The following is a 58,893-nucleotide window of genomic DNA, read 5'->3' as shown; positions in this document are numbered from 1 at the left end:
AACGTGTCTGTCATTATTTATCTGTGAGAGATGTAAAAGTGAAATTCAGTCTATCGTCAATGTTAAGTAGTAAAGGTATACAAGAGCGATCATATTTCATCTAATTTCCTGATACTGTCTGAATAATCGTGAGAATCTATTTGCAATGAGATAATATTGAGTGCTGCAAATGTAAGTTTAGTGAGCGATTATGCGTAATTAATGCCAGTGTCGAGATCTTCTTTAGAATAACTTGTGCCGCAGAATAATTTAATGAAGTGCGAGTATGCTGTAAATGATGTGATGATTTTATATGCGTGTAGTTGAGGTTCTTCGATACCTGCGCTTGTATATTTGAATGATGATGTAGTCATGGTGCACACTTGTGAGATGAGATATGGTATATATTAGGGTCGTCGAATATATTATGTTAAGATAATGCGATTGTTATAATAATGTGGTTTGTTGAAATTGATACTACGGCAATGTAATGAAATCTTCGAGAATATCAATGAACCTAGGGAAGTAAAGGTTAAGTGATATGTGCATCACGTGATTTTAAAGAATTTGGATACGCAAGCGAATTAATGTGATGTTAGTATTTTCAAAGGTGTCCCGGAGAGATTAAATGTTAAGCGTGTGGAAATCATCAAAATACGAATTTACGGCACGGCATGAAGGTAAAACGACTGTATTAGCGGATGAACCGATAGAATCTTCGGTAAATGACTTATATAAACAGTAAAATAAGTTGTTTTAAGAGGTTTATGTCACCTGTTGAAGTGCGTTAGCGTTCAAAGTAATTGCTTGCTGTAGTTAATTTTGGGCAGTAGTGTTATTTTCAGGAGAGCAGATGCAGTACGGACATGCCAGTAGTTAGATGTTATTGATTTCAGGTACGGCGAAGCTGAATGTTTCAGATGAGTGTTGACATTACCTTGATTGTTTATTTATTGAATTTATTTGGGTCCCTTTGGATGGCTGACAGATGACTATATTTTCTCATGCAACGTTAGGGAGACTAACCGTCGGGATATTCAAGTTGTATGTTAGATAGTTAGATAGTTAGACAGTTAAATGATCAAACAGATAGAACATAGGAAGGCATATGAAGGCAGATGAATGAACAAAGTGAATAATACTTTATGATTGGCATATTTTCGAAGAGCTGTTAATAATTTCATTATTTGTGGAAAATATTTCAGATATTGTGATGAATTATTTAAAAATTTTGGGAAGTTAACGTCAGATAATGTTTATAATGTGTTTGTGGAACCAACAAAGATTGTTCACTGTGCTACTTGTAATTCTCCGTCATGTTGTCTAGTCAGATGATTATCACTATTTTATATTTTCTTTCATGAGTAATTAATTAAAGGGAGTATCCTTCCAGAATTTTATTGCGATCTTTTCATTTTAAAATTACAATTTAAGAGCCTTTATACAGTTAGGTAGGTCGTGGAAATTACTCTGTGTTTGAGCTGATGTTGGAAGAGATCTGACCGGTACTCGCCGAATGGCTATGCCCGTGAGTGGAGTTTCTTGCGAACCTTTGATACTAGCTGAGGTTTATTTGAAGAAAATCATGTCATTTCGAACCACCCACATCCACGAACGGTCACAGTTACACACCCACACCATACCAGGTTATTTGCAATACATTGGTGAATTATGCAATTATTATTAATTGATTCTTTTCAATTCTTTTTGAAACTTCGCTGGTTATCAATTCATGTTATGTCACACATGTCAAAAAGGCAGAAATTGTCGTCATGTTGGTGTAGAAATAGAATATACGAATCCATGTCTCGGCATTTAATCAGTTAGCGACATTAATAAAAAAATGTTAGTGATTTATTGTGTAATTTCTGTGGAGTGTAGACATTAGATGGTATCACTACAATTGCCTAATTGGATTTCTTTCTACACTGCCACTATAGATAACTATCTTCCAGTTTATTTTCAATTTCATATTTGGTGAAATAATACAGTATTTAATTTCGTAAAACATTTTATATGGGAAAACTATCAGTCCGTGTCAGAGTATCATTATTTCGTAGAATAGCATAGCCCTCATTCAGGTAATCCCAAAATGCACTCAAGACGACGACGAAGTGATCGCGCCTGAGAAGAGAGTCTCCGCGCTGGGGCAGGACCCACCACCAGTCACCGCGAGCTCTACACCTTGAAAGGGTGCAGTATCGAGTAGTAAAGGTCCATTGGTAGCTTGGATGTTGCGGCATTTCACGAATTTTGGTAGCGTACGTGAGAAGATCTGCTGCCTCCTTATTCGTAAAAGTAGAACTTCCGATTCAGCGAGTAGATTGGCTATGGGGATAGTACGGAAAGCTCCCGTTGCCAGCCTACCTCCAACATAAGACTTCGTCACGTTAAAAAGAGACAAAATTTTAATGCACACCTTTTTAAATTGAAGATTTACTTTTACCTTTGTATTATATATAGAAGTGACCCCTAACGACTTCTGCTGTTGTTGTTGCTTCTTCCTCATTTAATCAGCAGCGGTGGATACCATTTTCTCACGGCACTTTACTGTTTTTTGGTACTTTATCAGTAAGTTCTGTTTCTCTTGAGACTTTCTCATAAAAGTAACCATATAATATTTCATCAAAACGTGTTTTGACAATGGTCAAAGCCATGACTGGTTCAAGTTTAATTCATTTTTTATCGTTTGACGTTTACTGTTTCTTCACTGTTCTGCAGCTCTTCCGCTACTGGTGAGATGGGAAACTTACTTTCAGCTTGCTATTAACAAAACCAATAGTCAGAGGCTGAATGATCAGTGTCGCATCCTTCAGTTCAGAGAGTCTTGGGTCAGATTCCCAGCCGGATCAGGGATTTTAATCGCGTCTGGTTAATTCCACGTAGTATAGTCTATGTAGGCTATATTTAAATGTATTTTTATGTTTGCATGTATAGATATCTCCTTAATGTAATATATCTCGCTCCTGACACGATAAATAAATAAATAAATAAATAAATAAATAAATAAATAAATAAATAAATAAATAAATAAATAAATAAATAAATAAATAAATAAATAAATAAATTTCTCTGATTCGGGGACTAGATGTTTGTGTTAATCCTAACACTCTCATATTCATACACTCACCATTACCACCAACAAGCATAGAAACACGTAATAGTAAATATATCCCTCCACATAAGGTTGGGTTCAGGAAGGGCATCTGGCCGTAAAACAGGGCCAAGCGCAACTCCACCAGGGTGTGAGAAAAGCAGCAGCAGCAGCAGCAACAGCAGTAGAAGAATATCAAAACGTCACATTAGTTTCATTATGTTGAAAGTGCACAGATTAAAAAGCTTCTGTATGTATTTGTTCGTGCGTCCGCCCGCACACTGAGTCTACCACTGCCGTAAGAATCTAACATGATTGTTGCAACTCAAATCAACCGGGTAAACAACTGATAAACGTAGACCTGTGCATGTCAATGTTACCAAACGTTGAAAACGTACGACAGTAAGAGACAAAGATTATAGACCAAAAATGTCCACGTGTCCAGAAGTGCCGCTTCCAAGGTTTTAATCATATATATATGAAACCAATGCCCTGACTGACTGACTCATAAACGCCCACCCGAATCCATTGAAACAAGAGACATCAAAGTTTTAGAACATGTACGTATAAGTGTGCAAGGGAGTGCTAAGAAAGTGTTTTTCCAACATTTTAATTTTAAATGGTTAAAATTGGGGTATATTCGAAATTTAACGTTTTTGATTTCCTCGGCCGCGAAATAAATTTAAACTTTGTTCTTGCAACAAAAATTTCTTCATAAAAATTATCAAAAAGAAACCACTTTCAGCTTTTAAAAAAATTGGACTTAAAATGGGTGCAAAGGATTAAACAACGCTATATTCGAAATTTACATTATTTTTCGATTTTCTAAGCAGCGAAATAAAATACAACTTCGCTTTAGTACTACAAATTTTCTCATATAAATCCTTAAGGTACAATGTTTCAACATCTTGAAATTTGACTTGCAAGGGTTGAGCAAAGTGAATCTTTATTATAATTTATTGTTCTACATAGTACATTTGTGCAATGTTTGAATACCAAACTGATTTTTATTTATACGACATTAAAATATAAATAATTCATGGCATTGATGAATAGGTCGTCATTAAATTTACAATTAAACCAATCGCGGGAGAAGCTGCGGTGGTTAATGCTAGACAATACTTATCTTATATTTGGATTACAAACTACGGTGCATGAAAAATCCAAAACAAAACATCTCGTGGCTTAAAACACATTGGCAAGTCTTTACTGTAAAAAGTCGGAGTTTTGAAGAGACCCCAGAAAATCTTTCGGGGAAGTGCCGCCAAAAGACAGGATGAATGGTCATAGCCCTTGTATAAAATAACACTAACAACAAGAGTTACAATATTTGTACAAGGCCATATTTATCATTAATCATCCGGCAATACACTGCCACTTTAGTGCTGTTGCTAATACAAATGCACTTGTAATAGCTTATCGTAGACAGTCCTTGATCTGTGCTCGGCTGATAGGAGGCAGTAGGTGTTTATCCCAAATACTGTCGTTAATTTGTCATCACACAAACACATATTTATATCATTTGATAACAAATTCTCAATTAGGCTTATCTCTTTGTCATGGGAGAACCTGGTATATAAAAAAGGTATTGGGTGTGGTGGAGGACCGCTTTCAAGATGGGCTCTTCAATACGACCATGTCTCCTGCTGCTGGCTCTAGTAGTGTTGGTTCACGGCGCGGCGAGGTCACGCGCGGCCAACAACCGCTTCCCTGATGACTTCCTCTTCGGTGCTGCTACCGCGGCTTATCAGGTGGAGGGAGCCTGGAACGAGGATGGTAAGATATAGCTTGTTCGACCAGACTAATTATATGTAACCCAATCATAACTGAATGACATAGAGTAAAGTACTGGCATTTATAAAAGTACCCTTGTTATTCCAACTAACCTTCTCCGATATTGATTAATATCGTACGCGGAGCAATACTCAAGCCTCAAAAGAGGACAATCCAAAATGGCGGTTATGGCTATCACATGTTTCATTAAGTATTAAAAAGATCTACATAATGTATTCATTAATAAGAACTAAGTACTCGTTTCTAATTTTCTTCCTGCTGTTACTTCTGCAGCACGTCCCAGTTACTTCTCTTCATTTACCGTGTCTTTCTTTGTGGTTAAAATCTCCAGTAATTTCAGTAGTCTGCGACATTGACGGACTGCGGACGACAATGCCTTGTCGTTTTCTGTAATGCTGATTTAGTCTTCGTGGCATCGATGCAATTAGCATTAGCAGTTGACATCTTGGTTAGCAGTGATGCTAAATTAGAAGCGATGCCAGGTGTGTCCCCCCTGTGGGTGGGGAAGTAGAATAACACCCACGGTATCCCCTGTCTGTCGTAAGAGGCGACTAAAAGGGCCCTAAGGGGCTCTGAACTTTGGAGTGTGGGTTGGCGACCACGGGACCCTCAGCTGAGTCCTGACATTGCTTCCACTTACTTGTGCCAGGCTCCTCCCTTTCATCTATCCTATCCGACCTCCCTTGGTCCACTCTTGTTCCTTTCCGACCCCGACGCTATTAGGTTTGCGAGGGCTAGGGAGTCTTTCATTTTCACGCCCTTCGTGGCCCTTGTCTTCCTTTGGCCGATATCTTCCTCTTAAAACAATAATCACCACCACCACCACCACCACCACCAGGTGTGGGGTATGACTACTACGTTATTCAGTAATACGGAGGTTCCAGAATACGCCAAAGTAATAACATTTCAAAATCCCGTTGGCATCCTAGTGCAATACCACCTTTGGACAGCTAATGAGAAAGTAATCCTTGTTGCAGGCAAGGGCGAGAATATATGGGATCACATGCTGCACGAACACCCAGACTACACAAAGGACCACCAAAATGGAGACGTAGCAGATGACTCATATCATCGCTACAAGGAGGATGTAAGGATCCTAAAAGAAATGGGGGTGAGTTGTCTTTCTTGCCTTAGTTTATGAATGTGATGTATTCTGTTGTTCTGCTACTTACTACTCATCTTTGGTGTCGTTTCAGATGAATCATTACCGATTTTCCATTTCATGGGCTCGAATAATGCCAACAGGAGAAGCAAACAACATTAATCAAGCAGGAATAGACTACTACAATAACCTGATTAACGAGCTGCTGGATAACGGGATACTGCCAGTGGTGAGTGGATCTTGAGCTACTATTAAGGTTGAATCTGAGTTGGTCAGCTGTTTCGCTTGACCCAAAAAATGACATAAATTGCCTCCTATTCGCATAAACTGCGATACATAACGTGCTTCCAAACATACGCCAAAGTAATAACATTTCAAACCCATTTCCGGACCCAGGACTGTCAGTAATGTAGGCTTATGTGCATAATTCGCACACGTTACTGGTATGGTTAAAGATGGGGTTAAAATGTTGGCCAGCGTTTAGTAAAACTTCGTCGTAAACCTTAAAATGTTTAAGGCATTCAACAGTGACATTTAAACAGACAGGAATTTAAAACAAACACCCTAAGAATACAAATCCCGTAACCTGTTCTTGCCGAAGTACAGCTGAATTGATGAGTTCCAAAACCAGTCATCTCCACAAAAACTAATTTTACAGGAGAGACAAAAAATTAAATTTTTGTATACTCATGTAGCATAGATGGCTTTTTAACGTTTTGACATTAGATTATGCTTGACTACTGAAGATTCCATCGCTATTTTGTGACAATAATACTTATTTTATTATAAACATAAATAAATAGAATTTGGATATGACTTGTTTTCGGACAATTAAATGCACTTTACATTATGCTTAAAAAGTGGTCATATGAATAATTTTATGGGCCATGTTACAAAACGATATCAATAATGTTTAAGTAATACAGTCATCAGCTGTAGAATACAATATTTCCTACATCACCATTCAATAGACAATGTTAACGTGCTTATAAAATGTATGGATATTTCTGTCATTGAAATAGTATTGAACCCATAATTCTACGGTGAGAAAAATTTTTATTTTTCCCAAATATTTATTTGGCATTCAGGAACTACTGTATGTTTGAGGGCAGCCATTTTGCGCTCCCAAGAGCCCGATGTTGCGTGGGGAGGTTCTTCCTTCCCGGCGAGCTCGTGGATTGCCGGGACACCTCGGTGGAACTCGAGTGCCCGACAATTTTCTAAATTAATGAATTCTGCACAACGAGGGATTTTGACAATATAGTAAAGGAAGAAATAAATAAGCAAAATTATTCATACACCCTCTGTAAAGGTAGTGACACCAGGGACAATTTTAGATGCAGTTAAGCCTAAGTGTGTGTTAGCGTGAGAACAGCGAGCTAGTTACACGTGCCAAGGTCGTGGGCAGAAGAAAACGCGCGAAACGCACGGGCAGAAACAATTTATTTCTCCTGTTGTGAATGCAGAAAAATTATAAAATTAACATCGAACATAAGTACAAGTCTGTCCGGAGTTCTGGGACAAATCTTATCAAAATTGGTCTATTAGAAGCAAATTTGGCAGATTACACCACCAAGCCTCATAGAGGGGATAGCGTCCTTCCGGGAATTATAAAAGAAACCCCCCACCGTAGATTTTTCAGTGTCGATCTGGAACTTGAAGCCGCGGGAGCTCGTGCCCGTCGTCATTAGAATTTCGCGCCAGATTGACCGACGATAACCAAATACATGTTCGTGGCTAAGGTCCATATACTTAGTTAAGAAGAAAAGTGATTGGAGAAGCTGTGAACGTTTGCAGACGAACTGGGAAGGTGTAGGCTGGTTGAAAAATACATAGCAGATTTTATTTTTATCATTTCCTGTACTCTTGTAAGTGAAGAAGGTCTGGGGGAAGAGATTCAAGGTAGTCCTACTCCCTTATCGTCCGACCACCTGTTCTTATTGAAACAACGGAGAAAGAAACCACTGGGAACGCATCAGACAGTTGTAGTCGACTGCAGAGCGAGGGAAGTTCGTGGTGCGAGTTACAGAGAAAGTGCATTATTTATATGGTAGTTTTAATCTCGTGTGTGTGAAGGGTAGTGTTTGGATGAGTGAGATTTTAAAAATGAAAATGTTATCTGTAAAAATGAGTGGCTAAGTACGAGGTTGCTGGGATGATGCAATCAGAATGCTGAGAATGTCACCATTGTGCAGGTCTGTCTATTTTATATTATGTTGTAGTTAGTTATTTAGTTACTGTCTGTCCTAAACAAAATTTCCAGATGATTGTCGGGTGATATTCGTAATTATCAGGCGAAAGGTGTTGTAAATTTTGGTCAGCGTGTGAAAATTTCAGTGTGTAAAATTCATGTCAAGAACGGTAAAATGCGACGCTTAAAATTTGGTGTTGAGATGAGATATCATTCAAAGTGCGGATTTGTGAACGTTATAAGTGTAAATTTGTCGTGGCGAACATTGTAATTTCAGGTGTCAGTTGTATTCAGAAATGTTGAATAATAATAATAATAATAATAATAATAATAATAATAATAATAATAATAATAATAATAATAATAATAATAATAATGTCTACCGCGGGATAAGGAAATTCTTCTATGTCAAATTGCATTTAACCAGTTATTTTTCCAAGGATCGTAATCATATTTAGATAATGTCAATAAAATTTTGTTAGAGTCACAGTCATTAACGGGAAAAAAATTTCGAGACATCGTGTATACCAGTATTGCGAAAGGTCGATGTGTGCTCTTGGATTTTTGAGGTTCGAAAGTCGTAATAATAGTAAGGTCAGAGATGTGCTTAATAATGTTGTCGTTTTCACCAGGGGATCGAAGTATGAAAAAGGGTCTTGAAGGAAAAGGGATTGAAAGCGATGGATTTATATGTACGTGGAGATGAGAGAGAAGTGTTACCGCTGAAATAAAGCGATGAGAAAGAGTGTTGAGACATTTTTGTAGAGGAAGTATTTAGGAACAGGCTGTGTTGAAACAGGCTGTATTGTTTTCCGCAATCAATCCGAATTTGAGACGACTATGATGTGAAGCATTGTAAATTTATAGAACGATTCCAAGTGAAAACGACTCTAGTAAAATGTAAAGGTCTTGGTAGTAAACATCCAGTGATTTTTGTTAAGATAAGGTACGGCCTCACGGATTGAAGAGAAATTTTGACACACGGTTGGGTTATATTTAATTTGTTCATTGGAGAGGTCATGGATAAGATGGTTGGAATTGATGATAGGCGATCTGAGAATTTCGAATGTGATGGTGATGATTATTATTTTGAAGGCATCCACTAAAAGGGAAACGTGTGTTGGGAATTTTCATTGGCAGCCCTGACACTTCAGTGCACAGGCTGAAATTGTGTTCGAGGTGGAGAATCGTTCGTCACGTCTATTTATTTTTGAGTTCACATATTATGATGAGATAGACACTTGTTGTATTTTTTTCGAGAGGTAGGCACTTACCGTGTTTCGACTCGCATTCTTTTGATAAGAGACGTAGTTCCGTCGTGCGTATTTTTTGTCTGACCAGATTCAGTGTTACTGTTGGAGGTTTGTTGGAAATTGCGGTTCGCCTGATATGCTGAGGGAGACGTAGTACGACCCACTTTGACGCCCGACGATAGATTTAGGACGTCACGTGTTTATTCTTGGAGTCATTGGTGATGAGACGTCCTAGGTCACGCCCGACGATAGGATTTGGAAGGCATCATGTATATACTGATTAGGTTTAGGGTGTACAGATTTCAAGTGAGCCCGACGATAGGTCTGGGATGGTAGCTGTACACGCTCAAGTCTCGGTTTAGATGTTCTCTTTTGTTTGTTCTTTTGTGGAAGTGGCCTGGGGGAAGGTAGCAGTTACAGTACGATATGATTTATTGTAGAGGGTCTATGCGAAGCTCTCATTGAGATAACGGGACTGTTGTTGATAAATGAGGGCTGTCCAAGTGTGGGACATCGACCCGATCTAGATTAAATATTTTTACTGTGTTTCTTCGTGCGTGTTAAGCTGTATGACTTTGAGATGTTAATTTATTTTTACGAACTTCATTGTTTCTCGTTTTAACGTCCGTTTTCGTTTGATGGTGTGCATATTGACACTCAGTGTTTTAGAATGAGACTTGAGTTGCGAATGCGGTTTCGATTCGTCAGCCAGTATTTTATTTTATTTTCACCTTGTCGTATTTTCATTCTTATTCATAGTAAGTAAGTAAGTAATCACTTTACCAGTAGTGTGTTGGGACAGACAGTAAATAGAGAGATCTGTACTGGTAGCATTGTTTTTCAAGGGAAAGAATTCCTTAAATTTGTAGTAAATTTTAGCGTGGACTGGTAAATTTATTAAGCATAATAAACCCATTTCTAACCTGAAAATCGGTTCAATAATAATATTTTCAAGTGACTTTTCACTTTTTGATTAACTTCAGTGTTTGGCATTTCTTCTAAATGCATGATTAGTAAGTGTTTCCTGCATTTCGCAGTTTTGTTCCTTTAGAACGACTTAACGTAAGATCCTCCCGGATCATGTGGTTGTTGGTTCCTTCCGAACAGTTGTTTGGGTGATGCACAGTTAGCATCGGGATTAACGTATCACTTAAGGGTGTCATGAATGACAAATACATGGTGGAATTTAGGTCAATTGTGAATGATGCTGTTAACTTGTAGTGAACACCATGCTTTCCCATAATATTTCGCAACCTATCCAAAGCAACTGATAGTCAGTTTGGTTCGATTAAGGGTCCATTCGGCGGATGTTTCCGTATCCGTGAAGGGTATTTGACTGGTGGATAACCTTAATTGAGAGAAAATCAGGCGTTCTACTTGTTGAAAGTCAGATTTTCCACGGATCGTGTGGATTAACTCTCAGTTCTCGTTTGGAATGATAGGTGCCCGGTTTTCAGGTCTTCCCTTTTTCAGTTTTCAGTTTCGCTGTCCACTAACATATTAGCTTCTCCGAAGCAAATCTTCGGCATTGTAAGAAACGAAGTGACGTTATGTAATGTGACTGTGTTTGGAACATTCAAAATCAATAATTTATAATTTTTTTTATTTTTGTGGCAAGGATGCATATTAAATTAATTATGTTATCGTGCTATTTCAGTTCAATAAAAGTTAGTAAGCACATTTTTGCTCCTCATTTCAAGTAGTTAGGCTCTCTTCTGAACCCCATCGTTTGGTTAAGATCGTGACCGAATTTATTCCCGCAACGACCCAAGATTTAAGAGTTCTAAATTGTTCTACTGTAGCAGCCGTGGCCGACCAACGATGGAATGGTAAGTTCAAGGGTTCAGTAGTAGAAGTGGCGCCATCAACTGTGGGCCTTAAAGTCACGATAATGATATGATGCCACGATAACGATAATGAAATTATCCATTGAAAATAAATGTTAGAAAAATATAAAATAATGTTGAGGCTTAAGCCACATTATAAATAATACAAGCGGGTGAAAATTATGGCTGAGCCACAGTTAAACGAATTATGCCCAATGAGAGTGCTAGATATTAACACGTTTAATGAGGAGCGTAACTACTTGGTAGATAATAATAATAATAATAACAGTCACAATGCATTTTAGGAAACCAGTATTTAAAGCTGTATTGAAGCTTATGTCATGTTGCCAATATAAGTTTTGGAAGTGGTAATGCTGAATTACATTCAAAGTTTATGCGTTAACATGTTCTTTATTTACTTAATTTGTGGAAGCGAAACTATTTGGGACATTTATCCAGAGTAACTTATTAACTTCAGAATTTTCTTTTATTAAACAATTTTGTGATACCAGCCATGTAAACAAAATTTTATAAGACAACTGTTGGAATGTTGTCAGTTTCGGTATTAAAATTATAACAGCGTTTGTATGTGAAAACGCAGTAGGTAGTGAATTCTTTCCCTGGTAGTTTGGAGTATTCTGGTTGCATCAACAGCCAGCGTACTCATTATTGTATTCTTTGTGGTATTGTGAGATGGAAGGTCAGGTGACCGTGGATCTGCTAAGGCAGGTGATGGAAGAAATGAGTGGTCAATTGAGAGAGGACATGAAAGCCATGAATGATAGTTTAAATGGTAAGATGGAGGACACGAAAGTCCAGAATGAGAATTTGGGTAGTAAGATGGAGATGTTAAATATTAAGACAAATGAGAAGTTGGATAGTAAGATAGATAGTTTGGATAGTAAGATGGAGGACGCGAAAGTCCAGAGTGAGAATTTGAGAGAGGACATGAAGGCTCATAATGAAAGTTTGGATGGTAAGATCGAGGAGTTACAGAGTAGTATCGAGGATACCCAGGCTAGGTGTAGAGAGTCTAGTGATGAGTTGAAGGCTGGATTGAAGAACGTAGTTCAGGAGACATACACTATTTGTACCGAACTTAAAGAGGAAGTTAGGGGTGAGATAGGTAAACTCAACCAGCGTTTTGATGATAGCCGAGTGGAAATTAGGAATGAAATTGACAAACAATTTGCGGAAGTGCAGGTCAGTTTAAAGAACGATTTCGACAAACAATTTTCTAAAATCCATGACAGTTTAAAAACCGATATGGACAAGCGTTTTGACGAAAGCCACGACATGTACAATAGGTTATGTGATAGTCAGGATGAGATGAGAAAGGAACTTGACAAGCATTTACTGGAGAGCCAGGCGGCGCATAAGCAGCTGATCGACAGCCAGGTTGAATTTAAGGACGACATTACACAACAGGTCGTAGAGATGCGGATCTCCAGTGATAAGGAAAAGGGGAAAACGTTAACCATAATAGAGGAACAACGTCAAATATTATCTGCGGACATTCAGTCACTGAACAACAAGGTAGATAAAATTAGTGTGGAATTGGAAAGTCAGGTATTGTCAAAAACCGAAACCATGGAGAAGAAATTGTTGCAAGTTAATGAGGAAGCAATTAGTAAACTCCAAGCGGCTAATGAGGACTCCGAAATTTTAATTAAAGAAATTCAAGAGGAGTTAGTTGAAATGAAAACTGAACATACCAGGGAATTCAATGACAGGCAAATTAGTATAGAACAGGATTTAAGGGAAATCACGTCAGCCCAGGAAGAGACAGACAAGAAAGTTGGGTTCATTAAGAGCGAAATGAGCAGTTGGATTAGCAGCGTGGTAGATATGCAGTCCAAGGTGGACAAAGTATTAAGTCAAACCTCGACAGCTGTTAACTCTGACCTCAGTGGTCAATTGCCAAATATCAGTCATGTGAATAATAACGGTCAGAGCTCAAATGTAGATACCAGTCGATCTCAAGGCTCAGGGGTCACAAACGTTATTAACATGATCAAGTTACATGAGGACCAGCCTAAGAAATTTAATGGAGGTCCACATACCACGCCGAAGGGATTTCTTAAGGATCTCAGGGAGTACATCCGGGACGCCAAGATTCCTGAGGAACGTCAGTTGAGGGTAGCTGAAAGATATTTAGAGGGGGCACCACTTTTATGGTTTAAAGGCTTCCGATACCACTTTGATACCTTTGATGAATTCCAGAGGGCGTTTCTCAATAAATTTTGGAGTACGGAAATTCAGCAGAGTCTTAGATTAGAGCTATACTCACGTCGGTATAATGCAATAGGCCCTACAAAGTTCAGTGAATACTTTATTGCACAAATGGTAAAGTTCAGAGAACTTGAGGCGCCGCCCTCGGAGCAAGAGTTGGTACAGGCCATCCAGAAGCAGTTACCTCCCGAAGTACAAAGGATGCTCATTGCATCAAAGGTAGAGACCCCCATGCAGGCAGAAATGATCCTTAGGCAATTGGATCATACCCATAATCAAATAGCACCCAGAGGGGGACGATCGCACGAGCAACATGTAAACACGGTTAGCCAGGTTCCAGAGGGAAGTACAGAGGCACCTGAGCAGGGGAAACCACAGCCGACTGAGCGGAGGCGTGAGTTTCGCAATAACTGGGAACCCTCGCATCCACGAAATGAGGATTGGAAAAGGCGTAGGGGTAATTGGAATTATCCACAAAGGAGGAACCCTTACTGGAGGCGATACGATGGGGACAGAGAAAACCAGAGGAATTTCAGGAATGGACTTAATAACCGCAGGGACTGGGGAAATAATCGAACCCAGAACTTCCGCCGTGATGAGGATGAACGGTACCGTGAACGTGTTCAGTACACCGACGGGTTAAGGAAGGACCACGAAAGGAAAAAATGGCAGGGGGCTATACAGCGCCAGGACGTCAACACCGATTGTTTCGGGGCTGAAGGTTTGGAATTCCAGAAGGCACATAGGCAAGACCAACGAAACTCCGGTCTGAACCCATTTGCGCCAGATTTTGAGCAGGAGTCAATGTCTACTCTTGATAGAAGAAAAACAACTTCAAATTCCCAGTAGGAAAAGGTTCAGAGTCTTTCATCCCAGATTCTGAAGGAGAGACAACCGAATGACGCACATAACATCAATAACAACAGGAAACAGACTTCGAGCAACTCCAAATTAAATGATGACCGCAACCCAACAAGAAATTTACAGATTGATCATAGAGCCGAAGAAAGAATTCCACTACAGGATGACGCAGCCTTGCCAGCTGGGGAAATGGTCACCGAAGAAGAAGAAGAAGAAGAAGAGGTACAACCAGTAAATATGATCGTCACGTCGAGAGGAAGACAGGTCGAGGCACCACTCCAAGGACAGGCAAGCAGCGGGAGTAAAGAAGAGAAAGACGCTGAATGTTTACAATGTTCATTCTTAAGAGAAGACTTTGTTGATGACATCTGTAACGCGATCCTATTGTTGGAAGAAGAAAACAGGGAAATACGTGAAAGTAACAGAGCCCTACGTCAAGAGTGAGATCGGCTGGGAAAGTTTACGTAGAATCATGGTTCATCTGTATCAAAATTCCCATGTACACTTTAGAATTTTGAAGGAATATATCTGTTTAAATATTTCCCCTTTCTGGGTAAACATTTCGTTGTTGTAGGTGGATTATGAACCCATAATTCTACGGTGAGAAAAATTTTTATTTTTCCCAAATATTTATTTGGCATTCAGGAACTACTGTATGTTTGAGGGCAGCCATTTTGCGCTCCCAAGAGCCCGATGTTGCGTGGGGAGGTTCTTCCTTCCCGGCGAGCTCGTGGATTGCCGGGACACCTCGGTGGAACTCGAGTGCCCGACAATTTTCTAAATTAATGAATTCTGCACAACGAGGGATTTTGACAATATAGTAAAGGAAGAAATAAATAAGCAAAATTATTCATACACCCTCTGTAAAGGTAGTGACACCAGGGACAATTTTAGATGCAGTTAAGCCTAAGTGTGTGTTAGCGTGAGAACAGCGAGCTAGTTACACGTGCCAAGGTCGTGGGCAGAAGAAAACGCGCGAAACGCACGGGCAGAAACAATTTATTTCTCCTGTTGTGAATGCAGAAAAATTATAAAATTAACATCGAACATAAGTACAAGTCTGTCCGGAGTTCTGGGACAAATCTTATCAAAATTGGTCTATTAGAAGCAAATTTGGCAGATTACACCACCAAGCCTCATAGAGGGGATAGCGTCCTTCCGGAAATTATAAAAGAAACCCCCCACCGTAGATTTTTCAGTGTCGATCTGGAACTTGAAGCCGCGGGAGCTCGTGCCCGTCGTCATTAGAATTTCGCGCCAGATTGACCGACGATAACCAAATACATGTTCGTGGCTAAGGTCCATATACTTAGTTAAGAAGAAAAGTGATTGGAGAAGCTGTGAACGTTTGCAGACGAACTGGGAAGGTGTAGGCTGGTTGAAAAATACATAGCAGATTTTATTTTTATCATTTCCTGTACTCTTGTAAGTGAAGAAGGTCTGGGGGAAGAGATTCAAGGTAGTCCTACTCCCTTATCGTCCGACCACCTGTTCTTATTGAAACAACGGAGAAAGAAACCACTGGGAACGCATCAGACAGTTGTAGTCGACTGCAGAGCGAGGGAAGTTCGTGGTGCGAGTTACAGAGAAAGTGCATTATTTATATGGTAGTTTTAATCTCGTGTGTGTGAAGGGTAGTGTTTGGATGAGTGAGATTTTAAAAATGAAAATGTTATCTGTAAAAATGAGTGGCTAAGTACGAGGTTGCTGGGATGATGCAATCAGAATGCTGAGAATGTCACCATTGTGCAGGTCTGTCTATTTTATATTATGTTGTAGTTAGTTATTTAGTTACTGTCTGTCCTAAACAAAATTTCCAGATGATTGTCGGGTGATATTCGTAATTATCAGGCGAAAGGTGTTGTAAATTTTGGTCAGCGTGTGAAAATTTCAGTGTGTAAAATTCATGTCAAGAACGGTAAAATGCGACGCTTAAAATTTGGTGTTGAGATGAGATATCATTCAAAGTGCGGATTTGTGAACGTTATAAGTGTAAATTTGTCGTGGCGAACATTGTAATTTCAGGTGTCAGTTGTATTCAGAAATGTTGAATAATAATAATAATAATAATAATAATAATAATAATAATAATAATAATAATAATAATAATAATAATAATAATAATAATGTCTACCGCGGGATAAGGAAATTCTTCTATGTCAAATTGCATTTAACCAGTTATTTTTCCAAGGATCGTAATCATATTTAGATAATGTCAATAAAATTTTGTTAGAGTCACAGTCATTAACGGGAAAAAAATTTCGAGACATCGTGTATACCAGTATTGCGAAAGGTCGATGTGTGCTCTTGGATTTTTGAGGTTCGAAAGTCGTAATAATAGTAAGGTCAGAGATGTGCTTAATAATGTTGTCGTTTTCACCAGGGGATCGAAGTATGAAAAAGGGTCTTGAAGGAAAAGGGATTGAAAGCGATGGATTTATATGTACGTGGAGATGAGAGAGAAGTGTTACCGCTGAAATAAAGCGATGAGAAAGAGTGTTGAGACATTTTTGTAGAGGAAGTATTTAGGAACAGGCTGTGTTGAAACAGGCTGTATTGTTTTCCGCAATCAATCCGAATTTGAGACGACTATGATGTGAAGCATTGTAAATTTATAGAACGATTCCAAGTGAAAACGACTCTAGTAAAATGTAAAGGTCTTGGTAGTAAACATCCAGTGATTTTTGTTAAGATAAGGTACGGCCTCACGGATTGAAGAGAAATTTTGACACACGGTTGGGTTATATTTAATTTGTTCATTGGAGAGGTCATGGATAAGATGGTTGGAATTGATGATAGGCGATCTGAGAATTTCGAATGTGATGGTGATGATTATTATTTTGAAGGCATCCACTAAAAGGGAAACGTGTGTTGGGAATTTTCATTGGCAGCCCTGACACTTCAGTGCACAGGCTGAAATTGTGTTCGAGGTGGAGAATCGTTCGTCACGTCTATTTATTTTTGAGTTCACATATTATGATGAGATAGACACTTGTTGTATTTTTTTCGAGAGGTAGGCACTTACCGTGTTTCGACTCGCATTCTTTTGATAAGAGACGTAGTTCCGTCGTGCGTATTTTTTGTCTGACCAGATTCAGTGTTACTGTTGGAGGTTTGTTGGAAATTGCGGTTCGCCTGATATGCTGAGGGAGACGTAGTACGACCCACTTTGACGCCCGACGATAGATTTAGGACGTCACGTGTTTATTCTTGGAGTCATTGGTGATGAGACGTCCTAGGTCACGCCCGACGATAGGATTTGGAAGGCATCATGTATATACTGATTAGGTTTAGGGTGTACAGATTTCAAGTGAGCCCGACGATAGGTCTGGGATGGTAGCTGTACACGCTCAAGTCTCGGTTTAGATGTTCTCTTTTGTTTGTTCTTTTGTGGAAGTGGCCTGGGGGAAGGTAGCAGTTACAGTACGATATGATTTATTGTAGAGGGTCTATGCGAAGCTCTCATTGAGATAACGGGACTGTTGTTGATAAATGAGGGCTGTCCAAGTGTGGGACATCGACCCGATCTAGATTAAATATTTTTACTGTGTTTCTTCGTGCGTGTTAAGCTGTATGACTTTGAGATGTTAATTTATTTTTACGAACTTCATTGTTTCTCGTTTTAACGTCCGTTTTCGTTTGATGGTGTGCATATTGACACTCAGTGTTTTAGAATGAGACTTGAGTTGCGAATGCGGTTTCGATTCGTCAGCCAGTATTTTATTTTATTTTCACCTTGTCGTATTTTCATTCTTATTCATAGTAAGTAAGTAAGTAATCACTTTACCAGTAGTGTGTTGGGACAGACAGTAAATAGAGAGATCTGTACTGGTAGCATTGTTTTTCAAGGGAAAGAATTCCTTAAATTTGTAGTAAATTTTAGCGTGGACTGGTAAATTTATTAAGCATAATAAACCCATTTCTAACCTGAAAATCGGTTCAATAATAATATTTTCAAGTGACTTTTCACTTTTTGATTAACTTCAGTGTTTGGCATTTCTTCTAAATGCATGATTAGTAAGTGTTTCCTGCATTTCGCAGTTTTGTTCCTTTAGAACGACTTAACGTAAGATCCTCCCGGATCATGTGGTTGTTGGTTCCTTCCGAACAGTTGTTTGGGTGATGCACAGTTAGCATCGGGATTAACGTATCACTTAAGGGTGTCATGAATGACAAATACATGGTGGAATTTAGGTCAATTGTGAATGATGCTGTTAACTTGTAGTGAACACCATGCTTTCCCATAATATTTCGCAACCTATCCAAAGCAACTGATAGTCAGTTTGGTTCGATTAAGGGTCCATTCGGCGGATGTTTCCGTATCCGTGAAGGGTATTTGACTGGTGGATAACCTTAATTGAGAGAAAATCAGGCGTTCTACTTGTTGAAAGTCAGATTTTCCACGGATCGTGTGGATTAACTCTCAGTTCTCGTTTGGAATGATAGGTGCCCGGTTTTCAGGTCTTCCCTTTTTCAGTTTTCAGTTTCGCTGTCCACTAACATATTAGCTTCTCCGAAGCAAATCTTCGGCATTGTAAGAAACGAAGTGACGTTATGTAATGTGACTGTGTTTGGAACATTCAAAATCAATAATTTATAATTTTTTTTATTTTTGTGGCAAGGATGCATATTAAATTAATTATGTTATCGTGCTATTTCAGTTCAATAAAAGTTAGTAAGCACATTTTTGCTCCTCATTTCAAGTAGTTAGGCTCTCTTCTGAACCCCATCGTTTGGTTAAGATCGTGACCGAATTTATTCCCGCAACGACCCAAGATTTAAGAGTTCTAAATTGTTCTACTGTAGCAGCCGTGGCCGACCAACGATGGAATGGTAAGTTCAAGGGTTCAGTATCAACAGTTAACAAAGTAATATGAAGAGCTAATCTAAGTCTATAGATTCAGAAATACTCCGGAGCATGGTTACAAACGATGGTAGCAAACTAAGTCTGTAGATTCAGAAATACTCTTCTGGATCAGGACAATCTGTGCTGGGCCACATACAACTTTCCTTGTAGAAATCAGAAACTCATTTGGGAGGTAACGTATTTTAACTCTTTTCTTTTTTGATGTTTGCAATTTTATATTAGTTTATGCCAACTTTTCCAGAATATACTTCCTTTACTGGTAGTGGAACCACTTTCAGGTTTTTTTGTACAGAGCAAATATTAATTTGCACGAGCAACTACACACATTTACTTGTGGTCTTCTAAAAGCTATATTGAAGTTTTCACTAAAATACTGCCAGAAGGAATGGCGGGTGACTTCACCTTCAGGATATTTTTCACACAACATTTTGTGAAGCACTTTTATTTTCAATCGACTAGAGAGATGTTTCTTCTTCACATTACTTGAGTAATGGACTTCTTTATGTCCAAACAGCTTATGAATTCATGAATATTTGAACCAATATCATCATACTTTACATTATGACTGGATCCAGTACTAAGACGTCTAATATCAACTAGTGATTTACCTATTATAGCATGTCGCTAAAGGCGTTTAACACGACATTTGGCTATGCCATGTAAAGCAATAAATGCCTGTTTACATAAGTTTGTGCTGACACCTTTGTAGAGTATGTGGTAACTAGCGCCTGGATATTGATGACATGTCACCTTTTTATGGAGTGGTCAGATGCAATCCTCCAATATATACGAACTCTGTTCATGGAACCTCGATTACAAATATTGAATTTTTATTATTTGCATTTATTGCACTTTTTAATTTTGTATATTTTCTTTGATTTGGAGAATTTTTATCTGATATTTTGGATATTTTTGTCTGTTTAGGTCATTTTGTCCCTTTTGTCACGTTACCATATTATTTTATGAAGTTACGTCTGAAAGCCTCAACTAATAGTTATATACATATTAAGTACTAGAGCCTCCGTGGCTCAGGCGGCAATGCGCCGGCCTGTCACCGCTGGATACCGTTCAAATTGCGGCCATTCATGTGAGATTTGTGCTGGACAAAGCGGAGGCGGGACAGGTATTTCTCCGGCTACTCCGATTTTCCCTGTCATCTTTCAATCCTGGAACACTCTCCACTATCGTTTCATTTCATCTATCAGTCACTAATCATTGCCCCAGAGGCGTGCGACAGGCCTCGGCAGCCGGCACAATTCCTATCCTCGCCGCAAGTTCGGGCCTTCATTCACCCCATCCCTGACCCGATCATTGACTGGAAAACAGGTTGTAGGTTTTCATTTTCATAAATATTAAGTAGTGTTATTCTTGTGTTCTTTCGAGTCTTTACTTTCTGAATCATATTTATATTTTAAATTTTGTAGACGTGAATTTCTCAGGTCGGCTCTTATAGTTTTTGAATGTTTTTGTAGACTTTAATTTCACAAATCGTCATTTATTATGTAGAGTTATTTTCAGACTGTTTCTTTTTCAACCAAGATTCATTATATTGTGTAGTCTGCATTTGAGCTGCCTCTATATTATGTACTTTAGTACAACCTACTATTTTCTGAAGGGTTTATAAACATTAATTTTTAACATAATTTTTAAATATATTTTATTACTTTTAGGTCATTTAATAAAGTCATTTTAAGTGCATTTTTAACATCCTTTATGTCATCAACATCTGGGCGTTAGTGATAACGATAACTATAGATCATTACCTTAGGCTTAGATTTTCTCTCTTCACTTTCAGATCTGCGTATTCTCAGGGTATTTTCGCATTCAGTAAGTGAATAGCTCCATCTGTGGATCAGTGGTAGAGTGTCGGCCTTCGAATCCCAAGATAGCGGGTTAAAACACGGCAGAGGTAGTCGGAGTTTTGAAGGACGGAAGAAAGTCCATTCGACACTCCCAGTCGTACGATATCGGCATGTACGAGTAAAAGATCTCTATGGACACAACTGGTGTTAACCCAACGGAACTTTGAAAGTGACGAGCAAGCAGCCAGATGACGTCAAATTAAAGTGCTTGCACACGGCAGCTGAGGCCACATTATTCTTATTCTGATTTGAATATAAGAAACCACCCTGAGAATTTTCGTCATCAAAACTGTTGATATGACAAAGAATCTCAAATCTCTCTTCCGGAGTAAATTTACAAAAACATTTTCATCCCACACCTGAAAATAAAAAAAATGAAATCTGATTTAAAACCTTGAAAATGTTTAAAAATAAAGGGTGTTGAAAATAGGTAATTAATAATTAAATAATATTAATAATAATAACGCATCCTCATTTCTTACCGGAAAATTTCGCCTGTAGAACGTTTAGGTATACATTTGCCTTTCTTTGTGATAAATTGTGAACACCTTCGCTCTCTCATTTTCATTTTATATGACTCATGGGTTTTTTAATCCCTTTTCATTTTTGTTGGATTTACCGTCCGAACAACTACCTTCTGTATCAGTCGTTTTGTTGTAAAAATCAGCAAACACAAAAATAAAATAAACTAAATGGAGAATTCACTACGAAATATTTCCTCTATACAAGAGGAGTTTACTTGTTTTCTTCTTGAATGGTATGTCCATATCAGTAGAGCTGAAAAGTTAAGGAATCTAAATTCTGTAAAAACGAATGGAGATGACTGGTTTTTGAACTCCTCGAATCGATTATGTTTTAAAAATTATTAGGGAAAAAGCGATTCTTTCCTTTCTGCGTAGGATTCTTAGCAAATCATCGGTGTCGTGGTGTATTTGTTTTGTATACACTTGGACAGCTGGGGTTTACAATTTTCAATGAAATTATTCGTAGTTATTGGTGATGCGTTTAATAGATGATGATTATTCTGTCCGCATCATAGGAGGGAATGTGGCTACTTCTGATACGAAGTGACCAGAATATTGTCGGTGAATTCCGTTATTCCTTCATCATTCGAGTGTAATACCACTGTGACTACGAGGAATTTATGAATATTTTGGGGCTGCAGAAAAGGAGGCCAGAAAATTAACTTCCCTCCTTCTTCTCGAAACATGGCGCATAGTCCCGTTTGAGGATTCAGCGTCCTAGGTAAATGGGAGGCAATTTATATGCACGATCTCTAGTAATGAAAATGAAAATCCACAGCCTGTTTCCAGTCATTTGACCGGGTCAGGAATGGAATGAATGGAGCCCCGCTCTAGCGGCGAGGATAGGATTTGTGCCGGCTACCGAAGTCTGTCGCACTTCTCTGGGGGAATGATTAATGAAATTAAATGGTATTTGAGAGTGTTGCTGGAACGAAAGATGACAGGGAAAACCGGAGTACCCGGAAAAAAACCTGTCCCGCCTACGCTATGTCCAGCACAAATTTCACATGGAGTGACCGGGATTTAAACCATGGAACACAGCTGTGAGAGGCCGGCGCGCGGTCGCCTGAGCCACGGAGGCTTCACGATCTTTAGTAAATAGGAGAAACATTATAGTAATAAAATGATAAACAACCACCTTAGAGACAGTTTACACCGCCCTTGTTGAATATTCTACTCTGTGAGATTTAATGACTTATTTTTTGGAAAGATAAATAATCGGAAAAAGTAAGTAGATATCTCGCGCCATTGTTATTTTATCAGCTGCTATAGTTAGCCAATCAGATCGTTCGAGATTGACTTCAGATGGGCTTTGTGAGGCGGTGTTGCTAAATCTGCACCTGGCTTATAACAGGCTTGAGAGCGCCAATAGAAGAAATAAACTTCTCCAGGGGAGGGACTTGAACAAGCACCTCCCTGCTGATAGGCTCGGCCCATAGCAAGCAAGATACGGTGGAATTGGTTGAAACGCACGGTGTGTTATTGATGCTCATTTCTCGGCAAGACTCTCAAGCCCGACCAAGCCACATGCAGATTTAGCAACACCGCCTCGCAAAACCCATTTGAATTCGCCCGCAAAACGATCTGATTGGCTAACTTCAGCAGGTGATAAAATGAAAACGGTGCGAGATATCGACGAATTTTTTTTTCAAATTAATTATCGGTATGACCAACACTCTAACGCTCTTGTACTCGGTTCATGTTGTTCCCCACCACCCTGCATAATGATGCCAGAGGGTTGGTAATCATGGACCGACCAAGAAGAACGAACAGGAAGTATGGAATTGTGATCAACAAGAGCAAGACGAAAGTCATCTTGGAGAGAGCGTACAACAACCTGACACACATGGAGCTGGGTTTGAGCTAAAGGGGAGATTAATCTACAGAGGCTGCTTGGATGAGGCAACGAGAGTCTAGGTTTGGCCAGCCTGGCGACTGCCAAACTTAGCAAAATATGGAGGGACACAACTAGCACAAACATTACAGAAGTTAAAATGGTAAATGAGCTGATATTTCTGATCTCCACATACGCCTCTGAGGCATGGACTGTAGGAACAGCTGATAGGAAGACGATAGAAGCACTGCAAATGAGAGACTGCCGTCGAGTTTTTGGCCATATCGGGGGGCGAAATACCGGGCCAACGCTTCGGTTCTTGAAAAGATCAGGGTCAGAAACAGGCTCAAGGAGATCAACCGAGCATTCTAGGGATATTTTAGAGATATTTCAAGAAGGAAGGAAGGAAGGAAGGAAGGAATGAAGGAAGGAAGGAAGGAAGGAAGGAAGGAAGGAAGGAAACCATGGAAAAGGTGGTGGTAGAAAGGAAGGTGCCAGCATGGAGAACTCATGGACGAACTTCTACCAAATGGGTTGATCGGATAAGGACGCTTATTGGAAAGCCCTTATTAGAGGCTTGGCAGCTGAATAAAGATCGATCAGCATGGTGAAAACTCTTCAATTACTGCTGACATGTGACCACAACCTCTTAAGTGTAAAGAAGAGCAAATATATATATATATACACTCATGTTCATAAAAACCAGAACACCTTGGAATACTAGGGATAGGAAGTTCATATTCACAGGGCATGTGCATTGGTATGTTCTGAAGAAATGATTAGCATTTGAACCATGTCGGCCCTCAAGTTCAAGGTCCACATTGTTATCTCGGCGCACCACCACCGACTGGTAAAACATGCCCGCGGCTCTCGTTGTCGCTATACGCCGAACGTAATGAATCAGTGTGACTTGAGGAGACGTGCAGGATGCCTCGCAGACGTATGCGACAACCGGACCGTCAAATGAGTGAGTTTGAAAGAGGGCGCATTATTGGCATGCGAGAACATGATGCATCCATTCGGGAAATTGCTGCTCGTGTGGGACGAAGTGTGTCGGCAGTGCAACGGCTGTGTACGGAATGGTTCACAGAAGGTCGTAGAACACGACGAGGTAGGTCCGGTCGCACCAACAGACCACCCCCGGAGGAGATCGACACCTCATCCGAATGGCAATGCAGGGCAGATCTGCGTCCTCCTCGGCTCTGGCGCAATAGTGGAACAGTGTCACACATCGTACACTATCAGGAGTGACAGTCCGTTGCCGCTTATTACTATCTAGGTTACCGGCGCGTCGTCCACTTCTCCGCCTACCTTTAACTAATGTGCATAAACAAGCTAGACTGTAATGGTGTATCGAAAGACGTCACTGGGGAAAGGCATGGCAGCAGATAGAGTTTTTCGGAAGAATCCAGTTTCTGTTTGCTTGAAAATGATGGCCGCATATTGGTTTGCCGCAGACAGGGGGAGGGGCAACACATTGACTGCATTCGCACAGGCATACAGCGCCAACCCAAGGCTTTATGGTGTGGGTTGCTATTGGGTACAATCACAAATCACAGCTGGTTCGTGTCCAGAGCACTGTGACCAGTCTGACGTACGTGAATGACAACCTGCGACCCGTAGTCATACCCTTTCTGTACGACACTCAAGACGCCATATTTCAGCAGGACAATGTGCAACCACTTGTTGCTGCACGAATACGTGCCTTCTTGTTGTTCCAGGATGTTAGGATGTTGCCCTGGTCCGCTCGATCACCGGACTTGTCGCCAATCGAAAATGTGTGGAATATGGTGAAACGACGGGTGCGGCGCTCTGACCCAATGCCAACCACCAAAGATGAACTGTGGAACCAGGTGAATGCAGTACGGATGGCTATATCCCAGGAATCCATTCAATTAATCACTACTGATCTGCATTTAGGGCAGTCACCCAGGTGGCAGATTCCCTATCTGTTGTTTTCCTAGCCTTTTCTTAAATGATTTCAAAGAAATTGGAAATTTATTGAACACCTCCCTTGGTAAGTTATTCCAATAGCTAACTCCCCTTCCTATAAACGAATATTTTCCCCAATATTTCCTCTTGAATTCCAACTTTATCTTCATATTGTGATCTTTCCTACTTTTAAAGACACCACTCAAACTTATTCGTCTACTAATGTCATTCCACGCCATCTCTCCACTGACAGCTCGGAACATACCACTTAGTTGAGAAGCTCGTCATCTTTTTCCCAGGTCTTCCCACCCCAAACTTGCAACATTCTTGTAATGCTACTCTTTTGTCGGAAATCACCCAGAACAAATCTAGCTGCTTTTCTTTGGATTTATTCCAGTTCTTGAATCTAGTAATCCTGGTGAGGGTCCCATACACTGGAACCATACTCTATTTGGGGTCTTACCAGGGACTTATATTCCCTCTCCTTTACAATTTGCTACAACCGCTAAACACCCTCATAACCATGTGCAGAGATCTGTACCCTTTGTTTGCAATCCCATTTATGTGATTATCCCAATGAAGCTCTTTTTTCATATTAACACCTAGGTAGGCTTACTTACAGTGATGCCCAAAAGGAATTTTCTCCCCATCAACGCAGTAATTAAAACTGAGAGGACTTTTCCTATTTGTGAAACTAACAACCCGACTTTTTACCCCGTTTATTACCATACCATTGCCTGCTGTCCATTCTGCAGTTGCTTACAATCTTGTAACTTATTTATTATTCTGTACAGAATAACATCATCCGCAACAAAATCTTATCTCTGATTCCACTTCTTTACTATATCATTTATATACATAAGAAAATATAAAGATCCGATAATAATGCCTTGAGGAAATCCCCTCTTAATTATTACAGGGTCAGATAAAGCTTCGCCTACTCTAATTCATTGAGTTCTATTTTCTAGAAATATAGCCACCCATTCAGTCACTCTTTTTTCTAGTCCAATTGCACTAATTTTTTCCAGTAGTCTTCCATGATCTACCGTATCAATTACCTTAGATAGGTGAATCGCGATACAGTCCATTTGACCTCGTGAATCCGAGATATCTGCTATATCTTGCTGGAATCCTACAAGTTGATCCTACAAATTTTAGAATAAGTCATTGCCTCATCTCACGTCTTGTCTTTGTCCTAGCAACGACGACTGTGCCCAGTACGAAGATGATTTGTTGTACATTCAAAATGAGTACTGGAGATAATTATCTGTATTGTTAATGTTATCTTTATTTACAGGTCACTATGTATCACTGGGATCTCCCTCAGTGGCTTCAGGACCTGGGAGGATGGACCAATCCCATCATGGCTGACTACTTCGAGGACTACGCTAGAGTCTTGTACGAGAACTTTGGTGATCGGGTGAGTCCATCTGTTTAACAGTAGACGGGGAAGGAATCGTGTCATATATTTTATATTCAGAGAAATAAAATGCTTAGAAGGTAGTCACTTGAAAGCCTACAGAATTCTGTTCGGGGCAATCCATATGAAATCAGGCAACAGAAAGGCACTTTTTAATTTCTGTACAATAAAAGTAATATTTCAACATAGTTCAGTATATGAATTGTTGAAAATAGTATATTTTCTGACAGTGGACATATTATGAGTAAACTATCAAAGACTGGCAGTTCAATGTATCATGTTATTCGTTAATATCCTAACGAATGCACTTGCATAGTTTCGAGGCAATTAAATAATACACATGAACTATCGTGGTAATAGAATGTAATACAGGGTTATATAAACAAGAACTTCAAAACATATCACAAATAGAAATTGAATTAAATTTTTTCTGCGGTTTGGTAACTTTTTAAACTTACACCGAAATACTGAGATCGTTTCGTTAACTCTGAACCTCTTTTCTAACTGCGATATAATTAATTCAGTGGCGTAGAATTAACAATATTACATATCACACTATCAGGAGCGTAAGATTTTCATCCCTGGAGAAAGCTACATAAAAATTGACCATGAGAGAAACATTGAATTTCCAAATTGATCCCTGCTACTTTCGGCTATTTTCTTTGAGCTTCCAATGTTGAGGAATGTAAAAACAGATACGTAGCTTCCAAAGTGCTAACGACCCACTATATTATAACAGGGAAATAAATAGATTAGGAAGGAGGTGCATATTGGTAAGAAATAAACTTAGGAATGGTTGCGGTGGTAAGGAGAGATTGAAGGAGCTTACTAGAAAATTGAATTCAGCGAAAAAGTCAGCTAAACATGGTAGCAAATATAAATGGCAACCATATTAAATTTAGGGAGCAATGGAAGAATACGTGTAGATACTTTAAGTGAGAAACGGGTTCCAGGAAGGACGTTCCAGAGACCATTAATAAACAAGGGGATTGAGTATGTGAGGACTTACAGAAAGCAGAAGTATTCAGTCAGCAGTATGTAAAGGTAGTTGGATATAAAGATAATGTCCAGATAGAGGAAGAAACTAATACTGGCGAATTACTGAAATTCACCTATGATAATAAAGACATTTACAAAATTATACGAAAGTTGAAAGTTAGAAAGGCGGTTTTGATTGATAAGATTTCTGGAAATATATTAAAAGCTGTGGGTAAGGATATCATGCCATTTTTCAAATGCCGGACTTACTTGATTACTGTTTGCGTGAACGAGGGATACGAAGTGAATGGAGAGTTGCAATAGCAGCCCCAGTATACAAGGGAAATGGTGACAAACATAAAACGAATAATTACAGGCCAGTCGCTTGACATGTGCAGTTGGTATGCTCTGGGAAATTCAGATCTGAACGTTTGTTTAATTAGAAACCAATTTTTTTTACAAACACTTATTTCATGGAGCATAAATAACTCATCAATGCGAATATATGAAACTTTCAAAAATTATTTGTACAAAATTCACTATGTACATTACAATGTACATTCAGATTCAGGCATAGCAAAATTGTGACCCTCCAGAAATGTGTGAAATTGAACAATGAAGGTTATTTACAGGGAAATAATTAGTTAGTACACAGTTCAACATAAAATGTTCAGAAAATGAATGAAATCAGCAATTGTTGAGCTTTTTCTTACACAACTTCCTATGGAATGATTAAACAAGCATTTCCCAGTAAATTGTCATCTCCCTTGACAGTTTGTTTGCTTGCATCTTGTGGTTTCTTCCTTGTAATCATATTGCGGCATATGGTCTGCGTGTCATACTGGACATCTTCTGCTGGCCTTTTCTCAGTATCAAACCATGACCGTTTTGGCGGAGGGAGGGTTTTGGTGAAGAATTTGGTTTCCACGTCGTTCCAAATTAAAAACAATAGTTGGTCTCCTTCTGTACTTTATTTGAGATTTATTTCTCAAGATATCAATATAATTATTTAGATCATTACTTTGTGGTATTTCAATGACCTCCTTAACACTCAGTTCCTCTACACCATTAAGTACAACTTCTTTTTCTTGAGTTTCAACCACGGTTACCGTATCTTTGCCTATAGTTGCCTGATTCCTTTTCATTAGGTCTGGGTCTAGACATGTTTTGGAAATTACTGGCTGTTTTGACATAAGGCAGTTCGTGTTTAGGAAAGGTTATTACAGTGAACCTCAACTTTCAGGATTCCAGCAGGTTGTAGTAGACATTTTAGATTCAGGCGGCCAAATGGGCTGTATCGCTATTAAACTATCAAAGGCTTTTGATAGGGTAGATCAGGGGAGATTCCTGACAAAAATGAGGGCTATTTGACTAGACAAAAGCATGGTTGAATGGGTAGTTAAATTTTTAGAAAAGAGAACTCTGAGAATTAGAGTAGATGAAGTGTTATAGGATCATGTAATCATTAAGAGAGGGGTCACAATAGGCAGTATTATTGGGCATTTATGTTTTCTTGTATATATATATAAATGATATAAGCAAAGAAATGGAATCACAGATGAGGGTATTTGCAGATGATGTTACACTGTATAGAGTAGAAAATGAGTTGTAGGACTGTGAGCGGCTGCAGGGGGGACCTGGAAAATGTAGTGGAATGGACAGCAGACAATGGTATGATGGTAAATGGGATGAAAAGTCAGGTTGTAGGTTTCATAAGGAGGAAAAGTCCTCTCAGTTTTAATTACTGTGTATCGGGTGATAGTACCTCACGGGAAACATTATAAGTACCTAAGTGTTAATATAAGGAAAGTTCTTCATTTGGTGTAATCATATTGTTGCAGAGATATTCACATGGTTATGGAAGTATTTAGGGATTAGTGTAAGGATGTAAAGGAGAGGTCATATGGTCTCTGGCAAGACTCCAATTAGAGTATGGCTCCAAGGTATGGGACGACACGAGGATTGCTTGAGATAAGAACTAGGAAAGATTCAAAGGAACACAGCAAGATTTGTTCTGGGTGATTTCGGACAGAGAAGTGTTACGAATATGGAGACGAGATGCTCGAATAAGTGGCATGTTTTCGAGCTGTCTTTGGAGAAATGACGTGACATGACATTGCTAGACGAACAAACAGTTTTTAAAAGTAGCAAAGATCATAATTTGAAGATAAACTTGAAATTCAATAGGACAAATTGGGGCAAATATTCATTTATAAGACGAGGAGTGGGGCATTGGAATAAATTTTCAAGTTGTTTGAAAACATTAAAGAAAATTCTAGGTAAACAACTGATCAGCCCTGGGAGACAGGCCTAAATACAGATCATTGATGGTTGATAACCATTCATGCGTATGTTCATACAACAAGCTCACCGCAACAATTCGTTTTGGGGAATTAGACATCACTTGTTTTAAACTATGTCGAAACAGATCTCATTCTCTCCCTCAGATGGGAATTCGGTTCAATCTGCGACGGCCACAGGTAAACGAAAGTTCAGTTTACATGTGGCACAAAAAAAGGAACGAGCACACATTCATAAATTCCACGTGTTATAATATATGTTGTTGGTTTCAGGTGAAATGGTGGATCACATTCAATGAACCCTTATCATTCGTAGCTGGATACGCACATGGAGGACCGTTCATTAAAGCTCCAGCGATCAATAAGCCCGGTGTCGGGGACTACCTCGCCACTCATCACCTGCTTATCGCTCATGCTAGAGCTTACCATCTCTATGACGAGCAGTACCGCGCCAAGCAGCAAGGTGAGTCCTTAGTACTGTTCCACTCTTCAGGCTACGGCAACAACTAACGTTCATTCACGCCACTCACGAATTGTGAAAAACTGATGCCGATAATTTCCAGCAGAGTTTGAATGAAAGTCACCAAATGCAGCTGGAATTTCGGCTGGTTGAACTGGTGGGAGCTGCGCCTTCAAGTACTCAACGCTCTCGCCATTCTTACAGTTCATGTCAAATAGATAAAAAAATAATACGTAAGTAAACAATGTCTTGCCTAACAATCGTCGTCTAACCAAACACGTCATAACTGACATCATCAGTAGACCCGTTGAGTACCATCGGGATCGCATTCTCCAGTAAACCCAGGATCAATCAATCAATCAATCAATCAATCAATCAATCAATCAATCAATCAATCAATCAATCAATCAATCAATCAATCAATCAATCAATCAATCAATCAATCAATCAATCAATCAATCAATCAATCAATCAATCAATCAATCAATCAATCAATCAATCAATCAATCAATCAATCAATCAATCAATCAATCAATCAATCAATCAATCAATCAATCAATCAATCAATCAATCAATCAATCCTGATCTGCACTTAGGGCAGTCGCCCAAGTGACAGGTTCCCTATCTGTTGTTTTCCTAGCCTTTTCTTAAATGATTTCAATGAGACTGGAAATTTATTGAACATCTCCCTTGGTAAGTTATCAAGAGGAGAAAGACAAGGGAAGAGCATTGTGAAAATTGGTGGTCAAAGCCTTGATATTGTTGACAGTTTGAAATACCTACGGAGTGAATTAATGCGCGATAATACAAGACTGGACATGGAAATGAGTAAGAGTGTGTGGCAAGTCAATGCATTCTACCAGAGTGTAAGAAACCTTGTCTGGAATAAGGAAGTACCAAGGGAGTGAGAACAATTGAGAAGCGAGCTGACGGTGAGATAATAGCTCCAGTCTAAAAATCCCAGAAGAATCGTCACGCCGACCTTGCGTCACCTCGTAATCTGCAGACGATCTGGCTTCGTAGGCAATAGGTCATCAGAACTGCAGCAACATGGGGTTCTTTTGCAGTTTTACATGTTTGTTGGTATCACCTTCATAGTCACTGGACCTTGTGTTTTACATGCACTCCGTACCAGCGGGGTGCAACGTGTCGTTGTACATGTATTGGCCGGTATTCAGATTGCAGCCACCTTAGCGAGAAGCTATTGACTATACCACTCGGCTATCATGATGGTACATATTAGTCATAAATTAACGAATAACCAACTATCCTTCCTATTTCCTATTTTTACACTTGACGGGTTTTGGTGAGGTGTCAAGGGTAGTGGCAGAGTTTTCGCCGTGTTGATCGATATTTAGTCCGCCTCGGTGGTGTAGTGGTTAGCGTGATTAGCTGCCACCACCGGAGGCCCGGGTTCGATTCCCGGCTCTGCCACGAAATTTGAAAAGTGGTACGAGGGCTGGAACGGGGTCCATTCAGCCTCGGGAGGTCAACTGAGTAGAGGTGGGTTCGATTCCCACCTGAGCCATCCTGGAAGTGGTTTTCCGTGGTTTCCCACTTCTCCTCCAGGCGAATGCCGGGATGGTACCTAACTTAAGGCCACGGCCGCTTCCTTCCCTCTTCCTTGCCTATCCCTTCCAATCTTCCCATCCCTCCACAAGGCTCTTGTTCAGCATAGCAGGTGAGGCCGCCTGGGCGAGGTACTGGTCATACTCCCTAGTTGTATCCCCCGACCAAGAGTCTGAAGCTCCAGGCCACTGCCCTTGAGGCGGTAGAGGTGGGATCCCTCGCTAAGTCCGAGGGAAAAATCGAACCTGGAGGGTAAACAGATGATGATTATGATGATGATCGATATTTAGCTAGCTGCTACAGTGAATAAATTCGTGGACTGGCGCCTACAGTGTAGACAACAAAGTGTACACCTGTGTACGTACTACAATCAACATGTTCGTGGACTGGCGCTAACAGTTCAAGGATCACATAGTCTTTTGACCTGCCTTTTCACGTCTTTTTCATGTCGTGGTGGTCCGGGCGATTTCAACTTAATCATTTCAAACGTTTCGCTAGCGGATTTGCCTAATTTTTTGGCAGAACTTGAAGTTTGCTCGTTGCTCAAACTACGACATTCTCAAGTTCCGCCGCTGACATTCAACTACCCTTCATAAGAGAGACCATAGTTCTGATAATACTGAAGTGCTTCTTGCTTGGGCTAGAGAACTGTCACGGCAACATTCTGTGGTGCAAACTCTCTGCTGTAGTGCACCACAGCGACACTAGACGACCAGCCCACGAACTTAAGGACTCTGCTACGTACAGCAGAAGTGTCTTAAAAGTTCTCGATTGATCTTCTCCATGAGCCTGTTTCACCCTCTGATCTCCTCAATACTCAAAGTGTTGTCCCGGTGTTCAGTCCAAGATATGCCCAGGACTCGATGGTAAATCCAAATTTCCGGCGCTTCTATCTTATTCCTACCGGGCGAGTTGGTCGTGCGATTAGTGGCGTGCGGCTGTGAGCTTGCATCCGGGAAATAGTGGGTTCGAATCCCACTGTCGGCAGCCCTGAAGATGGTTTACCGTGGTTTCTCATTTTCACACCAGTCAAATGTACCTTAATTAAGGCCACGGTCGCTTCCTTCCAACTCCTACGTCTTTCCTCTCCCATCGTCGCCACAAGACCTATCTGTGTCGGTGCGACGTAAAGCCGCTAGCAAAAAAAATCTTCCTATTTACTAACAATGAATAGATATCATTGTGGAATGTAGTAAAATGTATAGAATATTGCCTTTTTCAAGTGTTCTTGTTATCTTCCAGGAAAGGTGACCATCACTCTCAACACAGATTGGCATGAACCCCTGACCAACTCTACCGAGGACATCGCTGCTGCTGACCGTGCCAGACAGTTTTCTGTAAGTATATTTCAATATTCTTTAGCTACACTAAAGTGCAGATAAAACCAGCTTGTCACTCATCTGACCGTAGGGTGGTGAAAATGGAGATACTATTCACAGGAACTTCACGTGATTTAATGAGTAATTTGATGATAAGGTAAGATCTTCATCTGAAATAACGAAGATGCCACCTCGCCTCCCTTGTTATATAACTCACAGGGACCATGATGACTTATACGAGGATAGCTTGGTTTTGCTTTGCTTTAGTGTAAAAATGATCTTTTGTCGCTTACTTATCATAACTGTCGTACGTTATTAATCCTAGGACTGACTATTTGCCATGTCTCTACGTTTGGCGGTCCTTTGCAAGGTTTTCATTTGGCACATAGCTGTCTGCTCCCATATCATACTGTATACAGTAGGTATTTATTTGATGAAGCTGTATCTCGTTTGTCCACATGATGCCTTGCATTCAATGAAACCTTCTGTTACTGTCTGTGCAAATTTTGAATGGGGAAACACCGTTTGCGTATGCTAAGGATCTTCTATCATTTACCTACCATCTGACGGGCCTTGGGATTAGAGACCTTATCCTTCCATGAGATTTTCATCTTCCAACGGGAGGACCACATTCCAAATGCTTTCAGGTGGTTCATTACTCTCTTGTGCAGTGTTAAAGTTTCAGAGATATACGATGCAACACTCCATACAAATATGTAACTGCCTTATTCGTGCGTGGGAGCTGGTATAGAGTAGTGTGAATTTCTGCATAAATACAGCTATGGCTTGCGCAATGTGGCATTTAAATTCTGTAGCGCATTTACCATTATCAGGGAACGTTTTGTCCGACTCGTGCGCTGAATGGTCAGCGGACTGGCCTTCGGTTCAGAGGGTCCCGGGTTCGATTCCAGGCCGGGTCGGGGATTTTAACCTTAATTGGTTAATTCCAATGACTCGGGGGCTGGGTGTGTGTGGCGTATTCAACATTAGAAATCATCCTAGGTAGGGCCCTCATCTTCACAGACATGCAGGTCGCCTAATAGGCCATCTACTAGAAAAAGACCTGCAACAGGCCTCTCCGGAGGCCATACGCCCTTATTATTAGGGAACTTTTCATAAGATAATTTCTTTTCTTGTTCTATATTCTAGCCACGGATATTTGTTTTACGTCACACCGACACACACTGGTCTTGTGGAGATGATGGGGTAGGAGCGGACTGGGCAGGGCTAGAAATGGCAGGGAAGCGCCTATGGCCATTCAGCCCCGGCGTTTATCTGGTGTGAAAATGGAAAATAACGGAAAACCATATTAATGGCTCCTGAAGTGGGGTTCGAACTCACCACATCCCAAATGCAAGTTCACAGACATGTGACTCGAACCGCGTAGCGAACTTTCTCGGTCCATCCAAATTTACCCGAGTTTCTTTTTTTGTTTACAATCTGCTTTACGTGGCACCAACACAGATAGGTCATATGGCGATGATGGAAAAGGAAAGGGCTAGGAATGGAAAGGAAGCGGCCGTGGCCTTAATTAAGGTACAGCCCCAGCATTTGCCTGGTGTAAAAATGGGAAACCATGGAGAACCATCTTCAGGGCTGCCGACTGTGGGGTTCGAACCCTCTAGCTCTCGGATGCAAGCTCACAGCTGCGTACCCCTAACCGCACGGCCAACTCGCCCGGTACGACTACTTCTAGCTTCCATTCTTTCGGTCATCTATAAATTGTATACATTTTAGTACTCTATTATTTCCTCCTTCAACTGCTCCTTCCAGATCGTCCTTCTGAAAACTGTCACTTTCTAACAGACATCCAATTCGGGTCATATTCTTTTTTGATCACTGGTTTAATTAAAGGTCTGCCTTCTCCTACCCAAGCTGGAACTTCCTCATTTGTAATATTTTGCTTTTAACACTTTTCCTTGTACTCACATATCAAAAGCTTCTTAAAACATGCTACTCTTGTTGGTGATCCAGGTTCAGATCCCTAAAATAGGACGCTCCATACGCCAGCCAGTCAATTTCGTAATGCTATGCTGATTTTCTAGTTTGCCAGAAGACTTAATTTCCCTGAAAACATTCTTCATCGCAATATTCCTAGTTCTTACTTTTAGAATGCATAAACTGTGAAATAATTGTGGTGTATCAGTTAAATAACTATGTCTAGAAAATGAATAATATGAAGATATTGCAAAACAACCAGGAATTATTACTGTATTTTCTATGCTCTGTAAGATAGCTCGTTCTATTGTCGAAGTAAGACAGGTAATCAGCACATTCTAATGATGCATTCAGACATTTACTCATGCACCAATTAATTCCTTAGATATTTATTGCTCCTATAATAGGCATTTTCTTCTTGCCGTTACAGTTTGGAATGTTCGCACATCCCATCTTCAGTACCGAGGGTGACTATCCTGCTATAGTTCGGGAGCTTGTGGACAAGAAGAGCAAGGCTGAAGGAAGGACTCGCTCCCGTCTGCCTGTCTTCAGCAAGGAGATGGTCGAGTACATCAGAGGTGAGAAATGTGTGAAGTGATATGAATGCCATAGACTTTTTTTTTTAAGTGACAACATCTGTAAAATCAGGCTACGTACTACAGCAGTTGTTCTCTTGTTCTCTGTCGTTCATTCTCGCTGGCGTGCCAAGCCTTAGCACGTATCTCGAGCAAGTGTGTGCAAGTGTGGAGCCGTACAGTGAAGTGGGGAAAGCCCGCTTGGTTTAAGTGTTTTGCGTATTATACGCTTAGTTAACTAAAGACATTACGGAACGATGGTAGTTGAAAGGAAAAATACAACCGTCATCACATTCACAGAACGAGATATTCCAAGACCAGCCCCCTACGAAATCCACGAGTGGGTTTTTGAAAATTTGTAACTTGATGAAGCCGACATCGAAATATTACAGCTTGACGGAATTTCCCAACAAGTCTTCATTAAGTGCAGGAGGCAAGAGACAGTTGATCATCTTCTCAAGCACTATGTAGGTGAGCAATATTTTGTTCATAGCAATGACTATCATAGTAAAATAACTGTTGATTCGGCCGGCCTAGGGATTAAACTTGTGAGAGCTTTTAATCTCCCCACCAAAACATCTCATGGACACATTTCAGACGTTTTGCGTCAGTATGGGACTGTACTTTCAGTAAGTGATGAAACGTGTAGTTCCAATTTTCGATATAAGGTGCACGTGCAGTACGCATCATGCTTAAAAATCATATCCCTTCCTACGTAGAGACAGCAGGAAATAAGGCTTTAGTAAGTTATGATAACCAACCACCAACCTGTGCCAGCTGCAGTAAGATAGGCCATTACCGCAGTGAGTGCCCAACGCGACGTTTACCTGCTACACCCGACAAGCCAACCTGGGCGACCTTGACTTCAGCCTTGGGGAAGCTACCGACGCAACGTATACTTCTCACAACAACACAACTCACCCCAGATTTTCCAGAGGTGGACACACGATCAGCTGATTTACCAGACTCACATGTAAACACAATGTCCGCACAATAGGTAGAAATTACCACAGAAGAGGAAGAGAGACAAGTAGCCAAGCCAGCACACAACCACCTTGAGGAGACAACAGAACCTGTTTGCGATAAAAGTTCCCCAGTGGAATAGTCGCTCAGCTCATCAACCTACCAGAATAATACCCAGTTAAATGATGTACCGGTACTATCAGAACCACCCTCACAGCACCAGACACAACTTTGTGAACCTGTCAGCGAACCGTCCCCGACACCTACCAGTGACATGACTGGCTTAAAAAATGACACCACCCCACAGTCTGTGCAGACGCATTCCGCACAGTGCACAAAAAAAGTAGGCGGTGACGAAGGTAGTTTAATGGAAATGGAAACCACCAATTCAAAATCCCACCAAGCAGTTAGTCACAGGGATCCAAGATTAAAAAGACCGATTGAGGGGAATGATAGGAAGAAAGTAATAAAATTAAGTAAATGTCTTCCGCAAACCTAATCTGAAGAATATTTACGTGCTGTTGGATAGCGCCAAACGAGTATGGAAGCTGCTAATGTATTTTTCTTGGTAATCTTAGCTGTGACGTCAGTAGTTAGCTGCTGCGGTACTCTGAATGTGAACTGCCTCCGAAGTCAGAGCAAGCAGGTCTTGCTAAAATAATTTATTAAAGATTATGATTTAGACGTAGTTTTCTTGCAAGAGGTTAACGTCACGAACTTAGCTTTCCTTGGATCTCAATACAGTTATATAATCAATGCTGGAGACAAGTTAAGAGGAACTGCCATAGGCTATAGAGCAGGGATAATTATCAAACTCAGTGAATGTCACCCGAGTGGAAGAATTTCATCCATACTTACCGAAGATAATACACTGATGATTAATATATACACTGACTGACAGAGCAAATGGAACACCAAGAAGGAGTGGTCAGAACTTTATGCCAATTGCAGGGTAGACTGACGTCACTGAGGTATGCTCATGATGTGAAATGCGCCGCTGTGCTGCGCACGTAGCGAACGATAAATGGGAGACGGCTTTGGCGAATGGCCCACTTCGTACCGTGATTTCTCAGCCGACAGTCATTGTAGAACGTGTTGTCGTGTGCCACAGGACACGTGTATAGCTAAGAATGCCAGGCCGCCGTCAACGGAGGCATTTCCAGCAGACAGACGACTTTACGAGGGGTATGGTGATCGGGCTGAGAAGGGCAGGTTGGTCGCTTCGTCAAATCGCACCCGATACCCATAGGGATGTGTCCACGGTGCAGCGCCTGTGGCGAATATGGTTGGCGCAGGGACATGTGGCACGTGCGAGGGGTCCAGGCGCAGCCCGAGTGACGTCAGCACGCGAGGATCGGCGCATCCGCCGCCAAGCGGTGGCAGCCCCGCACGCCACGTCAACCGCCATTCTTCAGCATGTGCAAGACACCCTTGCTGTTCCAATATCGACCAGAACAATTTCCTGTCGATTGGTTGAAGGAGGCCTGCACTCCCGGCGTCCGCTCAGAAGACTACCATTGACTCCACAGCATAGACGTGCACGCCTGGCATGGTGCCGGGCTAGAGCGACTTGGATGAGGGAATGGCGGAACGTCGTGTTCTCCGATGAGTCACGCTTCTGTTCTGTCAGTGATAGTCACCGCAGACGAGTGTGGCGTTGGCGTGGAGAAAGGTCAAATCCGGCAGTAACTGTGGAGCGCCCTACCGCTAGACAACGCGGCATCATGGTTTGGGGCGCTATTGCGTATGATTCCACGTCACCTCTAGTGCGTATTCAAGGCACGTTAAATGCCCACCGCTACGTGCAGCATGTGCTGCGGCCGGTGGCACTCCCGTACCTTCAGGGGCTGCCCAATGCTCTGTTTCAGCAGGATAATGCCCGCCCACACACTGCTAGCATCTCCCAACAGGCTCTACGAGGTGTACAGATGCTTCCGTGGCCAGCGTACTCTCCGGATCTCTCACCAATCGAACACGTGTGGGATCTCATTGGACGCCGTTTGCAAACTTTGCCCCAGCCTCGTACGGACGACCAACTGTGGCAAATGGTTGACAGAGAATGGAGAACCATCCCTCAGGACACCATCCGCACTCTTATTGACTCTGTACCTCGACGTGTTTCTGCGTGGATCGCCGCTCGCGGTGGTCCTACATCCTAATGAGTCGATGCCGTGCGCATTGTGTAACCTGCATATCGGTTTGAAATAAACATCAATTATTCGTCCGTGCCGTCTCTGTTTTTTCCCCAACTTTCTTCCGTTTCGAACCACTCCTTCTTGGTGTTGCATTTGCTCTGTCAGTCAGTGTATCTCCACTCAGGAACACACAGACGCCAAGACCGGGAAGAAGGAACTGCCTTATTTTCTGCTTCACAATTATGATAAAATTATTCTCGGAGGTGATTTCAACTGTGTATTAAATGCAAAAGATCAGACAGGTGAATTCCATCCCTCCCTGGCATTAGGGAGAGTATATCGCGAACTTAGGCTGTGTGATGTGTGGGAAGTTATTCTTGGTAAGAGAGTCGAATATACTTTCTTCCGAGGTATGGCTGCTTCACGTATCGACCGATTTTATGTAAATAAAGAATCAGAGAATAATATCCGAGCAGTAACTGTTAATGTTGCACCATTCAGCGATCATCATGCAGTAGTGATGAAGACTGCGGTGCATAGACCGGCGGCACAGATGGTAAGGGGTTATTGGAAAATAAACAGCTCCTTACTGTCTGACGACGACATACAACATGAATTTTCACTCCTGTGGATTGATCTGGAAACTAGAGTGCGAAGAGGTGGACAACTTTCGATCAAATCTTGGCTATGCAAGTTTAAGCCAGCTATTCAGAGCTTTTTCAAACGAAAGGGAGTAGAAAAGGCCATCAACAGACGCCGTACGTTGCATTCTTATTACGTGATTCTTCACGATCTTGTCACCCGTCAGCAAGCCGGAAATGACGTGTCCAATCATTTGACCGCTGTAAAACGCCGAATCAACTCAATTCAGGAAACTATTTTATGAGGAGCAATCATTCGCTCCCGTGCAACATCAGTCATACACGAAGAGAAAGCACAGTTGTACCACCTTGCCTCCGAAAAGAATAACGCAAAAAATAAATACATTCACTCGTTAATTACAGATGACAATAGGTTTCTTACCACTACAAGAGACTGCATTACTGAAGCCGAAACATACTTCCAGAAAACATGTAGTGGAAGTGAGGTATCTATACCCGACCAAAACAAAATACTATCCTACTTAGATCAACGTTTGCCTGAGGAAGGAAAACAGCAGCTGACCCGTGCGATCACCGAGAAGGAAGTTCTAAAGGCCCTGCGCACTGCAAGTGACAGATGAGCTCCTGGCCCAGACGGGACCGTCATTAAAGATACGCTCGTAGAATTGATGAACATTCTATTTAACAACTCCGAAGCATCAACTAGAGTCAGCGAAGCCATAATCATTCTTATTCCAAAAGTGTCAATACCCCGAACTTTATCAGACTATCGTCCTATAACCTCACTAAATGCAGACTACAAATTATTTATGAAAGTTCTCGCCAACAGGTTACGGCCGTTTCTGGAAACCATCATTCAGCTAGGGCAGACGTGTGGCATTCCGAACAAGACAATCACTTTTAATCTCCAAGCAATTAGAGATGCTATATTATTATGTGAACACTACCCCCACAATGACGCAGCAATACTGAATCTTGACTTTGAAAACGCTTTTGATCGAGATCACCATGGTTATTTGTTTACGATTCTCGATACGTTTGGTATTCCACAGTCGACATGTAGTATCGTTAGAACTCTATACACTCATGCTCATTACCGAATACTCCTCAATGGTCATTTCTCCAAACCTATTCCAATACGAAATTCAGTGCGACAAGGACATCCTCTATCTATGATCCTCTTCGCCTTAAGTATAGAACCCTTCATTCGAGCTGTCCATCACCTCCTAAAGGATGTACCAAATCCGCACAAAATGTTTACAGTCTGAGCGTATGCTGACGATGTAACACTTTTATTACGGAACCGAGCCCAAGCAGATCAGCTGATTGGAATAATATTTGTGTACGAAAGAGCCGCCAACGCGAAAGTGAATTATCAGAAATCTGTTTTGTTACCTCTCGGTACCTGGCCAAACCACATCACATTTGCTGGAATCCCTGTCAAGAAAAAATAACAATTCTCGGTTTGAAACTTACAGGCAAATTTCAGGAGACAGTCGAAAAGAATTGGACTGCAGTCATCAACACTGTCTGGAACACAATGACGAAGCATCTCAGCAGTAATCTTAATATAATACAGAAAGTATGGCACATTAACTCATTAGCTCTGTCCAAGATATGGTACGCGGCTCAGGTCCTCCCCATTTCAGAGAAACATGCCCAAAGTGTGGAACTTGGAATGAGTTATTATCTATGGAGAGGATACATCTATCGCATATCAAGAAATCAGCTCAGAAGGCCAGTTAACCAAGGGGGCCTAGGCCTCATCGCCGTCTCCGCTAAATGCCAGGCTCTGCTTCTGAGATCAATTCTAATGGCAAAGAATGGACTCGGAGATATTAATGATATGCATTTTCGGATATCACCTCAGACTAGAAGCTTTAAATGAGTACTGCATACTATTGAATCTTTCTATCCTCATGTGAATCAACAGTGCATTCCATCCATGCAAATCATCTCCCTTCGTCTTTTAAGCCGTCATCTTGTTACCCCTCTGATCATGGAAAAATTCCCCAACAGAAATGGGAAAAATATCTGGAAGCAGTTCACAACACAAGAGATCCCAGCAGACTGGAAACGTTCAGCATACATAGCCATCCAAGATGCCATACCAACCGAGGAGAACTTGGTCCAGTCACCCTTCTGTCAAAAATGTGAGATTCCAACTATTGACACACAACTCCACAGACTAACACGATGTGATGGTATGATGGACGTTTGGCGATGTACACTGACTTTGGTGCAGCAGTTAACATCTTCCAATAACCCTAACGATATATATCGTATCTTGTTAGCTTTGGACATACTGTCTGTAATTTCTTTTGTTTTGCCAATTTTTCAGATATTTATCCGTTTTAGGTCAACTCAAGACCGAATCGGTGGTTTTTACGCTTCGTGTCTGTTTGTTTGTCTGTCTGTTTGTCTGTTCCACCATTACGTCGAAACGGCTGGATATATCTCAACCAAACTTCATATTCAGAGTATACTCATCCCAGGGAAGGTTTCGATATGCATATCATTTTAAAATCTTTGAATTCACGGGGGTTTATAGGAAAACCAGAATGGTTTTTCCACCATCACGTCGAAACGGCTGGATAGATCTCAACCAAACTTCATATTTAGAGTATACTCATCCCGGGGAAGGTTTCGATATGCATATCATTTTAAAATCTTTGAATAGACGGGGGTTTATAGGAAAACCAGAGTGGTTTTTCCACCATCACGTCGAAACGGCTGGATAGATCTCAACCAAACTTCATATTTAGAGTATGCTCATCCCGGGGAATGTTTCGAATGCATATCATTTTAAAATATTTGAATACACGGGGGTTTATAGGAAAACCAGGATGGTTTTTCCACCATCACTTCGAAACGGCTGGATAGATCTCAACCAAACTTCATATTTAAAGTATACTCATATCGGGGAAGGTTTCAATATGCATATCATTTTAAAATCTTTGAACAGACGGGGGGTTTATAGGAAAGCCAGAATGGTTTTCCTCCATTTTCTCTTATACTATTGATTTTCTGTAAACTTTATTTACCGTACGTGAAACGTCTCTTCATTTTAAACAACTTTCGTTATGTTCATAATTTACCTTACTCTTCACATGACGGAGAAATTTACAATTTTCCGCTGGTATCATGCTCTGCATTAAGTGACCGACAGATCGACAACGAACTTACAGGTTACCATGGCAACGTCCCAGACTGCATGCCAGCAGGGAAGTAACGTATTGCCATTTTCCTCATCATGCTTTTAAATTCGTGGTTGTTCCTTGGGTAGAAGGAAAGGGAGGCGTCAATCGGCCTATCTGCGGGATATTGGCGGAATATCGTTGGATGTTATAACCGCCCTCGAATAGATTAAGTAATAACACCATTAGTCATCTTCTTATTATTTGTTTAACTAGGAATCACTGGACCTAAATTTCTCCTCTGTTACGCTTTATTATATCCATAACTCACACTAGCATAATTTATTGAGGGGCATTTGATTTTCCAATACATTAATTTGGCATTTACATATTTGTCGTTATCCGGCTGTCCTCACTTATAATCCATTTTCTATTACTTTCAACTTTCTTAACTGTATTATTTTCTTCCTTAATTACGCCGTATGTACGCGAGTGCTACAAACTACTGGATGTATTTCCACCAAGACTCATATTTAGAATACACCTGTCCTTGATAGGTTTTAGGGCAAATATTGTTTCTAAATCACTGAACTGACTGGGGGTTTATACGAAACCGAAACAGTGATTTTGCACTTCCACAAAATATACACAACCAACGTTAATTTAAATCTACCTGCCTTGGTAGAAATTAATTTCTAAACCTTTTTTCTCATGCGCATCATTTCGATACGAGGATTAATAAGGGAGATATCATTAACGGACCGTTTTTCTGTACAAGTCCCATCGGACTTAATTCACGAGCGGCTGCGTGTAAAGCGTATTCCTTACAACTTGAAAACTACTGAAGACATTCGAACCAAAATTTATATTTAGCATCCACCTGTCCAAAGGTAGGTTCTAAACGTAAATAACATTTCATGTTCCGGAATGGACTGGCGGTTTATAGGGAACCGAAATGGTGATTTTACTCTTCCACAATATATACAGAACAAGACCAACCTGACTGGAAATCGACCAAACGTGATGGAATTCCACCTCTAAACCTTTTTCTCAAGCGCATTTTTTTCGTCAGGAGGATTAATAAGGGAGATATCATGAATGGTCACTTTTGCAGGTTAAGTCCAGCGGACATAGCCCAAAAGGTGTTTTACATGGAGCAGATTCCTTATCTATATAAATCAAATCGTAACGACTGTGTGTCTCTACACTGACTATTTTGGCGAAATTTTCGTACAGCTTTCCGTTTAAGGGGTAATAATGACCATCTGCATAATTTTTGGTTTAGTTTCCTGAAAGTCCTAATTATTACCCGCCTCGCCCAAAATCCAGATTGCGGCATAATCTGCCAGAAGAAAAAGAAGATAATTGAAATTTGACAAAATTATACGTTTTAGCCTGTAACGAACGGAAAACATCCAAGATCATTAAATTTTTCATTTTTATCCCCGAAGAATGTCGAAGTATGCAGGCAATTTTAATTATGGTGCAGACCTTCGGAAATTCCTATCACATAACGGATTGCACAATCTCCGTTCAATTTGGAATGATCTACAACCTTGGTCTTATGACTTTTGCCGTATCTGTATCCCTTTTACGTTTGATTTTTCTCTATTAATCGATGTTAAGTCAATTTGGAATTTTCACATGCATAATTCATACTTTCGATTACTTATATGAAATACAGAATCATCAAACTCTTCACGAAAATTGGCCCACCCAGTAGCCATATGTGAGCCAAATGCTATGTATGTAGCTGTCACATAATTATCCGAAAAGTAATGTAATGTGAGATAATCTTACAAAAACGTTACCCTGTTCCACGTTTCTAACTCAATCTGACCCAAGAATAGATGACATATCATAGGACCAGCCATTTAGGCCACTAAATCCGGCGTGTCTTATGGTATAATCCTTTGTCGATATGACGTACGTTTAGTAGCAGTTAATCTGTAAATGAAGGTCTTCAATATTGTAAACACGCATAGACTTTCATATGTCGATCTATATATATTCACTGATGTCGATTTGTAGCGATCGAGAAAGGGCGGGTCTGCTATTGTAATCAGTACTCCCCACACCGACTTTGACTGGCAGTATGAAAGGGTTCCTTCTCCAACTCCTGTGTAACTGTCATTAGTAAGGAAGGCCTACAATTGTAATGAATAGTTCACTTCTCGATTTGACTTGCAGAAGGCAAGTGAGCATGCAGTTTTGTTGAAAACTCCCCTACCGGATTGTGTTTGGCAGTAGGCAAGGGTGCCCGCCATTATAAAGAAATGTCCTCATCTAAAATATGACTGGCATTAGGCATAGTGGCCTGCTATTTTGATGGAAACTCACCAACTTGGTGTGACTGGCAGCAAGCTGGCTGGAAGCAGGAAAATGGGCCTGGCATTATAATGATAACTGCACAACTCAATTTCGAGTGATAGTAGGGTAATTGCCTGCTATTATAATAAAAACTCCTCAATTGTAATCTGTCTGTAAGTAGGAAAGGGGGGCTGCCATTTTAACGAAAACTCCCCAAATCGATTCTGTCCGCGTAGTAGGCAATGGGGCCTGCAATTATAATGTAAACTTCCCATCTCGATTGTGAATGGCTGTAGGCAAGTGAGCCTGCCGTTATATCCCTGATAACATAACGGACTAGATCACTAGTTAATTCACGCAGGAAGTCATGAGTACAGTTCTCTGCCACTATTGACTTCTTCTCACATGCTGTCTGAAAAATATGCACATTCTAAGATTTAGACAGGTGCCTTCCAAGCTCCCTACAGAATACCACTTCAATTGTAGGGTAGGTTCATGTTATCCTACCAACGCAGATGTTATTGTTAACTACACTTATTCGTGATTTATTATTTAACACTTGAAAAGGAAAACAGGTGTATTCTAAATTATCGTGATGGGTGCAATAAATAACACATAACTGCCTAACTAAATACCCTTAAGGTACAAGAAATAAAATTAAAATACATGCGAATTAATCAGCGGTCTCACTCCAAGCTATTAGAACGTAGGCTGCGAATCGGCATTTTCTTTACATAAACATAATAAGGCAAGAACTCAGCTGTACTCTATTTCTGGTAGTGACCGGCCTCCTTCCGGCCCACTGGATAGTTTAACAGCACGTGATAACTCTGGATGATGCTACCTGAACCAAGGACTCCATCTTGATGACAATCTACTGTTGGCTTCTTTCCTCACCCAGCGCTACTACACAGTTTCTGTTGCAAAGGAGAACTTGATTACCCACGGTTATTCTACCCATACAACTCTGTGTATCCCGCACCAAGTAAAACATCGACAGCGGTTCTCGAACATAGGATTCTCAACTCGTTACACACGTGTGAAATTATCACTCAGCCCACGAACTTCTCAAAACATGAGTCCGTTCAGATGTGGCTGAAATTACTGGCACGAATTATTTAAATTTATTGTGTCCAAACTAATTCGATTCTGTTAATGTAAAGTAGTTTGTAGAACGATCTACTGTTCCCATGCCTTAAGTCTCCAAATATTTATTTAAACAAAAAATGCTCTGTGTCACAACGTCCCATGTTTAAATAAAGTCTAACGAACAATCTATAGTCCGTAACTGCGGGTTATGTTCAAACCTGCGACATGTCCTCTTAGCTCTCCAGTACAAACGACAAGTTGACTTGTCTGGGGTAGGTCTGACTTTTATTGCCAGAAACTATAAGTAAACCAGCGGGGATTCACCGGTAACCACTGAAACTGCTTTGTCCTCCATGACCTAGATAAGTCCAGTGGTTCGAGTGAACTTTTTGTAAATTAGAAAGAAGTCAATTAGCATACGTTGTGGTGCGGTATATCTTCATTAATTAACAGCTGTCCGTACTGGCCTTTTATTCCCCTCTGTTTATGCCGAATTGCCAGTTATCTACAATGTAATTTACAACAGTTTCTGGCCCCGGAATGTGTGTTGTTATATTGGTCACACTGGCAAGCTCTGGGATTCCCCTAGCGAAATGCTCTTCCTGGAATATTTGGAATACCATCTGTCCTTCATGAGAAATGTTCGCTTTGTCTCACAATCTGGGAGTGGCTTACTTATATCCGAGTTTGTCTGAGCTCTGAGCTATTTCGCATCCTTGTGAATACACTCCAAACCTATTATGCGGTGTAACTTGGTCATGGGATCGAATATGGATGGGTTCACTAGATATGCAATTAAAAGTGTGAATTTTCTGGTTGTCTTTATTTTTGTAGTTGATTTATTTTTGTGAATATTTTACTTTTTCATCTTTTTTTAATTAGTTACCATATCTCAAGACTTGTATGTGACTTCTGTTCTATATTATTTGTTTCTGTAAATTGCCGTATTTTTTATTCAATATCTATGCATCACTGTGATCCTTTCAATGCGATAAATACAAATACAATATAAATAAATCGCAGTGATTTCTGTGATTCAGTTTGTTCAATTTTGATATGGAGTAAAAGACTAAAATATTCACATTGGAAGCATTCCATAGTTTTTCAGTTTCACGTATATCTGATGAGTGACTTCCATATGTTTCAGGCACTTACGACTACTTTGGTCTGAACTACTACTCCAGTAAACTCGTCACCTCCGGAGAAACTGGTGAAAATCCATCCAGGGAAAGGGATGCTGAGGTGGTGATCTCTTTCGATCCATCCTGGCCCGCCTCACCTGTTACATCCTGGCTGAAGGTATCCTATCAGGAAAATCTTCAATTTTAAACGGTATTCCTGTCCCTTATTATATATTATCTAATAATATTCATGTTCATCACCGCTGATCTACATTTAGGGCTGTTGCCCAGGTGGCAGATTCCCCATCTGTTGTTTACCTAGTCTTTTCTTAAATAATTCCACAGATTTTGGAAATTAATTCAAGATCTCTCTCGGTAAATTATTCCATTCCTTAACTCCTCTTCCTATCAACGAATATTTTTCCCAAATTTGTCCTCTTGAATTCCAAATTCATATTGTATTCTTTCCTATTTGTAACGCCTTCCAAACTTATTCGTCTACTAATGTCATTCCACACAATCTCTCCACTGACAGCTAGGAACATGCCACTTAATTTTAATTAGTTACGAGACTCTAAGGCTGAAGAAGTCTTAAATTAGACGAAACATGTACCAAAGAATGTACGAGTATAACATATTTTAACATTGAATGTGTTCCACTTGTAAAGTGAAGTATTACTACTGGTTGGACCATTAAACCTAATACTAGTTCCTAAATACATACCACTTAGTCGAGCAGCTCGTCTTCCCAGCACAAACTTTGCAACATTATTGTAACGCTACACTTTTGTCCGAAATCACCCAGAACAAATCAAGCTGCTTCTCTTTGGATTTTTTCCCAGTTCTTGCATCAAGCAATCCTGGTGAGGGTCCCATGCACTGGAACCATACTCTATTTGGGGTCTTACCAGAGACTTATATGCCATCTCCTTTACATCCTTCCTACAACCCCTAAACACCCTCCATAACCATGTGCAGAGATCTGTACCCTTTATTTACAATCCCATTTATGTGATTACCCAGATGAAGGTCTTTCCTTGTATTAACATCTAGTTACTTACAGTGATCTCCATAAGGAACTTTCGCCCCATCAACGCAGTAATTAAAACTGAGAGGGCTTTTTTATTAATGAAACTCCCAACCTGATTTTTAAACCCTGTTTATCATCATACCATCATCATGCCTGTGGTCCATCTCAGAACATTGTTGAATTATTTCTGCAAGTGCTCACAATCTTCTGCTTCTTTCACCCTTTATGGTTAAGTCCATTGTTCTCCTAGGAATATACTAACCAAATGATCCATTTTGAAGTGAATCCATACTTAAATTTTCTCCTATACTAGAGCATTACATTTCATAAACTATCGTTCACAGCGAAAATCGAATTATACCACATGATAGTAAAAAGAAAGAAGAAAGAAATGTTGTCACTCGGAAGATGAAGCGAGGCACGCTGAAATTTTGTTGTCGATTTCTGCTGCCTGGAAACCTTCACTCAGTGAAGCTACCCCCTGCGGGTGGGGGACGCAAATGTAGAATACACCCGCGGTATCCCCTGCCTGTCGTAAGAGGCGACTAAAAGGGGCGACTAAGGGCTGACTGAATTAGAACCATGAAACTAATTTTGAATCGTACCATCACGCGGGGAACACCATAGGTTGCCTGTACTTGCGAGTAGTACCACTAAATTCGGTACGAAATAGGTTTGTGATTAGTAGCAGTAAAAGCCTGGCCTGGTGGATTCCAGTACCCGTGCGTCGTACCCATGTGTGCAACACCGCGGGTCTGGGCGTAGCCTGTGAGTTGTACCGCTATATGAGCAGCACCGTGGGTCTGCGTTGCTTGTGATTAGTACTCACTATGTGAGGAACAGCACGGAAATACCGGCGCCCGTGTTTAGTACACCTAGGTGGAGAACCTTCTCGGTTTGCGTTGACTCTGAGTTGGGCCATTTTGTGAGACACACCATAGGTCTGCGTTATTTGTACGTATTGCAATACTTGTGAGTAGTACCATCTTTTGTGGAACACCGTGAGTCTTCGCTACTTCTGATTAATACCCCAACATGACACATACCATGGTTCTATTTTACTCGCGACATGTACCATTCTGTGGGGCCTTAGACGTGGATTTTGTACCCCCTTTAGACACCAAGCATCATTGTGCTTTATAAGTGGTTCTTTGGTCAGTAATACTGTTATTTTCGATCTGTATTGAGTCCGATCCACTGGGTTTTGTTTGTTAGTTTTGTGTTTTGCTGAGTTCCTGTCCATCCATTCATTCTTCATGCCATATATTATTTTTATTTTGGTCATTGGATGCCTTTGCAATTTTTGTTCTTTCATTTCGAACCATTAGGGGCCGATGACCTTTGATGTTAGGCCCCTTAAAACAACAAGCATCATCATCATCATCAGTAAAGCTACGATGCTCGTTGTGGTCGCATTCGACAATTCTGATCGTAATCTCCCCAAATGAACTTCATTATAGATATTGAGCTAATTAGTTAATTTTAGACATTCTATTTCTATTTTCAGGTTGTGCCCTGGGGGTTCCGCAAGCTGATCACTTGGGTCCATGAGACTTACAACGCTCCTGCTATCCTTATTACAGAAAATGGCTATTCAGACGATGGAAGCCTTGAAGATACAGACAGAATTAACTACTTCAAGGTAAGGTTAACTGCATGATTTTTGTTCTACAGAAGGGATAGTGGTTGTTCGTGATGTGGGTTACTGTAGTCAAGTCCTCATCGTGAACTATGGACAACAGCTGAATGGCCTAATAAGTGGTCCTCAAGTCGGCTACTATGGAACTGGAGTGGGCATCTCAGACATATTCTGAGATATTATTTATTTATTTATACGTATCATCATTTAACAGGGTTTATACCGGTATTTATTTATTTATTTATTTAATTTATTTATTTATTTATTTATTTATTTATTTATTTATTTATTATATTTTCGTTGTGCTCAGATGGCTAGGACTATACAATCCGCCCATTAAAGGAGAGACTCACTGGGACTATGTGAGAGTACGGTAGCTTTCCTGCTTCACAGAATTTTTGATCTGTGTTTTAAGCAAGCTTTGGACCTATGGGAGTAAGGGAGACCTAGGTGTATTTGAAGGGTGAGGGACTCCTTAGAAAACTTGGCGAGCGAAATGGAATTCAATGGCAGTGTTGCCAACTTAGCGGATTTTCCGCTAAATTTGGCGGAATTAGAAGACTGTCGGCGGAGAAATATACCATTTAGCGGACAGCGGAATTTTTGGCGGAATTCTAGATTTATTATTGCGGAAATTAGCGTTTTATCCATTTTACTTTTTTTAATTTGTACTCCAGCCTGTCTCTGAGCTATTCCGTATTTCTTGTCAGGAGCTAGCAGTCACATGAGGAAAACATGTTATTTGATTTGATGTTATGAGATCGTGGTAGGCCTAACATAAATTTGTAATGCGTGGGGAAAGGGTACTTATCTCTTAGTTGACGAATGACGACAGATAATGGAACTGTGAGAGAGTAGCATTTATATTTATGCCATAAAGGAAGACCGTTTAATGAACTGGCCTGTCCTGTGTGCGGTCCTTGAGGTAGGGGATCCAGCTAGTTTGTAGCCGGCACTAAAACGCCTACAAGTTTTAGCTCGCCGACTCGCAGGCAGGGGGTTAATCCCAGTGAAACTCACAGATCAGGCGAGTACAGACATTTACTTTTATTATTATTATTATTATTATTATTATTATTATTATTATTATTATTATTTTATCGATTTTGGCCAGCTGTGGACCACGTAAATAACTCCTCTTGATTTAAATTTCCTTTGGCGCCAGTACTCCTTCATCCTCCTGCTTGCTGCTTCTTTCCTTTCGGCCATCCATTGTTGTTTCTCCTTGGTCGCTGTTTCTGGCTCTAGGAAACCCTTAAATGTGTGTAACTTTTTTCTGAAGGTGGTTTTATTGTGGATGTCTTGATGTTTGATGTTCATTTCTTGCAAATCTTTCTTCGTGTTAACAAACCATTTTTCATAAGAGTTGCCTTTCCTATTGGGCTTATTGAAGTGGTTAAAGATTTTCTTAGCAAGTCTGTTATCAGGCATTCTTGAAATATGTCCAAAACATTTAACTCTTCGCTTTCGAATGACATCTGAAATTATTATTATTATTATTATTATTATTATTATTATTATTATTATTATTATTATTATTATTATTATTATTATTATTATTATTATTATTATTATTATTATTATTGCTCATTATTTGAGATCGGATTTCTTGGCGGAATTTTAGCGGATTTTTAGTAGTATTTAGCGGATCTTGAAAATATAAGTTGGCAACACTGTTCAATGGGAAGCTATCAATGTTAATGGGACTTATGAAAGAAAGAAAGAAAGAAAGAAAGAAAGAAAGAAAGAAAGAAGATGCGTCTGGATGTGTTAGGAGTTAAAGATATTCGGTTAAGGGGGGATAACGAAGAAGATATTGTAAAGTGAACATAACAGGTGCTAAAATGTAAGGGCAGAATGTGGGGTAGGTCTGTTCATCAGGAATACTATTGCATGCAGTAGTTTCTGTTAGGCACATAAATAAGCGAATGATGTGAGTAGATTTAGCAGTTAGAGAAACTAGAAGGAGAATTGCCTCAGCCTATTGACCATGTGAGGGTGCAGATGAGGATGAAGTTGACAAGCTTCATGAAGCACTGTGTGACGTCATATTCAGGTTCAATAGCAAGGCGATTTCAAAGCGAGAATTGGAAATAGAACTGAGGGTTGTGAGAAAATGATGGGTGAATGTAGGGAAGACATGGAAGCTAATGGGAATGGGAACCTGCTTTTACTGGACTTCTGTGCATGTATGGGAGTACCAGTTATGAATACATTCTTCAAGCATAAGGCTATTCACTGCTATATATGGGACGGAAGGGGCACCAGTCCGGAACTACCCGTATCATAACCGACTATGAATTCAGGAATTTTGTTAGGTATGAGTCGGTATTCCGGGGATTGTTCGACGAAACAGTTCACTGTCTGATCTGTAGTGAACTTAAGAATCGCTAGGTCTAGGACAGAGATTAAGTGAAATATGTCTGCAGACGAATGAGGCTAGAAAATCTCCAGGACGAGAAATTAGACAGATGTACATGGACATGATTAATAAATATTTCCAAACATCAGACAGTAAGCACTGTCTAGATATAGTAAGGGAATGGGTGGCATACAGGGATGCTGTAATAGAAATAGCAAGGGAATGTCTAGGAAGCACGGTGTGTAAATATGGGAAAAAGCGAAAATCTTGGTGGAATGAAGAAGTAAGGGAAGCTTATAAACGAGAAAAGAAGGGCTATGAGAGGAAAGAAGCGACCGAGGCCTTAATTAAGGTACAGCCCCAGAATTTGCCTTATGTGAAAGTGGGAACCCATGGAAAACCATCTTTCGGGCTGCCAACAGTGGGATCTGAAGTAACTGTCCCGAATGCAAGCTGACAGCTACGTGACACAAACTGCACAGCCACTCGCTTGGTAATAGAGATAGAACAAGACAACGATGGGTAGACTCAATTTGTAATGATTTAAAGATAACAGGTATACTGTAGAAGTAAACCTGTTTATACTGCATCAGTATTAAATATTGCAATTTTCAGGTTTATAACTTTTAACTTATATCCTGAGTCTACCAAGCTTTCAGTTCTGTCTAAGGACAGACCTGTGTAAAGATAGTTTCACCCGTATTCTTAAAGAATACACAGATCTTGGTGCATTACGTTAGCTGCATCTTGAATAATTTCCTATCTTCTTTCTTCTTTAATCCCTTTACCCTCCAGGGTTGGATTTTTCCCCCGACTCACCGAGAGTTCCCACCTCTACCACTTCAAGGTCAGTGTCCAAGAGTCTGAGACTTTGTGTTGGAGAATGAACTGGGGAGAAGGACCAGTACCTCGCTCAGACGGCCTCACCTGCTATGCTGAACAGGGCCCTTGTGGGGGATGGGAAGATTGGAAGGGATAGACAAGGAAGAGGGAAGGAAGCGGCCGTGGCCTTAAGTTAGATACCATCCCGGCAGTTACCTGGAGGAGAAGTGGGAAACCACGGAAAACCACTTCGAGGTTGGCTGAGGTGGGATTTTTTTTTTTTTTGCTAGGGGTTTTACGTCGCACCGACACAGATAGGTCTTATGGCGACGATGGGATAGGAATGGCCTAGGAGTTGGAAGGAAGCGGCCGTGGCCTTAATTAAGGTACAGCCCCAGCATTTGCCTGGTGTGAAAATGGGAAACCACGGAAAACCATCTTCAGGGCTGCCGATAGTGGGATTCGAACCCACTATCTCCTGAATACTGGACACTGGCCGCACTTAAGCGACTGCAGCTATCGAGTTCGATGAGTGTTGTTTCCTGCAGGTCAATGGACACTGTCTCCAGCCTCGTGACACTCAGTCCATGTGTGTGATTACTGCGGGAGGTTCTTAAGGACTTCCGGGGACTAAGGTTTACAGCTCCCCGATTTTAAGGATTTGGTTGCAAATTATTTCAAAAATATATTGTTCAAGATATTGAAAACGAGTCAGCAAATATTCTGGTTTCTCGGAAGAAATTAAAAGCATTTTTAATCGATTTAGGGTTAAAAAGAAGGAATTATACGAATATAGGGAAATCTAGTGTTTAACGTCAGTTTAGCCAGTTTTAGACACTATGTTGAAAATATTTCTTAGCAAACAAAGCAGAGGATCCCTTCATATAACGGTAAGGTAAGGGTGTATTCTGCCCGAAGGCAGGTCCGAACCTTCGCAGAGGTGTGCCTGCGCCGGAGTTTACGTACGGTAGGGTGGCCAGTTCCTTTCCTCTCCTCCATTCCCTTACCCCCACCAACAGCGCGTGGCAACCCATCCAAATATTGACCACGCCCAATGTTGCTTAACTTCAGAGATCTCTCGAGATCCGGCTGTTGGCTCCATATAACGAAAAACGTAAAATTAAGCAATATCCTCAATTGTGCCGATTTTTTTTTTTGCTAAGGGCTTTACGTCGCACCGTGTGCCGAAATTAGAAGGACTAAAGGGCCAGGGAAGGTTACAAATTGTGAGTCTTGGATAGCTCTATCAATCTAAAAGAGAAATTTCGAAAATCACTTCCGGCCTGAATGCAGTCCCGGAAAACCAAACTAAAATTCTGTGTATCGTTACTCGTTTTATTTTTGATTCAGATCCTAGCCAAATATCATCATATTTACATAATTCTTTTTGTAATGTGTTCCTTGGTTCCCTCAGGCATTTTTTGATTTTTGAAAAAATGTCCACACCGAATGTAGTTATAAAGGCTTCAGTGAAACTCGGCATTGACTCACATTAGCGCTCGTAGGGGTAGAAAGAGGCTAACTGATAATCTAATCGACCGTACAACGTTGATTAAGAAAAATAATGTAATTTTTAGGAATAAATAAGAAACATATTCTCATACTATAGTAATTTTATTTACTCCAAATTCGTAGCTCGTATATGTTTTCAACAACGAGTTGCTTGCCAGAAAGGCTAGAACTGTGCATTTTTAACCTTATGAATCACTGAAACTTGTAAATACAACTTCATCTTTTCTTCCTTAATCTGTTTACCCTCCAAGGTTGGTTTTTCCTCGGACTCAGCGAGGGATCCCACCTCTACCGCCTCAAGGGCGGTGTCCTGGAGCGTGAGACATTGGGTCGGGGGATACAACTGGGGAGAATGACCAGTAACTCGCCCAGGCGGCCTCACCTGCTATGCCGGACAGGGGCCTTGGTAGGGGATGGGGAGATTGGAAAGGTTAGGTAAGGAAGAGGGGAGGAAGCGGCCGTGGCCTTAAGTTAGGTACCATGCCGGCATTTGCCTGGAGGAGAAGTGGGAAACCACGGAAAACCACATCCAGGATGGCTGAGGTGGGAATCGAACCCACCTCTACTTAGTTGACCTCCCGAGGCTGAGTGGACCCCGTTTTTTTTTTTTTTTTTTTGCTATTTGCTTTACGTCGCACCGACACAGATAGATCTTATGGCGACGATGAGACAGGAAAGGGCTAGGAGTGGGAAGGAAGCGGCCGTGGCATTAGGTAAGGTACACCCCCAGCATTTGCCTGGTGTGAAAATGGGAAACCACGGAAAACCATTTTCAGTGCTGCCGACAGTGGGGTTCGAACCTACTATCTCCCGAATACTGGATTCTGGCCGCACTTAAGCGACTGCAGCTATCGAGCTCGGTGGACCTCGTTCTAGCCCTCGTACCACTTATCAAATTTCGTGGCAGAGCCGGGAATCGAACCCGGGCCTCCGGGGGTGGCAGCTAATCACACTAACCACTACACCACAGAGGCGGGCACTTCATCTTTTCAAGAACAAAATAAGTCTTAGCCCAAAATCCGAGGTCTAGTTATCACGTTCATTTTCTCGCACCTAAATTCTCTTGTTTTCATATAAATTCATCATCACGAAAGCATCTTCACTAAAACATTTGACCACGGACCACACAATAAACAAGATGTAAGTGTGTTATTACAAGTAACAACTCTCATAATTGTTCCGTATTGAAGATGACGTTAGGCATAGAATCTCAAGGATAATAAAAACAACCTGTTATTCTGATGGAGCCGATAGTCGACATACTGGAGGATGGAGTGCAGTCCAAAGAGTTTAATAGCAAAAATACAACGGGAGTTTGTTCTCTGCACAGTCTTAGAATACCTATGTACTATTGATTTTTTGTTTATTTATACAGTTTTAATTTCATTAGTTAATTTTGTATCAGTTCACTACAAAGTCAAAATAAACTAGAGCTCCAGATTCTCTCTAGATGAATTGTGTAGCTCTAATTACATGGCTACGGAAAATCACTTCATCCTGAAATGTGCAACAAGCTGATTTATCACTGAATTACGAATGTCTTTCCTTTACAGAGTCACTTCACGGAGTTGTTGAAGGCAGTGTATGAGGACGGAGCTAATGTCATTGGTCACACAGCCTGGAGTGTAATTGACAATATGGAATGGAATAGCGGTTACACGTAAGTAATACTGTACAAATTTCCCAGAGTTTAATTCAAGTACGCCATTTTTTTCAAAATATATTGAGACGACCGTCTGTTGTTAGGAATGAGTAGTGAAGTCAGTGCAATTCTGTGTGAAAAAATATTATAGCTTCGATGATGATGGTAAAAATGAAGTGGCGTAAGGCTTTTAGTGCCGGGAGTGTCCGAGGACAAGTTCGACTCGCCAGATGCAGGTCTTTCGATTTGACACCCGTAGGCAACCTGCGCGTCGTGATGAGGATGAAATGATGATGAAGACGACACATACACCCAGCCCCGGTGCCAGAGAAATTAACCAATGATGGTTAAAATTCACGACCCTGACGGGAATCAAACCCGGGATCCCTGTGGCCAAAGGCCAGCACGCTAACCATTTAGCCATGGAGCCGAACGGTGATGATATTATTATTATTATTATTATTATTATTATTATTATTATTATTATTATTATTATTATTATTATTATTATTATAGTGGGTTCGAACCCCACTGCTGGCAGTCCTAAAGATGGTTTTTCCGCAGTTTCCGATTTTCACACCAGGCTGGAGCTGTGCTTTAATATTTTTTCCTATTTGCTTTACGTCGCACCGACACAGATAGCTCTTATGGCGACGATGGGACACAGCCTGGAGTGTAATTGACAATAGGGAATGGAATAGTGGTTATACGTATGGGAAACCACGGAAAACCATCTTCAGGGCTGCCGACAGTGGGGTTCGAACCCACTATCTCCCGGATGTGAGCTCACAGCTGAGCGCTCTTAACCGCACGGCCAACTCGCCCTGTGTGCTTTAATTAAGGCTACGGTCGCTTCCTTCCCACTCCTAGCCCTTTCCTATCCCAATGTCGCCATACGACCTATCTGTGTTGGTGTGACGTAAAGCAAAATTGTATAATAATAATAATAATAATAATAATAATGATAATAATAATAATAATAATAATAATAATAATAATAATAATAATAGTAATAACAATAATAATAATATATGCAAATGACACTGATGGTCGAGGAGTTCTGAATGTCAGCACCATCTTTGCATCAGAGGCTTTCTCCGTGTGATACTAAGTGGGATATCATGCCTCGCCATGTCTCCATTACAACATCTCGTAGCACATGAAACTCATGAACGACGTGAGATAGGTCGGGGCATTTAACCTAGAACTTAAAATTACTAGTTCCGTCTTTAAATGGATAAATTAATTTACTTTCATTCTAGAGAAACCTCATAACTCTTCAGCAACAAATAGTCTTGAGGTTCCTTCTTCGTGGTCGCTGTAGCCTTTAACACACCAAATTCTGATAACCTTGTCTTATGGGGAAAACATAATTTTTACCAGAGTTACTTCCAATCCAAGGGAGTTCATCACGAAGGCAATACTTAATTGAATAAATAAGATTTTATGGAGTTCCTAGCTCACGTGTAATCAATCCTTTTTGCCATCTTAAACAACAGTGAGGAATAAGGTGGACTGATCTTCTTTGTAGAAGACGAGCCCGTACGATACGCAGCTATAGAAGGAAGATCCTGAGGCATAATGTTTTACGTTTTACCTGCTTTGATTCTTTTATTATAAAATGCTTAGGAAGTATGTGAAATAATTTGCATTTCGTCAATTCTCCTTTGGTTTTTAAGATGCTAGACAATTTTAGTCATTTCATAAAATACCGGTTTTTAACCATTGTCGGTAACCTTGGAAGGAAACGAATAATAAACTGTTCAAACATGACATGTTCTTCTCATGGTACTTACTCTCAATTTTGACTTCGGTTCAAACCTCAAACAGTTTTCTTCCAGTCTTCATTTTAATTGTCTTATATCTGTTATTCATACCAGTGTTATTGGATTAAAATTGGAAGTCATTCATGTGAATCTAATTTTTTTCAGGGAGAAGTTCGGTGTGTATTACGTGAACTTCACCGATCCTGCGCGACCCAGGATTCCCAAGGCATCATCTCAATTTCTGAAGGAGATCATCCAGACCCGTGAAATACCACAGGACTAGCGGGTGGACGTCTGCATTCCAAGACGATGTTTTCTGCATGCATTGTACATGATTTCTTGTACATATGTACATTAAAATAAACATTTTATTTGTTGAAGATCCTTGTTTGTGGTAGTACATCCCTATTTACCACTCATTATAATTATGAATCCTCGACTTCCTTACATTCTAGTGGTGGTAATTAATGTGTGAAGAGAAGGGCGAACTATCCTCTCTTAAAAATTACTAGAATAAAATATTGAAGGCTTCTGACCCTTTAAGGAATGAAAGTATCAGCAAAAGGAAGCGAATGATAGACTCGCTAGTCTTCGTATACCTAAAATCACCGGCATCCGAAAGTAATACGCGTTACCCAAGGGAAGTTGGACTGGAGACGTGAACGAGAGCAGTCTGGCACAAGTACATGGAGGCAACGTTAAACGTTAGGGGCCCCCTGATCGCCAACCCACTTACCATCCCAAGTCGAGAGGCCCCTGCTTTTAATAGCCTTTTACAACAGGCACAGAATACTGTGGATGTGTGTAGGAACTTTCAGTGACAATGCTGATATTGTGGTGGGTTATCGGATAC

General features: G+C 40.6%; 1 protein-coding gene across 1 annotated transcript; it reads left to right on the top strand.

Moving 5' to 3' along the window:
* Positions 1-4,651: 4,651 nt before the first annotated feature.
* LOC136881393 (myrosinase 1-like) lies at positions 4,652-58,420 on the top strand. The gene is made up of 11 exons (XM_067154149.2): positions 4,652-4,849; positions 5,845-5,978; positions 6,064-6,198; positions 26,649-26,771; positions 30,323-30,512; positions 33,321-33,415; positions 35,766-35,913; positions 47,294-47,445; positions 49,805-49,939; positions 56,186-56,292; positions 58,206-58,420. The coding sequence occupies exons 1-11, from the start codon at positions 4,690-4,692 to the stop codon at positions 58,321-58,323; spliced, it is 1,497 nt and encodes a 498-aa protein (XP_067010250.2). The 5' UTR covers positions 4,652-4,689; the 3' UTR covers positions 58,324-58,420.
* Positions 58,421-58,893: the final 473 nt, after the last annotated feature.

Source organism: Anabrus simplex, chromosome 1, assembly GCF_040414725.1.
Source record: "Anabrus simplex isolate iqAnaSimp1 chromosome 1, ASM4041472v1, whole genome shotgun sequence".
Classification (NCBI taxonomy): domain Eukaryota; kingdom Metazoa; phylum Arthropoda; class Insecta; order Orthoptera; family Tettigoniidae; genus Anabrus; species Anabrus simplex.
Note: the sequence above shows the minus strand (reverse complement) of the source record. Positions and strands in the feature narration are given on the sequence as shown.

Bases quoted from the DNA above. Each gene is read 5' to 3' on its own strand.
- LOC136881393 (XM_067154149.2), top strand. From the start codon at position 4,690: ATGGGCTCTTCAATACGACCATGTCTCCTGCTGCTGGCTCTAGTAGTG. The intron at 49,940-56,185 runs GTAAGGTTAACT...TTTCCTTTACAG, and splicing joins ACAGAATTAACTACTTCAAG to AGTCACTTCACGGAGTTGTT. The intron at 56,293-58,205 runs GTAAGTAATACT...AATTTTTTTCAG, and splicing joins GAATGGAATAGCGGTTACAC to GGAGAAGTTCGGTGTGTATT.